The sequence below is a fragment of the Pituophis catenifer genome, unplaced genomic scaffold (assembly GCF_029215685.1).
Source record: "Pituophis catenifer annectens isolate HBS135680 unplaced genomic scaffold, rPitCat1.0.hap2 SCAF_6, whole genome shotgun sequence".
Classification (NCBI taxonomy): domain Eukaryota; kingdom Metazoa; phylum Chordata; class Lepidosauria; order Squamata; family Colubridae; genus Pituophis; species Pituophis catenifer.
In genome coordinates, this window is record NW_027256886.1 from 78,064,688 (window position 1) to 78,136,776 (window position 72,089).

At 39.3% G+C, this 72,089-nt stretch overlaps 2 protein-coding genes and 1 non-coding gene across 3 annotated transcripts in view; all 3 read right to left on the bottom strand.

Moving 5' to 3' along the window:
* Positions 1 to 5,143: 5,143 nt before the first annotated feature.
* Positions 5,144 to 41,391, bottom strand: STOX1 (storkhead box 1). The gene is made up of 4 exons (XM_070945787.1): positions 41,022 to 41,391; positions 14,054 to 14,206; positions 7,507 to 9,778; positions 5,144 to 5,426 (listed from the first exon to the last, which is right to left on the bottom strand). Exons 1-4 carry the CDS (start codon positions 41,389 to 41,391, stop codon positions 5,267 to 5,269), a joined length of 2,955 nt encoding a protein of 984 aa, XP_070801888.1. The 3' UTR covers positions 5,144 to 5,266.
* A 5,094-nt stretch (positions 41,392 to 46,485) lies between these two features.
* CCAR1 (cell division cycle and apoptosis regulator 1) overlaps positions 46,486 to 72,089 on the bottom strand; it is a 30,910-nt gene continuing 5,306 nt past the window's right edge. Inside the window, exons 3-25 of the mRNA XM_070946539.1 lie at positions 71,301 to 71,470; positions 70,202 to 70,246; positions 68,959 to 68,991; positions 67,671 to 67,864; positions 65,982 to 66,096; positions 65,644 to 65,830; positions 64,436 to 64,565; positions 64,045 to 64,206; positions 63,070 to 63,295; positions 62,298 to 62,411; positions 61,469 to 61,635; positions 60,570 to 60,780; positions 59,664 to 59,747; positions 58,926 to 59,111; positions 57,527 to 57,718; positions 56,292 to 56,525; positions 55,869 to 55,980; positions 52,091 to 52,173; positions 50,553 to 50,699; positions 49,624 to 49,744; positions 48,864 to 49,049; positions 47,855 to 48,060; positions 46,486 to 47,743 (exon numbers count right to left, since the gene is read on the bottom strand). Coding sequence (XP_070802640.1) covers positions 47,684 to 47,743; positions 47,855 to 48,060; positions 48,864 to 49,049; positions 49,624 to 49,744; positions 50,553 to 50,699; positions 52,091 to 52,173; positions 55,869 to 55,980; positions 56,292 to 56,525; positions 57,527 to 57,718; positions 58,926 to 59,111; positions 59,664 to 59,747; positions 60,570 to 60,780; positions 61,469 to 61,635; positions 62,298 to 62,411; positions 63,070 to 63,295; positions 64,045 to 64,206; positions 64,436 to 64,565; positions 65,644 to 65,830; positions 65,982 to 66,096; positions 67,671 to 67,864; positions 68,959 to 68,991; positions 70,202 to 70,246; positions 71,301 to 71,470 — 3,365 coding nt within the window. The 3' untranslated portion in view covers positions 46,486 to 47,683. The remainder of the gene's footprint in view (positions 47,744 to 47,854; positions 48,061 to 48,863; positions 49,050 to 49,623; positions 49,745 to 50,552; positions 50,700 to 52,090; positions 52,174 to 55,868; positions 55,981 to 56,291; positions 56,526 to 57,526; positions 57,719 to 58,925; positions 59,112 to 59,663; positions 59,748 to 60,569; positions 60,781 to 61,468; positions 61,636 to 62,297; positions 62,412 to 63,069; positions 63,296 to 64,044; positions 64,207 to 64,435; positions 64,566 to 65,643; positions 65,831 to 65,981; positions 66,097 to 67,670; positions 67,865 to 68,958; positions 68,992 to 70,201; positions 70,247 to 71,300; positions 71,471 to 72,089) is intronic.
* LOC139318910 (small nucleolar RNA SNORD98) lies at positions 61,854 to 61,916 on the bottom strand. Its single transcript, XR_011600560.1, has one exon. It is a non-coding gene; the product is annotated as a small nucleolar RNA SNORD98 (small nucleolar RNA).

Consider the following 72,089-nt stretch of genomic DNA (forward strand, 5'->3'; position numbering starts at 1 on the left):
ACTGTTGTAGCATCACTCTGGTCATGCGATCAAAATTCAGATGCTTTGCAACTGGCATGATGGTTGCAACTCCTTTTGCAACCTTCTGGCAATCAAAGTCAGTTTTCAACTGTGTTATTAACTTAACAACTTTACAGTGATTTACTTAACAACTGTGGCAAGAAAGGTTGTAAAATGGGGCAAAACAATTGTTGCTTAGCGATGGAAATTTTGGAGCGAATTGTGGTTGTAGATCGAGGACTACCTGTAATGGTATGATTTTCATCCTGCTAATAAAGATGTTATGGACGATATTTTCTGGTGTGTAAAATTAATTGTTTTATTCTTGGTATTTTTTATATTGTGGTTGGAATGCACTTTATGGGGGGGGGGAGCATTAAATACAAATTTTTGTGCTCACTCACATATGATTCCTGTAATGCAAAGGTGGGTTTCAGCAGGTTCTGAGCAGTTCTGGAGAACCGGTAGGAGAAATTTTGAGTAGTTCAGAGAACCGGTAGTAAAAATTCTGACTGGTCCCACCCCCATCTATTCTCTGCCTCCCGAGTCCCAGCTGATCAGGAGGAAATGGGGATTTTGCAGTAACCCTCCTCTGGAGTGGGGTGGGAATGGAGATTTTACAGTATCCTTCCCCTGCCACGCCCACCAAGCCACATCCACAGAACCGGTAGTAAAAAAATTTGGAACCCACCACTGCTGTAATGGATGCAATCTTTTCGAAGTATTTGAATTGGACCCCTGGCAGTGTTTTTCCAATTGACAACTTTAAGCATCTGATTGGGGAATTCTGGGAGTTGAAGTCCACTCATTTTAAAGTTGCCAAAGTTCAAAAACATTGGTTTAGTGCTATCAAACCAAATGATTTTAAGATTTTCAGTGGGCTAGACCCAGTGGTGGGATTCAGCCAATTCGTACCACTTCGAGAGAACTCTCTGAGCAGTTTGGTGAACTGGTTGTTGGAAGCAATCATTAGGGCAGAGAACGGGTTGTTAAATTATTTGATTCCCACCACTGGCTGGACCATATAATGCTGTCACTTGGTTAGTGTGTGAATTCAGCCGTAGGACCCCGGGAAGAGCTCTTATAGCAACATAGTTTGTTTTCCTTCCTACGCTGACCTCCCCTGCAGACAGATGTTTGTAGGGTGTGGTCAAAAAAGTTAAAATGGCAGCTATGACCATGCAGTTGTCATAGCATGCTCTGCCCGATGTTTATATGCTGGATGCATTAAAATGGGCTGTTTGCCTGCAGGTAGTCAGTTTCAGCACTGATCTATTTGCTCTTGTGCTTCTGTTACATATAGAGGCCCTTCCACTCTCCCACATTACTCTCTCAAAACCTTTTCCCTTTCAAACCACAAGTTTTGTAGTAAGGAGGGGGGAAAATCAGTTTATCTAGTGATTAAGCCATTAGGTTAGAAACCAGGAGGCAGTGAGTTCTAGTCCTGCCTTAGGCATGGAAGCAGGCTGGGTGACTTCGGACCAGTTATTCTTTCTCATCCCAACCCACCTCACTTTTTTTTTTAATTTGATTTATATGCCGCCCTTCTCCAGAGACTCAGGGCGGTTTACAATGTGCTAAGCAATAGCCTTCATTCTTTTGTATATTTATACAAAGTCAGCTTATTGCCCCCACAACTGGGTCCTCAATTTACCTACCTTAGAAAGGATGGAAGGCTGAGTCAACCTTGAGCCTTGGCGAGATTCGAACCTGCAGTAATTGCAGGCAGCTGGTCTTAATAACCAGCTTAATAACGGTGCCTTAGACCACTGTACTTCCAAGGCTCTTGATTGTTGTTGTGGAGAAAGTGGAAGAATGAAAGAGTATTGGATAAATTTGCCATCTTGAGTTATTTATAAAAAAAACAAAGGCAGGATAAAAATTGAATAAATACAGATCAGGTGGATCAACTCTTGATCATCTTATTATTCTGGAAGGTTGGAGTGAGCCAGGTGTTCTATGCTCCTTCCCCTACTATCCCTTATCCTATTTTGTTCACAGCTCCAACTTCTGTATTTCACTCTTCCAGTGGAGGAGCGGTTTAGAGCCTCATGCTTCACACAGCACACATCCCTAGATGGGGATTAAAACTTTATAAATCATTGCCTGGAAGAAAACAGGTGCCTCAGTGCAAGCCAATATTGGTGTATGAGGATGAGGCCATCGTGTGTTTGCAGAGCCCATATTTCACAAGGTGTATCAGGAGGTGTCTGGGTTCTCTGGCAGCCACAGTGGGGATGGGGGGTGGGTAGTGGCAGTCCCAAAACAGATTGGCCAAACCAACTGGAGCCCAGTTCTATGAAGATGACTCCTTTATATCCCCTGGAAGATCTTCTATTGAGATAGGAGGTTAAATGCTGGTTTCATATTAGATTGGCTTCAAGTGCGTTACTGGCAAGACAACACAAAGACCAAGTTGTGAGAAGACAATCATGAGAAATGGTTAGTGGGGCATAGCTGTATTGCAGCAAATGGAATGTGTGGATGAATTAAGTCGCTGCGGCTATTTTCACACCACAGGCAGAACCACAAGCTACAGAGAGTCCTCGTTTAGTGACTGCCTCAGACAGTGAGAGTTCAGTTACAAGGGTGACTTTACGACCATTCTTGCATTTAAGACTTGGCAGGTTTATAAAGCAAAGGAAGGTCATAAGCAGTCACAGTTTCACCTACTGAATGTTTTGCTTAACTGGGTTGCTGGTTCCAATTGTAGCTAAATGAGGAATACTTGTAAAAGTACTGTATATTTTTTGCATCTACTCTACATATTTTCACATAAAATTATATTTTTATTTCAGGAATATTCTTAGTCATGAACTTGCAATACTTTACCACTGAAAAATGTGGTTCATCCACCATCATTTTACTGAAATGTCTGGAATGTTATCCAAATGAAGGCATTTATATTTTGATTTTAATAAGCATGCCTTGGCTGATTATATGAAAGATAGCCAAGAACAAGCATCGATTGAAGTTAAAAAGTGTAACTTAGTGAATGTACAGGAAACAAAAGATGAATATTAAAATAATGTAATAAAAACAAATAGAATGCTGGCAAGGAATTAGATTGAAGGGAAAGTGGATAAAGATAAAACCTGTCAATGGCTAACAACTGGGATATTAAAGAAATTGAAAGCTTGATTTTGACTGCCCAAGAGTAAAATATTTGAATTAATGCAATTTAGGCCAGAATTAAAAAAATATCAAATGATTCAAAATATATATTGAGTAAAGAAGCAGAAGAAACATGGATCGTATATAAGTTAATGCAAGATTGCACAAACTGATTGTAAACAACAACCTTAACAGTCGCCAAAATGATTCACTGGAACATCTGTAAAAATTTATGTACCAGTACAGGTAGTCCTTGACTTACAACAGTTCATTTAGTGACTGTTCAAAGTTATGTCACTGAAAAAAGTCACACGACCATTGCAGCATCCCCATGGTCATGTGATCAAAATTCCATCACTTGGCAATGACACGTATTTATGGTGCAGTGTCCTGGCTCATGTGATCACCTTTTGTGACCTGACAAGCAAAGTCAGTGGGGAAGCCGGATTTAATTAAGGAATTAATTAAATTAATTAGTGGCGTAGGAGGCTAATGCCTCGTACTAAGGCAGCATTTAACATCCACTGCCTGCAATTACTGCGAGTTCAATTCTCACCAGGCTCAAGGTCGACTCAGCCTTCCATCCTTTCTAAGGTGGGTAAAATGAGGACTCGGTTTGTGGGGACAATAAGCTGACTTTTTATAAAATATACAAAAGTATGAAGGCTATTGCTTAACGCATTGTAAGCTGCCCTGAGCCTCCGGAGAAGGGCGGCATATAAAAATAAATAAAAATAAAAATAAAAAAAATAAATAAACTATTATTGTTACTAACTTAACAATTTTAGTGATTCACTTAACAACTCTGGCACGAAAGGTCATAAAATGGGACAAAATTCACTTTAACTGTCTCTCTCAACAATAGAAATGTTGAGCTCAATTGTGGTTGTATGTTGAAGACTACCTGTAATGAAAAATTAGTGGGTTTAAAAATAAATTAAGAATGAGCAGATTAAAATATTGTGGGATTTCTATAGTCTTGGCTCCTAACACATCAAATTTAACTGTGGCTGAAAAAACAACAGTGTGGATAATTGATGTGGCAATACCAGGAGATAGAAGACAAACAATTGGAGAAAAATCACAAAGTATCAAGATCTCAAAATCAGAGTTGAAAAATTACAGCATAAACCAGTTGCGAGGGTCACAGTGGTTATTGACACAAAGGGTGCCATGCCAAAGAATCTTGGAAAATCTGCAGATTGACAAAATTTCCATTTGTCAATTACAGAAGGCTACGCTGCTTGAATTTGCAGATATACTTTGCTGATACATTATGGTACAACATCCTAAGTCAGAGATGGCTAACCTTTTTGCCATCGCGTGCCAAAAGCGGGGGGAACGTTGGCGGGGTCGCACGCATGCGTGCCCACACCCATCATTCAATTCAGCCCCCCCACACACATGTGCACACGAACCCCCCTGCACGACCCCTGCTTTTGGCACGCAATGGCACGGTGGGCCAGGTAGGCCCGTTTTTTTGCCCTCCCCAGGTTCCAGGGGCTTTCTTGGAGCCTGGGGAGGGCGAAAACAGCCTTCCCCACCCCCCCCGGAGGCCCTCCAGAAGCCGGAAACAGCCTGTTTCCCGTCTTCTGGTGGGACTGGAAATTAGCTGGCTGGCATGGCGCATGGGCGCTAGAGCTGAACTAGGGCAACGCTGACGTGCCCACCGATATGGCTCCGCGTGCCACCTGTGGCAAGCATGCCACAGGTTCGCCATCACGGTCCTAGGTTCTTGGAAAGAACTCAGTGCCTATTAAGGCCAACACCAACTAAATGAACCGGTAGCTGTGACTTCATAATTGTGTGTAATAATAATAATAATAATAACAACAAACAACAACAACAACAACCATCCTAGTAAGTATTAGCTTTATTTTAAAAGAAGTATATTTGACATAAACTAATGAATAACCACACATTTATTTTTCCAAGAGAGCATCCCTGAAGTTACTAGGATCTGAGCTTATTGTTATCAAATACAGCAGTAAAAAACAGTAAAAATGTTTATTACAAAGTATTCATACATTTTATGGAAGAAATAGCCAACATCTTACCTACTATTAGCACGTGTTCGTTTAAGACATTTACAGCAAATACATTAATAGATTTACAAACAGGTTCACAAATTTGGTTAAAAAAGGAGGAAAAATTAAACATTCATTACTGGTGTCAACTGAAGTAAGGAGTTTGAAGTAAGAGACTTTCTGCTGTGTAAAGTCTTCTTTATACCTTCTAAGTTCTTAAGGAAGCTGCTGCTTTTCTTTAGTCCATACAAGATGGCAGAATTAGCAGATACCATACTTTGTGCTCTGGAAAGAATGGTATTTTTAAAACAAAAGATTCACAAAAAAGGGTTTATTATACATAACAAATGTTCTTAAAAAACATCAGACAACTCCAAAACTTTTAGAAAAAATATTGGCTGTATGAAGGTTGTTCATCCAAAAATCTGTTTAATCTCTTTCATTTTAAGGTTTCTTTATACAGTCTTATAAGTCATTTAGCTTCCAGAAATGTTCAAATATATAAAGGTTATGTTTTCTATGTTTACATGCTGTTCTATAAAGTTAACCAAATCCTTGGAAAACATACTGTATATATTTTTCCAAGTATGGGGGAACATAACCCAGTAGGCTGTTGCACTGTAACCAGTTTATATCCATCCTGCCTGATCTGTTTAGTTTTCTGCGCCTGAAATAGCCCTTATCCTTTGTAACTGTGAAAGGTTCATGACAAGCCAATTGCAGCCAAAATACTTGTAAATTACCTCTCTCAGTGCTTGTTAAGGCATTATAGAAACATACTCCTATCACCTACAACTAGCTTAATCCAGACTTGTGGTGAGAGCTACAGTATATATTGACTTATTATTTCATTTATATCCTGCTCAGTAAGATAACCAAACATACCAAAACCCAGTAACAACAGTAAACCTTCCTGTTGGTTAACACAATGAAGAAACAAAAATCATGAAAACAAGAGTCACATATTGCCAGAGGAGGATCTGCATACTTATCAATCCTACATCCTAAATGTGCTTTTTCCAAAAAGCAGCTGGACTTTCTTGGGTGTTTTCTTTGGAAACATTTCTCTTCTTATCCAAGAAGCTTCTTCAGTTCTGAACCAGAGAAGCTCCTTGGATGAGAAATGAAACGTTTTCAAAGAAAATACCCAGAAAGTCCGGTTGCTTTTTGGAAAAAACACATTTGGGACAAACATGGCCTGCATGATTGAGAATTTCCATAGAGTTGCCAAATCCTAGAGTTTCCAGAATAGCTAGGTATTGGCGGCTTTCCTGAATGGCAAAAAGGTGCTATTCCAAAGGAGAGATAGTAAGAGAAAAGTCATGCATGCCTTGTGATCCCTGACAAAGACAATTCCTCAAGATGGGGTTTGAAACATACCCTTCCTACCAGCTCTTATTGGACAATTAGAAACACAAGCCTGGTCAGGTGTCGAGGCAGTAGGGCTTTAAAAGTGACAACCAACACCTTGATTTGCAACTGAAAGCCAACTGGCAATCAAAGCAGCTCTCACAGTAGTGATGTTACCTGAGCAGATCAGTAGGCCCTGCTATAGTTTACAGTAGTGGCCAAAATTGTGGAAACCTTTTGGGAAAAGTGTATTTTCTAAAACTAGCTAATAGCACCACTTTTTTTTTTTTGACTAGTACCATAAAATTATATATCAATGGAAAGATAATTTAATCAAGAATGTAATGCAATAACTTTTATGAAGGATTTGCTATTAGAATAGCAGTTACAGTATAAAGAAGAAAAGTGAAAAGAAGAGTAGAAAAAACGGGATATACAAAAATTATCACCATAAAAAAAATGAGATATACAAAAATTATCACCATAGAAAAAATGAGATATACAAAAATTAACACCATGTCAGTTAATACTTAGTTGGGTAACCTTTAGCATCAATTATGGCCTTACAACGTCTTCCCATGGAGTGAACCAAGTCTTTTAGTTCTGCAGCTGTTATAAGGTGAAACCAAGATTGAATGATTACTTCTATTAACTGGGTTTTATTGCTGAGTCGCTTCTGACTAACAAGTTTCTTTAGTCGGCTCCATAGATTTTCAAGTGGGTTAAGATCTGGGCTATTCCCAGGCCATTCCAGCCATGGAATAGGATTATCTTGAAACTCCCCCAAAAAAAGTAATGGTGTTAGCCATCAAACCTCAAAAATACACTTTTTCCAAAAGGTTTCCACAATTTTGGACACTACTGTATGAATGATGTTCAAGGACAGGTAGAGATGAAAAAAATTAAATTCAACAATTCAAGTAACATTTTTCCAGTATACCTAACCTTGAAGACCATACTAAGTGTAATAGATGGAGAGGTGCAATAGAAATAGCGCTCCCATGTTTGCTCTTACCTGGGAGAATCTATCCCACTATCTCCTGTTATACTCTGGTTTCCTGTGCCTTGTAAGTGGTTTTGGCTATGTTGGATTCCCCGATCTAGAGGAGCATCCTCTGAGTTATCAAATGATTGTCGTGTTCCCACAAGGTTTGTCTTAATTTCCCAGTCTTTGGATGACAACATCAAGGAAGCTGTTTCCATAGCTACTTCGTTTGCCGACTTCTCCCACATTCTGTTCTCTGCTTCCTGCACCGCACTGAACTCAAGGACATGCCTTTCAATATTATCAGTTCTCTGGCCTCGATCATAAATACCCTCTTTCTCTTCATTGTTTTTAGAAGACACTTGATGACACATACAAGTTTCTCCTTCCAAGTTCATTTCATCATATTCCTTTAAGCTATCCTTTGATTTACTCTGACTAAGAAAACCACTGTCTTCATGTTGGTATGCATCAACAGTATCTGTATCATTTGGGTAGCTTTGAAAGAGAGGTTCATCCTTTTCTTTTCCCAATACTTTTGAACTCGTATCTTCTCTTACGTCATTCCATTTTTCTGACTCTGTTCTATATCGGAGTTGATAAGATTTCAATTTGGGTGATTCAGTTTCTTCTTCCTGGACAAGGTCATTATACAGAGGACTATGGGCACTATCATTATCCACTTTTTGATATTGAACTGGATCATCATAAATAAATCCCTCGTACTGTGGATTCACAGACTCGAGCCATTGGCTTGTGTTCTTGGACTGTATCTCACTCCTAAAGTCCTTTTGTCTGTGTGCGGCAACAACTTCAGACTGTTTAAATTGGCAGATTATACCTGTATCAGTGGGAAGATAGCAATCTGAATGCTGACTTGGTAAACTGCATGTGTTTGCTTTATCACGGTGCATTTGAATAGTTTTTTCTGGATACTTTTTCTCTTCTTCATTTTTGAATGTAGGGTAAATGTTAGAAGTCTCTTGCATCTCCATTGCATTTTGGGAGTTCGTCCCTCTTTGGAGATTACACTTACAAGTGGCTCTCTCTGCCAAGGATGTGAGCGTGCCATCTGTTCGTAAAGTTGAGCATTGCAGGTGATCTAAGTGTTTTTTCTTTTCCTCTTCAGCACCACACTTCCCCGAGACTTTAGCTTTACAGTTCATGGTTCTTGAGGAATCTAAAGAGTGGGACCATGAATGATGCCTCTCTGATCTAACAGCCTTGGAGTTTATATCACAATTTTTCTGACTTTTGTAACCTTTTGATGACTTGTTCCTTCTATTTGGAATATCTTGAAATGGATTATTGATTTCCCTTTTATATAAAAAGTGAGGCTCCATATCTAATGCATCCTCATCAACCGGCTCTCTATTGCAAACCATCGTTTCGCTTGTAAGATGACATAATGGATGTTCAACAGAGCTTGCCAAATTGTCATCAGCCAATACCACTTCACTGGTTTTATATTTCCCTCGTTTTTCTTTAATATGCTGCCCCTTCCTGTGATACTTTGAGGCTTTATTCTGTTTTTTCCAACTGTATGCTTTTGAAAAATATTTGTGCTTCGTTGTTAGTACTTCTGTAGAGGTTCCTTTGCTGATATACTTCTTCTGTTCTTCCATTTTCCGCATTAGTGCTGTATGTTTAGTCAAGTTGTCAACAGTCAATATAGGATTGATGTGCTTGATGATTTCATGTTCAACATCCCGTGGAATGTTCTCTAAATTATCTTCGTCTCGGACCGGCCATTTCTCAGGAGGAAACTGAGCAGAAAATGTAGAGTGGGATTTCTTAGCCTTTTCTTTCTTGGAAGTGTTGCGCCAAAAGAGGCTAAGACTAAACTTTTTAGCCTTATCTTTTCCCTTTGCGGAAAGTACTGAGTGGGAGATTCCATCAGCAAGTGACTCTGTACTTGGTTTTGGAACTGAAGATCTAGATTCACAGGAATCTTTTTGACTTTTCCCATTTGGCTCCTGGTTAATTAATTCCTGACATTTTGTTGGTTTCACTTCATTGTCCCCAAGGAAACAGTAACAGGATCTACAATGTGATACAACAGGCAAAGGATCTGGTGTCAGCTCTGTAGCATCTTCCATGCTTACCAAGTATGTGAAAGGAGGCTGGGGAAGGCATTTGTCTTCCAGCAAGGCCCTCTTGTTGCTCTTCATAGTATTATTAGAGATAAAATAGGTATTTGGGGTTACTATGAAGTATCCTTCCCCAGTATGGTATATCTTTCGCTCTTTAATTAGCATCCCAAGAGTACTGTAGAGAATATCATGGGTTGGAGTTGCAATACCTAGAATAATAAGGATAATCTTTATTAGGATTCATTCAACATGTAGAATATTTTATTTTTATTAGTTTTTCGTACAATCACAGTATTACAGTACAAGATATTATGTCTCTATCCATCATCTCTTAGCCTAGTATAAACTGGGGAAATAGTAACATAGAAATAGATATATAATAGAATTTATTATAACCATAGATATACTAAGGTTAGGAGGTGGAAGATTGTGATTAGGCATATTTGAATGTATTATTATGATTAACAGTGTGCAAAAAGTATAATGGAATTTATAGCTCTTAAAGACTACAAATTCAGGGGACTCAGAGATATAATTCCGGGACCAATTAAATTTTATTAATAAATGGTTTTATTGGTGTTTATAGAAAACAGAGATATTGGAAATATGGTAGAATTTGAGTAATACTTAAAATATTAAAATATTGTGACTTAACAGGGGTCAACAAACACATTGTATGAAGAAATGTAATGGATGTTGAAATATATTTTTGGAGAAAACGAAGAAAAAAAAGCATTTGAAATATTTTAGATTCTGTCCATATTCGCCTTCACAGTAAATTATGAAAAAGCCCCTATGATGATATAACCCTGTGTCTTTTCCCCCAGAATTAAATGTAATTGGTTTCAGTTAGGTCTTCTTTATTCCTAAATACTGTATATACAGTGTCTTTATAAAATGAAAAACAAATTTGAAACCTTCACTGCGCACAAAAAAGTTTCCTAATCAAAAAGACCAAATAAGAGTTTTAAGGTGATATTATTCCCCCATTATGTGATGGGCTGTAATTTCCACTGGCCATGAAAAGGTTTGTTATTGCAAAAATGCGGTAAAGCATACACTAAAACAGTGATGGCGAACCTATGGCACGCGTGCCACAGGTGGCACATGTAACCATATCAGTGGGCATGCAAGCTCAGCTCCGGCACGTGTTCTGGGCCCACCGGAAGTAGGGAAACAGGCTGTTTCCTGCCTTCGGAGGTGGTGGGGAAGGCCTGTTTTTCTCTCTCCCCGGGCTCCAGAGCCTTTCTAGGAGCTTGGGGAGGGTGAAAACAGCCTTCCACACACACACCCAGAGACCCTATGGAGGCTGGAAATGGCCCGTTTGCCGATGTTTCCGGAGGGCCTCTGGGGGAATAGGGAAGGCCATTTTCACCCTCCCCAAGATCCTAGAAAGGGTCTGGAGCCTGGGGAGAGGGAAAAACAGGCCTACCGGGCCCACTGGGCCATCGTGTGCCAGGAGTGGGAGGAGGCGGGGTCGCACGCGCATAGAATTATGGGTGTGCGACACCCCCCCCCCACACTCCTGGCACACAAGGGCAAAAAGGTTAGCCACCACTGCACTATAAGCTGTACTTTGGATCTGAATTCAAAAAGGTGCTTCAAAATGCAAGTTAAAGGTGCATCCACAAACTTCAAGGTTTCCCTGAACAGAGGACATTCATAAATTGCTACCAATGATGAAATCTGGACCCTTAGTCTACCTTTAGGCTGAAGGAGGTAACCCTCTCTAGAAGCTGATTTGGGATCTGTTAAACAACAAATTATATTTTCTGGAGGGAAGCAGGCAGATCCTTCAACTGGAGCAGAAAAATATCTTGAGCAGGCTGGAATGTAATTTCATTTATTGCAACTGTACTAATAGAACTGATCTGTGATTTATATATTTAAGTTACATTTGGTATCTCACTAGAAAAAAAATAAGGATTTCTTTTTTTACCAGCACAATTTTTGCTATAAAGTTGCCGAATACAGGTAAATATATAGATTAAGATGAAAAAGCTATCTGGACAATCCAACAAGGAATAAAGATTGCTTGTTGAAGATACTGAGTTTGACTACAGTGATGAAAAAAAGAAAAGAAATGAGATATATAAAATGGAGTATGTTGACCAGAATTTTAAACAAAAATAACTTCATATTAAAACGTCGCAGATCCCTTTTGAGTTGTATACCTTCAAACTTTGATATGGAACAACTGTATACTTAGGAGTCCAATGTGGCGTAAATTTTATCTTTAAATGCCAGTAGCAGGATGCTTTCTCCCAGTTGGACAATAGTGGGCAGCAAATACATAATAAACATTGCAAATGGCCTACTAAGTAAACCGTAGCTTCTTCTAATGGAAGCTTGTGAGTAGTTGACCGGTTCATTGCATGTTCGTTAGCTGAACTTCTTTTAAAAATATCAAGCAGAAGAATCGCAGTACTTCACCACACAAGTTACTGGGACTGCTTTGGGGGTTAGGAAACAAACTGCTTTGTCAATCCTAGGATTATTGGACTGCAAAAATCTGAGTGGAGATGGAAGCAAATGAAGGTACTTTACTCCTTCTTGTCAGAACTGTGATGGTTCTCATTTCAAAATACACTGCTCAAAAAAATAAAGGGAACACAAGCAGAAGACATCTGAGATCTGAATGAATGAAATAGCCTTATTAAACACTTTGTTCGTTACATACAGTAGTTTTGTGTTTCCTTTAGTTGTTTGAGCAGTGTATAAACTACTGTATGTAAAGAACAAAGTATTTAATAAGGCTATTTCATTCATTCAGATCTCAGATGTCTTCTGCTTGTGTTCCCTTTATTTTTTTGAGCAGTATATATTGGATGTGCTCCCTGAATCATCTGCTACCAGGGACTTGATAATTCAGTGACCACTGTGTCAGATAACATGTTTTCTTGACGAATAGCTGTCCATCTGACATATACGATTCTAGATGACCCACAACAGTTAAAAACCAACAAAAAGTAGAAATAAATGCAACAAATGCACAACTGTATTAGAAACACTATTAAAAACTCAAACACAAAATGATAGGTGAACACCAATCATACATCCCATTCAATAGAGATAGTTGTCGACATACAACCATTCCTTCAGCGACCAAAGTTACAACAGCGCTGAAAAAGGTGACTTATGACGGTTTTCCACATGACCATTGCAGTATTCCCCATGGTCACATGACCAAAATTGGCAACTGGCATGTATTTATGATGGTTGCAGAGTCCCGAGGTCACATGATCACCATTTGTGAATGGTGGGGAAGCCAGATTTACTTAATAATCCTGTTGCTAACTTAATGATTCACAGTGATTCACTTAACAACTGTGGCAAGGAAGGTTGTAAAACGAGGCAAAACAACTGTCTTGCTTAGCAACAGAAATTTTTGGCTCAATTATGATTGGTGTCAAGGACTACCTGTACAATTACTTGCCAGCTCATCATTTCTAACAGTGTTTCCTAAGATCTAAAAGGGTAGAGGCCAATCTGAATTTCAAGGGAATGATGTTCCAAAAGAAAAGCACCAGGGCAGAAAACAGCCCATCAGATGATACCCCTTAATAGATGGAACCTATAACATGCCTCATAGGGGACGTGGTGTCAATCAGAAAGGTCGGCAGTTCGGTGGTTCGAATCCCTAGCACTGCGTAACAGAGTGAGCTCCCGTGACTTGTCCCAGCTTCTGCCAACCTAGCAGTTCGAAAGCAGGTAAAAAATGCAAGTAGAAAAATAGGGACCACCTTTGGTGGGAAGGTAACAGCGTTCCGTGCGCCTTTGGCGTTGAGTCATGCCGGCCACATGACCACGGAGACTTCTTCAGACAGCGCTGGCTTAGAAATGGAGATGAGCACCGCCCCCTAGAGTAGGGAACGACTAGCACGTCTGTGCGAGGGGAACTTTTACCTTTATAACATGCCCCTCCTGCTGGATCTGATGGGTCAGGCAGATGTAACTAGGGAAGGATACTCCCTCAAATTTCATGCCACATATGGTTTTATACGTCATTACCAGCACCTTGAGCAGCATCTGGAAGCACTTTGCAGTCAGTGGACCAATTTTCTGGAGTTACTGCTGGGGGGCTAGCTGAGAGAGGGCCAAATGACAGGGAGAGGAAAAGGATGTTGACATGTCTTTTGTGGAAATGAGCAGTTCTTCCCAACACAATGGGAAGAGGCTACATATCTCTGCGTGCTCACTGGATACAGAGGCAGTACGTGTATCTTGGGAAGAGCTGACGTCACTCTGAGGTCTAAGCGCCAAAAATGCCAGGGATAACAAGGCAGCTTCAAATGTGTATTTCCAGGTTTATATTATCACTCTTAGGATGAAACAAAGCAAGACATTGTTTTACATTTTGATATGCAAAGGGGATTAACACGGCTCCCCCATTCCCAGGCAGTATCTAGCATTTCACTCTTCTCACTGCAGCCTGAACTGAAAGTTTATATTCAATACCCGCAACCCTCTATTTAGCCGATTACCTGGGTAGTATTTTCCCAACTGGTGCAGTAAAGCTTCCTGTGTAACTGTAATATGAGCTGCATTCATATCAGATATAGCACAACACAGGACCTCTGCCAAGGGAACAAACTGAGACTGGGAAATTGGATTCATATGCACTGGGGAGACATCACCTACAATGAAGAAAAAAAAAGGGGGGGGAGTGAAGGAGACACAAGAAAAAAAATAATTTTTGTACTTTTGAGTATTTTGTCCTGTCCTCCCCCAGCCCCAGTTGCCTTTAAAAGCTAAGCTTTTAAGTTAGTCTGAGAAAAATTGTCAAAAAATAGTTATAGATATCGGACTCCTACCCTCAAAATAACGCTATAGAGCACTGCACACCAGAACTAAACACAAGAACAGTTTTTCCCCGAACGCCATCACTCTGCTAAACAAATAATTCCCTCAACACTGTCAAACTAGTTACTAAGTCTGCATTAGTGAATGATTACTATTAATCTTCTCATCGTTCCTATCACCCACCTCCTCCCACTTATGACTGTATGACTGTAACCTTGTTGCTGGTATCCTTAAGATTTATATTGACTGTTTCCCTATGACTATCATTAAGTGTTGTACCTTATGATTCTTGACGAATGTATCTTTTCTGCTATGTACACCGAGAGCGTATGCACCAAGACAAATTCCTTGTGTGTCCAATCACACTTGGCCAATAAATAATTCTATTCTATTCTAGTTATGTTCTACCTCATGCTGGTCAAGAGAAGTTTTAAAAGAAGCTGCATATGCGGAGAGTTGAATTAGACATCTGCAATTATGGGTAACTGTTCAACTCTACATCTTTTAACTTTCATTAAAGAAATAATGTAGGCTAATACATTTATTCAAATCCTTAGCACAGAGGCGCATGCTATTTCAGGTCTCTTATTTATTCTGTTCATATTTTATAAACATCCACCTGACAGAGGGACCATTAAAGTCTTTCTTGAAATTATACGAAGCGTCCAACCTACATGGTAGCTTAGAGATTGTTGTAAGAGCCTTTCTAAGATATGTGAGCAACATGATACAATTCGGAGTTAGAAATTACAGTAAAGCTAATCTTCTAGAACGGCTCTGACAATTTACAGCTCAACGCTTAAAAAAAAAAAATCTCTGAGATCATTTTTCTTAAGTCAACAAAAAACAATAGTCCCTTTCGAAGAAGCTGTTAAACAGTTCTTGACCTCTGTTTTACCAATTGCTGTGCTTATGTTTAACAGAATGCCTTCAGAGAAGTTCCAGAGAATAACTTCCTCAGTGACGTTGCTAGGTTACTTCCACCAAGGATATAAATCAGGGTCAGCTTGCTTTGTATGAAACAGAAGCATGCACACATGCATACACACGGAACGGATTACTGTAAACAGAACTGGTTTCACACTTACCTGGAAAGGACACCTTAAATGTTTTTATTCTTTCCATATTATTTATTTTCTCAGTGCTATATTGTAAAAATTTCTTACATAGGAAATAACAAAATATCAAGGGTAATAGAAGGGACCTTGGAAGTCTTCTAGCCCAACCTCCTGCTCAAGCTGGCTGTCCAGCCTCTTAAAAAGCCTCCAGTGATGGAGCATCTACGACTTTCTTCAGTTTTCACTCTGCACTAAAAGTTGGCTCTCTCTGCTGAGGTGAAATCAGTAACTTTTATTAAGTCAGAGAAGCCAAGTCTTAATATTATGATTCCAGTCCAATATTTGTAGAAAGGAAAAGCAATTAAGAAGACAATGCTAGTTGTGCTCTAGTCATTGCAGAAGATGGGCAGGGGTGGTCTGCTGGGAGTTCGCAGGGGTTCGGGAGAACCTCTAGCTAAGATTCTGTGCAGTTCGGAGAACCCCCAAATCCCACTCCTGGCTGGCCCCGCCAACCCCGCCCCTCCCAGGAGTCCCCATGAGGCCTGTTTTGGATGCAGGTAAGTGCAGGTCGTGCACGGAGGCTCGGGGAGGGCGAAAAACGGGCCTATCGGAAGTTCGGGAAGGGGGCCTCTGGAGCATGGGGTGGCCGTTTTCACCCTCCCAGAGGCTCGGGGAGCCTGGGGAGGGCAAAAACGCGCCCCCCCCCGCCATGGTGCATGAGGCTGACTAGGCCACACCCACCATGGTCACACCCACCCAGCAACTGGGCAGAGAACCCCTTGCTAAAATTTTTGAAGCCCACCCCTGAAATGGGGTTGAATCATTTCATGATTAGTATTTATCTGATGTTATTATGGGGCATAGTGGAAACTGACCCAAATGCCTGACACCTTAACAGAGGCAGAACAATTTTGTCTGCCTCAAAACCCTTCTTCTCTGCCCAGCCTCTATCACTGGATAGAAGTCATATCAGGTCCTTCAATCGTTATTTACAAACCAAAGTTCCAAAATGTTACTAAATCCAATCTTTTTCTCAGCAGACAAATAACAACATGGATCAAGGGGGAGGAAATAGATTAGCTGGAACATTTCAGAATACATCATGGAAACCGAGAGTTTAGTGAATAATATCAGCTATTTCATGGATTCACATCTACTTTGGAAATCTGAAGTTTTCCTACTGATTCTCCAGTTCTTACTGACACCACATAAGCAAACTCCACATGATTTCTTTTCAGAGGAATGAAAAGATGCTCCTTCAAAAATTTTCCAATATTCATAAAAAAGAAATCAGCCAGTTTTCCTTCTGTACAAATTTCAGTTAGCATCCCTTCCCCACTTCAACAGTCCTATATGCTTGAATAATCTAGCATCAAAAAATTATATAGGAAGAAGTGGCGCTAAATATATACTGCTTATCATCATCTTAGGAAGAAATGAAACACAACTTCTTGTAACTTATCTTTAAAGCTTACCAAGAATATTTTTTTTGGCCTTGAGAAAGAGCGAACCTGTCATTCATGACAGAAACCAAATCCAAGCCCTGCTGATTGTTAAAATAGGGGGAGAAATGGGGGGGGGGAGGAGGAGAGGGATTTATTTACTAAAGCAGTCCTAGGCAACTTGCCAAAGATTAATGTATAATTGATGCACAAATGATTTTACCTGCTTATACAACACAGCTAATTGCTTGCATACACAAAACCGGGTAACGTGTTTTCGGGGTATAGAGTGAAACTCAAATGTGGGAAAGTCATTTTCATTACAGGGGTCAGATAAAAAAATACATACTGGACAAAAAAGTCTCTAGACACACTTTACCCACATAAAGAGGTGTTTTGTTCTACTCCCTGAAATTTGAGCTTTGCTGGGTTTAGCAGTGCCTTGACTGAGCTGATATTTCATTTCTATTTTTTATTCAAATTAAAATGTGGCATAACTCAGGTCTTCAGTGTTCTGATCAACAGATCTGTCTTATGTGGGAATTCAATGTCACTTTTTTTTTAATCAAAGGTAAATACTGGTTACATTTAAGACCAAATTCTGGCTCTTCCAACAGAACCTTGTAATATGATCGGTACCCGATTAAAATTTTGTCACAGAGCACCAATCGGAAAGCAGCATTCTTTGTTCTTTGGCTTATTTGTAAAACCTTTTTTTTTTTCATCATTTTTTTCCTCCAGATAATCAATTCCAACAGAAATATCAAAATTTCAGCTGTACGAGAGTATGCTGCCTCTTCTATATTTCAAAATACGCTTCTTCCTGCCATTGTACCCTCAAATTCTACACCTGAAGATTTTTCAAAAGCAGTCTAGTGAAATAAAAGTTAAAAATACCTATAATTAGTCCAAATCTAAAAGAGATTTCTGAAGGTTACTGGAGATATCAGAGTCAACCTCACAATAAGAGTTAAGGGCATCAAAGATCTCCACACCTTTGAAGATATATATTTCCTTCAGTGGTGAAATTCAATTTTTTTTACTACGGATTCTGTGGGCGTGTCTTGGTGGGCGTGGTGTGTCTTGGTGGGTGTGGCAGGGGAATGATGATGCAAAATCTCCATTCTCACCCCACTCCTGGGGAAAGGATATTGCAAAATCTCCATTCCCACCTCACTCTGGGGCCAGCCAGAGGTGGTATTTGCAGGTTCTCCAAACTACTCAAAATTTCCGCTACCGGTTCTCCAGAACCTGTCAGAACCTGCTGGATTTCACTCCTGATTTCCTGTTCTGAACTTCCATCTTAATGGGATGTCCCTCTCCCCAAAAATGGTGGGGGGTGTATTGGAGGAAAGGGAAATAAACAACAGGAGATATTTAAAGGATGATGAAATTGCTGCTGGGTGACCTTGGGCCAATCCATTCCTCACCTGTAGGAAAAAGGAGGAGACCAAGGCAAACCATTTCTGAAAATGCAGCCAAGAAAACTTGTCCAGGCAGGTACTAAGACTCAAAACTGACTTGAAGGCACACATGCACATCAAAGAATCTATTATAAGTCACATTTTATATACAATATAAAGGCAAAGCTCTTCTATAAATCTTTACTTACAAAGAAAATTAAACATTCAAAATCCCGCTGAAATTGATGGAATTTAAATTATTTACAAGGAGCTTGTCCTAGGTAGCTACAATTAATTTATAATAAGTATCTCAGTGGATTTTAATAATTTATTGTAGTTTAGGACCATATGTAACTAACATTTTAATAACTTCAACTAAGTCCCTTGTGCTCACCGAATTCGCAATTTTGAACAGCTTCTTAAATCAGAAAGCCTATTAAATTATCTCCCAATCCTCTAGCTGCTTGAGAATTTTACATGAAGTTATAACGTTTCCTTCCAAGTCTGACTTGGTCTTGGATCACAGATGAAAACTGAAGATTGGCATAAATATCTTTATTATAATCATTCACTTGACTAGTCAGTGCAGGTAGTCGTTGACTTATGTCCACAATTAGGACTGGAAACTCCATTGCTAAGGATTATGGTTATTAAGTGAACTGTCCCAAAACCATGATCGATTTTATGACATATTTGCCATGGTCGTTAATCAGATGAGGAGGTCATTAAACAAATCCAGGTTCCCCCATTGTCTTGGTTTGTCAGAAGCTGGCTGGGAAGATTGCAAATGGTGATCCATTGTAAATGCATGCCAGTTGCTAATCACGACGTTACTGCAGGGACGCTGTGATGGTTGTAAATGAAAGGAAACTGGTCATAAGTCATTTTTTTCAGTGCTCTGTAACTTCAAACAGTTGCTAAACAAATTATCGTAAGTCAATGAGTATCCTTATATCATACTGCAGTTTATTTGAACTGATGCCTTTTTTTCCTATGTAGCTGTTGCCGGTGTTTTTTTTTTCTTCAAACCATCAATATACTATTTGTATTTTTATTTATGTATTTATTATATATACTGTACATCTTTTTTTCAGGAGTTCAATATGACATACCTAACATTCCCTTCTCCCCTTTTCTCCCTACAAGAAGATCAATTTGACCCCGGGTCTCCCTAGTGGTAGTCCATTACCTTGACCACTCCAAAATGCTGGCTTAATTTCAGAGCTTTTAAGCAAGCAATAGCTAATGAAGTTTTCTACACTAATTTATTAAAAAGGCAACTTTAAATTAATCTCATTCTTGGAGTGGGGATGAGAGGAAGGTAACACCCAGGGGACTTGTCCAAAAAAGGAAAAGTTTGTAGTTGGGTGCACCTGGAACAAGGCAGCCTTACACAACCTGTTTTTAATTATTATTTTCATTTTCTGAAGCCACACCATGCTATACATAATTTTACTAACGGTTTTTTTTCCACCCCATGGAAAACAGCATTAACTGTTGATTTGAAATGTATGTGTGCCAGGACATGTAAGATCAGCTCTTTCCTTTATTAACATATGAAGCTTCAGAGGAAGAATAAACAGATGAGAACTATCTAGTCAGCAGGATTCCTTAGGCCCTGGTTACTCCTTTGTCAAATGAAGCAAATCTTCATTAACATCAGTATAGGATTAACTCAGGGTTTAAGAAGGGGAATAATGAGGAATACTCATTCCATTTCAAAGTTAATTTCTAACCAAGGCTTTCTCTCTTACTTCCACAAACACACGTTTTTTGTTTTGTAGATGTGCTTTAATTTGGTCCAGTGATTTTTGCCCCTGTACCTTCCCCCTGAAATTTCTGTTTATTATTACTGCAACAGCCTGCGTTGTTGCAGTACAATCTAGATCCTATTGTGAAACCATATATCTTTGTGTGCAGGAAAATCATGAACTGAGAAAATAAACAGGCAGAAGCGTTAGCAGTGGAGAGTTGCAGAATATATTTCTGAGATGTTTCAACAACCTTCAAAAATAATTAGTTAATTAATTACTTGTACCGTATTTAAAACCAAAATCAAAGTATCAAACTTAGTTGGCCCTTTGTTATAACTTCAGCTAAAATCATTTTCTTTTTAATAATTTTCTTAATTTCCTGGTCTTTGTTACATTTGACAATATTGGGCATTATTACAATAATCGATGATCTTAAATTCTGAAGGAACATCTCTCACCACACTTTTCATTTACTGATCTATTTAATGAATTTATACCTCAATCTTTCAAGAATGATCCTCAAGGCAATTGAGTAAAATATAAAACTAAAGTGTTAAAAAGTTTAAAGCATGCATCTTACATCACAATACATTTACATCATAACATTCTTTATCATGAGTGACAGCAGATAAAACTGGAATTGAACCTGAGCAGAGTTTGAATTTGGAGTTTTTGGTTGAGTTTATGAATATACAGTAGGAACCTAATTAGATGCAACAAACTTCTGTAGAATTTCTTTTCTTTTTTTTTTAATTTAAAGAAAACCACGGGATCACTGCATTTATGGCTGCATGTTCTTGAAAACAAATCCTTGTCACTAACTAGATTTTTGTTTGGTCTTGGTCTGTTTGATTTGGTTCACAGAATTCAGGCTACAGTAATATTAATGAAAATAACTTGCTATGTAAGTGCTAAGGAAATACTGATGGATGAAGGCACATGGTGGAAAGGAAAGAAGGTTAGGTAAATTATATCTACTTTCGTTTGCTTTTGAATTTTCCTGAGGTAATCTGGCTGGCCACTGTTAGGAAAGGAAAGTCAAACTATCAAGTCAAACTCCACTCCTGATGACTTTGCAGACGTTCCCATGAAGTTGTTTTGGCAAAAGTATGGAAATGGTTTGAAGTTTTCTTCCTCCTCAATGTTTTTCCACCACCCAGTCCACCTTAAAGCACTATTATTCCTTGGAACTCACCCATTCACATGGTTATTAGATCTGAATCTAATGAAAGAGCTTTCAGTGTTAACAGAAAATGCATATTCTGGCTGAAAAAGGCTGAAATTTTATTTGACATAAATAAAAATCTAACCTTAACATCCAAAGAACACCCCCCACCCCCCCAGCAACGATGGTTATCATTCAACCTCTGGTAAGAGAGAATTGAAAGAAGAAATGATAGCAAAAGTATCAGCAGAGGGAGAATTGATAGACAAATAAATATGTAGATTTAAAACCATCAAGGGACCAGTTGCACTGCTTATTCCTTTCCCTTTTAATATTATACCGACTAGAGACCACACAGTTTATGGATTGTAATTTTAGTATAGTTAGACCATGTATAATTGACAGACTGGATTTTATCATAGATTTTAGGTGTTATTTATTATTTTATACTAGCATTTTTAAATTGTATATTTACTGAGTGTTTTTATTTGTTCTGGTCTATGACTGTAATAAACTGAATTGAAACCATCAAGGAATGTAGAAAGCACCATTATGAAAAAATGATTACAAAAATGTGAACTTTAGTCCTTGCATTTTCAAACCTGTGCTCAATGGCTTGATGGAATCAAAAACATGGGAGACAAACCTTGAAAGGAATATAAACTTCAGGTTTATTCAGTTGGGTTAAAGGCATTTGCTAAAGAAACAGCTAAGGCAAGATTCACAAATGTTTGATGTTGAGCCCAAGCTCAGATATTCTCTTTGTAAAAATAACAATTCTCCGTTGAATAGGACAAAATGATTCTTCTAATTATATATGAAAGAGCCAGTTCGGTATAGTAGTGAAGGCATTAGGCTACAAACCAGGAGACTGTGAGTTCTAGTCCCACCTTGGGCACAAAGTTAGCTGGCCCAAGATCACCCAGCCCTAGAAAGGAAGCAATAATCTAAAAACAATAATAAAAAGTCTTGCAAAAAAAAAAAAGTAGGCATCTGCTCAGGCAGTCTCCAAGAATCAGACACAAATAAACAGGGGAAAAAAAAAAGACATCAAAATCTAGGCATCTGCTCAGGCAGTCTCCAAGAATCAGACACAAATAAACAGGGGAAAAAAAAAAGACATCAAAATCTAGGATATATACATTTTCCTTCATTTACTTGCCCAATCTCATCAAAGGTTTTTAATTTTTTTTTAACTGCAAAAATTGTCAAGGTATTTAGAAGCGACTGCAGGCAAATTTCATCTGATATTCAAATTCACTCCAGAACATCACCAGCTCCATTATTTATTGGCAGAAAAAGGCTATAAATATAGTACAGTATATACTAAACAATTCAGAACAAGCATCTGTTACAAGTTCAAGCTTGCATCCATTAAGCTTCTACCGCTGGGACTCTTGTTTGATCAAAGTTTAATTTCAAGGCCCTCAAGAATTAAAAAGTGGTTAATTCTTAACCAGTCATTAACAAAAGTCATTCAACTGCTGTCTGATAAAGCTCTGAACCAAAGGAGGGTCTGGTACGTGTCCTCGTAAAAAGATCCTGGAAAGGAGGCTGAGAGCTAAATGAGAGTGCAATGAAGCTTTTCTGTTCCCATGCTCCTGGCCTTCTCCTCCGGAAAAGTGGGCCTTCCATGAAGAACAATGGGCTGTCCCATCAAGGGAGTTAGTTACAGAAGGTCTGTGTATGTGTAGAAGCAGATGAGACATTTGCAGAGAGAACTTTTAGTCAGGACCTGGTCCCTTAATCTACCGTGTTTCCCCAAAAATAAGACCCTGTCTTATATTTTTTTGAACCCCAAAATAAGCGCTTGGCCTTATTTTCAGGGAGGTCTTATTATTTTGGGGCATGTGGAGCAAGACTTGCCGTCTTACCTGATTTCCAGCTCTGTCTCCCTAACCCTAACCAGAGGAAATGGCGGGGACCGGCTGCGCATGCGGTTAAATATTTTGGGGGAGGGCTTATTTTTGGGGAGGGCTTATTTTTGGGGAGGGCTTATTTTAGCACATGCGTTCAAAAACCCGACTGCAGTAAATAAGAAAGAATGGGGAAAGGTCACAAACGGATAATGTTTGTAAAATGATTTATAGTTATATTATTATATGTGAAGGAATATAGATAGAAATAAGGGATAATGGGAGAAAAAGGATAAATATACTTAAAGAAGAGTAAGGGGAAAATGTAAATAATAGAAGACTACCGTTACAAAATTGTTGTAAAAAGGGAATATATGTTTTGTGTTTGTGTTCATTATGTCCTGTTGCATTAAAAATAAAAAGAATTTTTTAAAAAAACCGATTGCATTTATTATCAGGGGATGTCTTATTTTAGGGGAAACAGGGTACCCTATCTTCATCGTTTCTTTCTGTTGTTATAAGCTGCACAAAGTAAAGCAAGGCACCTCCTTGTTCCTCAATCCCAGTAGCCTCTTTGTTATCCTAGTTGACAGGAGCCAATACTCCAAAGTTTTTACTCTTACTAGAAACATGTGGCCTCTAATGTACCCTTAACCTACCCGGTCCCCAGTTATTTTTTTTTTTTTTAAATTTGATTTATATGCCGCCCTTCTCCGGAGACTCAGGGCGGTTTACAATGCGTTAAGCAATAGCTTTCATACTTTTGTATATTTATACAAAGTCATCTTATTACCCCCACAATCTGGGTCCTCATTTCACCTACCTTAGAAAGGATGGAAGGCTGAGTCAACCTTGAGCCTGGTGAGATTCGAACTTACAGTAATTGCAGACAGCTGGTGTTAATCACAATGCTTTTAGTCTGCTGAGCTACCAGGCCCTTTATACAGTATAATGGCTTTCCTTTTGAATTATGTATTTGTTATATTTTTTGTAACCACCTCTCTCTTATAGCAATAGCACTTAGACTTATATACTGCTTCACAGTTCTTTACAGTCCTCTCTAAGTGGTTTTGTGAGGGACTCAGTGGCTCAGTGGCTAAGACGCTGAGCTTGTTGATCAAAAGCTCGGCAGTTCAGCAGTTTGCTAGTGCCGCGTAATGGGGTGAGCTCCCGTTACTTGTCCCAGTTTCTGCCAACTTAGCAGTTCGAAAGCACATAAAAATGTAAGTAGAAAAATAAGGACCACCTTTGATGGGAAGGTAACAGTGTCCCGTGCGCCTTTGGCATTTAGTCATGCTGGCCACATGACCACGGAGACGTCTTCAGACAGCGCTGGCTCTTCGGCTATGAAATGGAGATAAGTACCGCTCACTAGAGTCGGGAATAACCAGCACATATGTGCGAGGGGAACCTTTACCTTTACTAAGTGGTTTACAAAAGTCAGCATATTGCCCCCAATAATCTGGGGCTTCATTTTACTGACCTTGGAAGGATGGAAAGCTGAGTCAACCTTGAACCAGTCAGGTTTGAACTCCTGGCAGTGTGAGCAGAGTTCACCTGCAGTACTACATTCTAACTATTGCGCCACCATGGCTCATGGTGTTGCAAGAGCAAAGGAAGAGAATCAAGAAATACTACAGTAGTTCAAAAATAAAATAATATTTAAGGCACAAGAGAAATATACATGTAGAGAAAGCTATCCATATATTAGCTAGAGCTGGAAGCTTGTTGGAAAAGGAAAATTGTCACAGGTTTCTCCTAATATAAGAACAGAGAACACCTTTGGGGCTAATACAAGTAGCCCTCAACGAATGGGACATGGTGGCTCACTGGCTAAGACTCTGATCTTGTCGATTGAAAGGTCGGCAGTTCAGCGGTTCGAATCCCTAGTGCCGCGTAATGGGGTGAGCTCCCGTTAACTTGTCCCAGCTTCTGCCAACCAAGCTGTTCGAAAGCACTAAAAAAAAAAAAAAAATGCAAGTAGAAAAATAGGGACCACCTTTGGTGGGAAGGTAACAGCGTTCCGTGCGCCTTTGGCATTTAGTCATGCCGGCCACATGACCACGGCGATGTCTTCGGACAGCGCTGGTTCTTCGGCTTTGAAACGGAGATGAGCATCGCCCCCTAGAGTCGGGAACGACTAGTACATATGTGTGAGGGGAACCTTTAGCCCTCAATTTATGAGCACAATTGAGCCCAAAATTTTTGTTGCTAAGTGAGACAGTTGTGAAGTGAATTTTGCCCCATGTTACAACCTTTCTTGCCACGGTTGTTAAGTGAATCACTGCTTTTAAGTTAGTAGCACGGCTGTTAAGTGAATCTGGCTTCTCCATTGACTTTGCTTGTCAGAAAGTTGCAAAAGATGATCATATGACCCAGGACACTGCAACCATCATAAATATGAGTCAGTGGCCAAGCATCTGAATTTTTTATCATGTGGCCACAGGGATGTTGCAACAATGATAAGTGTGAAAAATGGTCATAAGTCATTTTTTTCGGTGCTATTATAATTTTGACCGGCCATTAAATGAACTGTTTGTAAGTCAAGGATCTGTGACATGGGGGCCACGAGAGAGAGGCCTTGTCCAAATACAATGAACCTTGGACAGAGAAGGAATTCTTTGCAGTTAAAAGACATTTTCAGATATCTTGACATATAGTGTTAATGAGCAAAGTGACAATTCAAAGATCTAAACAACTGAATATGGTATTCAAGAGAAGGTTTAAAACAAAGAGTCACCAATAACTCCCAAGAATATTAAAAGAAACCTGCCTTAATTTCTTTGTCAGGGTACGCAAGGCTGACATTTCACCTTTGAATAGAACAGGACGCTGGATAAAGAAGAATAAAAACTTAATATTGATATTCATTTGCATTTCATTGAAATTAAATGTACAGTTATTTTCTAATAATGTATTTAATCACAATGTCCACTTCTGACTTGAAAAATTCCATTCATCTGTAGCAATTGAAGTCCTTCTGCTAAAATTATTCCCAGGCTGCTCCTGGCTGACTTTCACCTGAAGACTGCAAGATTTGCTGCTCTTTTACAACCTAGCCATCATGTTCAATTTTCCATATTATGTCGACTGAAAGCTTATTTTCCATGCCTTCAGCCCAAACACTCTTACAGTCTGAAAGCAACGTATAATCCTGTACTTCTTTCAACTTTCCATATCAAACCACACGTTTCATGGTTCTCCCCATTAGTAACAGGATCTCAGGGTTTATATGGTTCCAATAAATTTAGCTATATATTTTATGGGGTCTCAGAAGAATTTGGTTTGACTCATTTTGATGTCCAGATCTCTATCATACAACCTAACTTCAGTAAAATTATATCTCCAGTCTGCAATGAAATTCAGTATGTTTCCACATTCCTACATTAAAGTATTTTAGACTTAATATCTCTATAAGTAACCGGAATAAAAAAGAGATTTATCAGCTATAGACCAGACACTGTTGTTTTTTGTTACTTGAGGGAAGCATGAAATGGCACAAAATGTGCAGAAATAACTATATTCCTAGAAGAACCATCCATGTATAGTGTACATACAGTACATTATGTTTATGCCCAATTTAAATATATTTACTCATACTTCAAGGAGCTCAAGATGACTCACACTGTTGTGTTCTCCATTGTATTTCTCCATTGTATTTCCACAGCAATCTTGCAGAGCTTAAAGAAGATACTAGTGGGATGAGCAATAATCTTCATGACCACATCAAGATCTGAACCTGAATCAGCTCCATTCCAGCCACACTGGGCCTTCCCCGTGGCGGTCCCTGCATCATTGAGTCAAGCAGCAAGAAATCTGCTTGCCATTCCCTATCCTGCCATTATTGCCTGTTTCAAGTGACTGCTGTCACACAGCTTCCCTCCAAGTGAATGGGCAAGAAGACCTAACTGATTGTATACCCTATATCCTGAAGTTGTGCTTGGTGAATTTTGGAATGGAAGAAAAGATTAACACCAATACAACTAAGCACAATTGAAGCCTGTCTCACTCATGGTCTGGAGTGAGGCAAAGACAACATTGTGGGCAATAGTAGGGGAAAATGTATGTATCAGTGCCATAATTAGCCCTAAAACCAACTCTCCATGCTCTGTATCTTAGGTTCTTTTCACTGTTGAAGATGTAGTGATCTCCAGCCATCTTTGAGTCAATAGAAGATAACACCACCCTAAACCTTTGCTGGCTCCATTGCCAATCTTTATCCTACACCTATTGCCTGTGCTCCCATCAGGTCTGAGCAGAGGTGATATTCAGCAGGTTCTGGCCAGTTCTGGAGAACTGGTAGCGGAAATTTTAAGTAGTTCAGAGAACTGGTAAATACCACCTCTGACTGGCCCCACCCCCATCTATTCTCTGCCTCCCAAATCCCAGCTGATCAGGAGGAAATGGGGATTTTGCGGTAACCTTCCTCTGGAGTTGGGTGGGAATGGAGATTTTACAGTATCCTTCCCCTGCCACACCCACCAAGCCACTCCATGCCCACCAAGCCACGCCCACAGAGCCGGTAGTAAAAATTTTTGAATCCCACCACTGGGTCCGAGGATATGACTGACAAAGCTTAGCAGGTTTTATGCACTTTGGACAGCCACTTTGACCTCTACTGAACAGAAATAAGTTGCCACGGTAACGTTTATGTCATGGTTTAGATGCAAATAGAGAGACCCAACAAGAGTTGCGAATGGTTTCATCACTAACTCAGACTGATTTTGGATACTCTGGCACCTTGAGATGAGACTCTTAGTTTAGAAAAAGTAAATCATAATTTGGATATGGGCAGAATGAGGAAACCATTAGTCCCAGGATGAATCCCAGGTCATCTTAGGGGAGAACACCCAAAGGACTCAGAAAATATATGAAATCTGGAAAGTATGCAAGAGATTTCAGGAGAACTTGGATGTCTTTCAAATTACTCCTAGCTGAAAGAGATTGTGAACTCTGAAGAAATATAAAGCCAAAATGCAATATATGAAATCTGGAAAGTATGCAAGAGATTTCAGGAGAACTTGGATGTCTTTCAAATTACTCCTAGTTGAAAGAGATTGTGAACTCTGAAGAAATATAAAGCCAAAATGCAATATATGAAATCTGGAAAGTATGCAAGAGATTTCAGGAGAACTTGGATGTCTTTCAAATTACTCCTAGCTGAAAGAGATTGTGAACTCTGAAGAAATATAAAGCCAAAATGCAATATATGAAATCTGGAAAGTATGCAAGAGATTTCAGAAGAATTTGGATGTCTTTCAAATTACTCCTAGTTGAAAGAGATTGTGAACTCTGAAGAAATATAAAGCCAAAATGCTTTATGCAGTAATATAGGGGCCAATATTTAAAAACCAATTTGCAATACCTAGAAAAGGATATGATGGAAATAAAGATTATTTTTTTAAAAAAAGAAAAGGATATGATGGAATAATTAAGATGGAGGAGGAAAGAATTGTGTGGGTTCAACAATTCATACTTGAGGCTTAGAAAGTCCTGAAGCTCAGATAAAGGTAAAACAGGCTTTTGTTCTTCCTTTTAAGAGAGTTTCAAGGTGGAGGAAGGAGAGCCACAATTTCAAACTGAAACCATTTTATTCTGAGCTCAGCAAACATATGGAAATAATTTACAAGGCAAAGTCACAAAAAGGTCATTCTCAAAACGGACCTGTTTTATTCACTAATAGGAATTCATATGATGCAGGGGAACCTTAAAGAAGCAGGTGAGTAAGAGGCTGTGTGCCATTTTATACAATTAATCCTCGAGTTATGACCATAATGGAGCCTGCCCTTCATGGTCATGATCAAGACGGTCACACGATCAATCCAATTTTATGACCTTTTTGCCATGGTCATTAAGCAAATGCTGAGATTATTGAGCGAAACCAATGGTTTCGCTATGGATGCAGTTTTGCTGCAGAAATGCAACCTACCGAGTGCTCAAACTGCAGTCATGTGACCAGGGATGCAACTGTTGGAACTTCAGATCCAGGTCATGGGTATCCTCCAGGTAGGCCCATTGTAACTTTAAAGTCACTAAGTGACTGGTCATAAGTTGAGGACTTCTTGTGCAGTTCTGCTATTAGTTCCCCTGTATCCTTAAGCATCAACTGTTGTCTAAATAAAGGGTAGCATAGGTGCTTTCACAAGGAAGGCTAGTTAGGTGCAAAGGTCAACCAGAAGAAAATGGGACTAATTTTAGGAGAACAAGCCTGTAAAATGTTGAAATTAAAACTCCTGCCAGAATAACCTTCGATGAACCATACTGTATTGTTTCTTTTCATTTTTGGAAATAATCCACTCTGAAGCGTGCAGTTTCTCTGTAGTCGTTTGAACAGGAGAAGTAATAGAAACTCATGCTCTGTAGCAGTCACATACCTTCTTCCTGAGAACATTATATTGCATATCAGGAGGATACCAAGAAAAAGACAGGGCAGGGAGGGTACAGGCTAACATCTGGAAACACTCTGAACTCCCACTAAAGAACAACAGTGGGCTTTCTTTTCGGTTATAATTCTGTTATTATTAAAACATTTCCTCTGCAACTGCTAATCATTATCACCTTGTAAATTCAGATATTTTGTGGCAATAGGTATACCCCTCAGTTCTATAGATTCAAACAGGTTAATGAATATAGAAAGGACCATCATGTAGTTTAATTATGGGAATGCATATTTAATTTGCATCCTGCTTTTCTTTTCCAGAGAACTGATTGTTCCCTCTCTTGTATGTATTTTGTACGTATTTCAATCCCTCTACAAAATCTCTTTCAGGCCGGAAGGCTCTTATCATCATGATTACCAAATAGAGAAGGGTTAATCTGCCCACTATTTGGGGGCAGGAAATAGAACTGATAATGTAAGGTTTAACACAGGCGCGATCACAGTTCAAACATTCTTGCAAGACCAGCCAAACTTCTCCATACGAAGTATCTTTCCCATCCAGAGTGTGGCCTCAGACGTTGGAGCTTGGCCATCCCAAGATTTCTTGCCAGGTCTGAAGAGATCTGAGATCATCAATCATTGTAACACAAAGCAGATTCCTCTTTTGTAAGTTATTTTGGGAAAGCCATCAGGAGTTCTGTAAACTAATTGTAACTGACTATGGACCTGCCTGTAAGAAATATTCTACAGTGGGATTAGATTAACAGAAGGCACCTTGTAGGTCATCTAGTCCAACCCCCTGCCCAAGCAGGAGATCCTACACCATTTCTGAAAAATGGTAGTCTAATCTCTTCTTGAAAGCCTCCAGTGATGAAGCTCCCAAAACTTCCGAAGGCAAGCTGTTCCATTGGTTGATTGTTCTCTGTCAGAAAGTTTCTCTTTATTTCCAGGTTGAATCTCTCCTTGTTCAGTTTTCAGCCATTATTCCTTCTCTGGCCTTCAGGTGCTTTGGAAAAAAGCTTGACCCATTCCTCTCTGTGGCAGCCCCTCAAATATTGGAACACTGCTATCATGTCTACCCTGGTCCTTCTCTTCACTAGACTAGCCATTCCCAGTTCCTGTAATCGTTCTTCATATGTTTTAGTCTCCAGTCCTCTAATCATCCTGGTTGCTCTTCTCTGCACTCTTTCTAAAGTCTCAACATCTTTTTTATAGTGTGGTGACCAAAACTGGATGCTGTATTCTAGGTGTGGTCTTATTAAGGCTTTATAGCAGGGGTGAAATGTTCCCGGTTCGGACCGGATCACCCGATCCGGTAGCGATGGCAGCGGGTGGTTCGGAGAACGGTAGCAAAAATCGCTGTGCCCCCCCCACCCAGCTGAGCCGCACGATCATCAGAGCTTTTTTTTTTTTACTTTTAAAAGCATTTTTCTACAACCTCTTCAGCTGAAAAAAATGCTTTTAAAATTAAAAAAAAGCCTCTGATGGATCGCGTGACTCAGCTGGGATCGTCAGAGGCTTTTAAAAGCATTTTTTTCCTGCAACCTCTTTGGCCGTTGTAGAAAAAATGCTTTTAAAAGTAAAAAAAAAAAAATGGCCACGCCCACCCAGTCACATTACACCCCCCCCCTACCAAGCCACACCACAAAACTGGTAGTAACAAATTTTACATTTCACCACTGAAGAAAAGTCATTGGGTGATTTTGAACCAGCCACTTTCTCCTAGCCGGATTGTTCCCAGATTGTTATGGGAGCAAAATGGAGGTTGCATGCTGTCTTAAATTCCGGAAAAAAGGCAGGATATAGAACTAACAACTTAATTAATGGAACATAGGGCAAAGAAGCAAACCTTTTATGGTATATTTCTCAAGCCACCATCTACTAAGGCATTAGCTATTTAGGAGATTGTCCATTAGAAAGAAATGGTTTGTTACATCGAGCAGACAACTCAAGAGTAAAAATATTTATCTGATGCAAACAAAACCATGATCAGAAACTCTTTCATGAATGATAAACTGTCTTGCACTGTTGACTCAAGTGGCACACAGAACATTTGCCAATTCTGCTGAAGAGGAACCAGCTTTCTTTTCACTGTGTATGTCTCTCCTGCAGTAACTTTAGAAGGACACACAAATAATTCAAGTGTGTTACTAAGCTACTCAGGTGACTGCTTTGTTTTTTTAGCCATGCCTCAAGCACCTGAATCCCATTTTTGTCTCAAGAAGCAAGTTAAGCAAGATTAACCAAGATAAAAGTGTCCTTTATTCTTCTTAGCTTCCAATCTTATGAAAAGCATTGGTGAGAACTCTGTTTAAGTATAAATTTCTCTGTGATTGCTAAATTACTGTTCTAGCCAAACTATCTGTCATTAGTCAAACTAGAAGACTCAAAGAAAAATTGCTACGTTCATAAGGCACCATCAAATGTTTAGGCAAAAGGAGTCTGGTAACACCTTTTCCGAGTAAAATTTTTATTAATAGTCACTCTAGAAAGGCAGCAGAAAAGAGCAACAAAGATGATTAGGGGACTGGAGGCTAAAACATATGAAAATGGTTGCAGGAATTGGGTATCCCTAGTTTAATGAAAAGAAGGAGTGGGAGTGACATGATAGCAATCCTTCAATATCTAAGGGGCTACCACAAAGACCAGGGGATCAAGCTATTCTCCAAAGCACCAGAAGGCAGGACAAGAAGCAATGAATGGAAGCTTATCAAAGGGAAATCTAATGTACAACTAAGGAGACAGTTAGAAAATTAACAAATGGAACTGCTTGCCTCAAGAAGTTGTGGGTGCTCTGAAGGTTTTTAAGAAGAGATTGGACAACCATTTGTCTGAAATGGTATACGATTCCATGCTTGAGCAGGGGGTTGGACTAGAAGACCTCCATGGTCCCTTCCAACTTTGTTACTCTATTACATAAGCTTTCATGAGCTGCAGCAAACTCACCAGTCCTCAGCACTGGTCATCATAGAACTTTTTTGTGAGATACCACATTTAAATAAAAGTAGACTTCAAAATGGAAATAGTTGAGCTCCACTGGCAAAAAAAAATATATACTGATCTTGGTGGATGCTCAGATGACCTTGGACACAAGAAACCTTTGACAATGGTAAATGCAAATTGATATGGATGGCTTTTACTGGGACATCTAGCTAGGCACAAATGCTAAGGTAGGGTTAGAATGTTGTGCTTCTTGTTACAATGCAAATAAATGGCAACCTCTGGAGGCCGCTTAAATCTGCACACAAAGTGAACCGATTGCCAGTGTTGCATTTCCACAGATATGTTTATGGAGATTCTCAGTCATGATTTTACCCCAAAGATGCTTTTTTTCCAAAAGGCAATTGGACTTTGTGTTTTTTTTTCTTTGAAAACATTTTGCTTCTTATCCAAGAAGCTTCCTTCCATTCCCCATCAGTCAGTTAGAACTTGAAGAAGCTTCTTGGATGAAAAGCAAAACATTTTCAAAGAAAAAACCAAAAATGTCCAGTTGCCTTTTGGGGGTGGGGAAACACCTCTGGGGTCTCCACAAATACTTCTTCTCTTCTGCCTCTGTTCTCAATCAGTTTTTAACCGATACTCTTCACTCCCTTTCAAAGAGAACTAAAATGCAGAATTAGATCTGCCATCAAATATTTTGAAAGAAGCAACTGGATGCCCAGTTGGGGCAGATGCTTTCCTCCTCCACAAACAAATCATTTTCATCATCCTAAGTGGGAGTTTCTGAGACCAGACATAATTTCCCTAAGAAGAAAAACAGCTTCATATAAGCATTTTAGATGGAAAAGTTCCAATACTCTGGTCATGTATCCCATCATCACTATTGCTGCCATGTTGGCTGTAGTTGATAGGTACTTGAGTTCATCTGGACAGTCACAAATAGATTTAGTATCACTACTAAAGATTTATGTAGCAAAGGCATCTTGATTTAGTTCATTCTTTCAACATGGCACTTTTTCTAAGAATTGTTTAGTAGGTTTATCAATCTGGGATTCCCCCAAATTTCATGTGACAATTCTTCAAAATTCTCATTCTCCTTAAAAAAGCAAGGGAAATAACCCGCAAACAATTAAGGGGTTTTTCCACTCACTGTTTCACACGAAGGAATCACATAAACTTTAGTATAGGGGTGTCAAACTCGCAACACGTTGTCATCACGTGACATATCGTAACTTCTTCCCCCTTCGCTAAACCGGGGGTGGGTATGGCCAGTGCATGATGCATCCAACCCACAGATTGCGAGTTTGAAAGTCCTGCCCTAGTACCAAAGTCTATTCAGGTACAATGACATAAAACAAACTTCCTAATCTGATGCTCCCCAGCTGAGTCAGAATTCAATTCTTATAACCCAAACACATCTGAAGACTATCAAGGTCTGAGCCCAACCTAAGAAATAGGGCCATTTAAAAAAAAAAAAATTGATTTATATGCCGCCCTTCTCCGGAGACTCAGGGCGGCTTACAATGCGTTAAGCAATAGCCTTCATTCTTTTGTATATTTTATACAAAGTCAGCTTATTGCCCCCACAATCTGGGTCCTCATTTTACCTACCTTAGAAAGGATGGAAGGCTGAGTCAACCTTGAGCCTGGTGAGATTTGAACTTGCAGTAATTGCAGGCAGCTGATGTTAATAACAGTGCTTTAATCTGCCGCGCCACCAGGCTCTTTCTATTTTAAATTACTGCATTTAAGGATCGCATCAAATAAATAAATAGATCTCAAAAGTGTGAATTTTCAGCTTCTCCTCTGAAAAGTTCCATAAAAAATATCTTGCAATCCTTTTTTTTTTTATCAGATCCCCAGAACTTAATTGGAAACCACTTGATTTCTTCTTGCAAGAAATTCTTCCTGACCAATATACTAGATGAATTGTATTTCTTGGCAGCCATATGTCTGCTGAGGCCCCCCTTGTGGATCCAGTTGCAGGATCAAGGAAAGAGTTGTTGTTTGTACTTATCAAAAGAATTTGGCATTTGGCTTTCACTTCTGCGGAATCAGGTTTCTTACACTTTTACTTATATGTAGGTGTCACAAAAATGCACAAACCTCCCGTTTTGTAATCTTAAGTAGATCAAGCTTTACCAACCGAAGTAAAAATATACAACTTTAAATGTTTAAGAGCCTGGTTTTAAGATTGAGAACTATACAGAACTTATAATTTATTAAAGCAACACAGACTGCTGACATAGTTAATGTAATTGAGATTCTAATTTTATTTGCGGGTATATTTTTCCTTTTTTCTTTTTTTAGAAAGAAAAACAGATGGGTTGTTTATCTAAGGTCATTAGGCGTCTCCGGAGGAGATACTTTAGCTCAAATAAAAAGACTTTCCTCTTTTTTAATTAACAGCAGCAGGAGATTCTCAGAAGCTCCAAAGTCAGATCCCACTTAGCTCCCACACCAAACAAGATAACAATCCTGTTGTCCTTTCTGCACCTCCCCATATCCTCACACACACACACAACTGCATGATCATAGATGCTAATCAGCCTGTGCCACCAGAATGGCTGGACCATTTCTTTAAAATTTATGCCATGCCCTCACTACAGGTAGTCCTCGATTTATGACAATGGAGCCCAAAATTTATGCTAAGAGAAACATTTGTTAAGTGAATTTTGTCCAATTTTACGACCTTTCTTGTAGAGTTAAGTGAAGCATTGCGGTTGTTCAGCTAGTAACATGGTTGTTAAGTGAATCTGGCTTCCCCATTGACTTTGTTTGTCAAAAGGTCGCAAAAGGTGATCACACGACCCCGGGACACTACAATCGTCATAAATATGAACCAGTTGTCAAGCGTCTGAATTTTGATCACATGACCACGGGGATGCTGCAATGGTTGTGTGAAAAAGGGTCATAAGTCATTTCTTTCAGTGCCATTGTAACTTTGTACGATCACTAAATGAACGGTTGTAAGTCGAGGACTACCTGTACTGCATGTGTATTAGCCCTAGAACAGGGGTCTGCAACCTTAAACACTCAAAGAGCCATTTGGACCCACAGAAAAGAAAACACCGGGAGCCACAAAACCCTTCCCGTGCCTAACTATTTCTTGAGCAGCCATAAAACTAGCATATGTAGTTGAATTAAATGTTCTGTTTTCTTCTGAGACTTTCTTTTCTTGGATTTATCCATGGTTGGCCTACCGGGGGTTGAAAAGCTCAATAAATCGCATGCCGGTGGGTGTCGCACATTGGTGGTTGTGACGCATATTTTGAGTGATAGGGAGCCGCAGCAGAGGGGTGAAAGAGCCACATGCGGCTCCAGAGCTGCAGGTTGCTGACCCCTGCCCTAGAAGCTAACAATCAATTAAAACAATACTGCACAACTTTAGAATCTTTTAAAAGAAAAAGTAACAAGACATTATACAAGAGAATAATGAAATGAAAAATGAAAGCAGATACAACAACTATTCAAATTTGGGACTAGGCATTGCTTTTGATGAAAAGCAGTCTAAGCATAATTATAATAATTATTTAAATAAAATTTACATCAATACCTTTCTACATAGGCAATACATCACCTGAGATTATCATCACAAGCAAGGACTTCCATAATTTAACAGAATAACAAGAAGGGATCTTGAACAACTTCTAGTCCAACTACCTGCTCAAGCAGGAGACCCTATGCCATTCCAGACAACTGGCAGACCAACCTCTTCTTAAAAGCCTCCAGTGATGGAGCACCCACAGCTTCTGAAGGCAAGTCTTTCCACTGGTCAATTGTTCTGCCATTTGTACCTCCCCACCCAGTTTCAACAAGCAAAATCAATAAGGGAAGCTGGCAGCAAAAGTTGCAAGTCACAGTCATAAAATGTCTTACTTATGCAGATTCGCTTAACGGTCACAGCAAAAAAGGTTGTAAAATTTGGAATGGTCACATGATGCCTCACATAATGACTGTACCCCTTAGCGACTAATTTTCTGGTCCCTATGATGGTCTTAAATTGATGACTATATTTATGGATCATATGGTAGTCTGGAGGCAAACTGGTATGAAGAGACAGTACCTAATGTATTATTAGAACTAACATAAAGTTTACTCCTTCTAGATATGAGTGTCCACCAACATCCTCAGTGATGCATTCTGGATCAAGTAAAACTTCTGAAGGGTCTTGAAGAACCATCTCAAGCAATGTTAAGGAATGTGTTACTATGAATAGGTCTGAATCCATGAGGAGCTGATATTGTTGATGATGCCAGTTGAAGCTAACAAATACCGTATTTTTTGGAGTATAAGACGCTCCTACCTTTTTTGGTGAGGAAAAGAAGGAAAAGAAATCTCCCTCTGCCTCTGCGCAATTTTGCCTCGTTGCGGCAAACAGCCTGCTCTACTTTCATTTTCAGCATAGCTTGATTAGCACAAGGGAAAAAAAAAATCTGCTCCAGCAATTTACCTCTTTGCAGCTAGCAGCAGAGCCCTGCACAAAACAGCTGAGAGCAAATCAGCTTAGTCGGGAGCCCGATCCAATCAACTTGTGCTAATTAGGCTGTGCTGAAGTTGAAAGGAGCTGTTTTTTTCTTGCTGTTTGCTTGCAAGGAGGTAACTGCTGCGAGGCAGAATCCAAAAGGTGGGGGCCAGTGGGTGGGCAGGGCTACATTTCACCCCCTTTTGGGGGGGGGAAAGGTGCGTCTTATACTCCGAAAAATACGGTACATTTCTGACAAGAGTTGCTACCCAAGTCTCTAGTCTAGATGCAAAACCTGAATCCTTAAGAGTCTAAACCCATGTCTTTATGGAAAGTTCTCTCTCACCTATTACAACTGACTTCCTTTTCCAGAGCCCATTTTTTCTCTGATTAGGAGAATCTAGCTTATCTGCATTAGGTCTCAACTTATGAGCTTGTATCCAGCTTTAATGCTGTTAAACACAGATCAGCAGCTTTCCTGGTAAGAATGTGTGCGTCATCATCATTTCTGACTGCGCAATCACCATTCTAACGGTCTCCCAAGCATTTTGCACAGGCTGGCTGAGGAATTCTGGGGGAAGGCTGGGAGGCTATCTTGGAGTAATGTTTAATGGTTTCTATATAATGGCTATAAGCCATCTACTAATTCTAATCAACATGATCTCATGACTGCAAAATGTTATGAGTCCCGCCTCATTCTGCACAGTTCATATATTGCCGCTGACATTGTAAACAAGTGTGCTCTATGGAAATTCAACTAATTATTCATTTGTTTCAATGCTGAGGCCAGCAATAAAAGGTCATTAGTCAAGACCAGTCCACTCCTGCATCTTGCCAATTCAGCTGGTACACAACTGGCAGGGATGTCCAATGTTGCACAGCCAAAAAAAAAAAAAAAGTATTTCAGAGTGCTGGCTACCATTCCTTAAATCAAACCTATTTTCCCAAATCACACATACATAGAACACACAAAGTTAATTCTTGAGCCTGGTCTGACCATCGCATCCCTAAACAGCTCCTCTATGGTGAGCTGTCTCAAGGAAGCGATAACAAAGACATGTCAAAAGCCTCCTTCAAGTCCCTGGATATCGACACCACCTCCTGGGAAACCCTGGCACAAGATTGTGGTGAAATCCAAATTTTTTTACTACCGGTTCTGTAGGTGTGGCTTAGTGGGCATGATGTGGCTTGGTGAGTGTGGCTTAGTGGGCATTCCCACCCCCCACTCCAGGGGGAAGGATATTGCAAAATCTCCATTCCCACCCCACTCTGGGGCCAGCCAGAGGTGGCATTTGCCAGTTCTCCGAACTACTCAAAATTTCCACTACCGGTTCTCCGAACTACTCAAAATTTCTGCTACCAGTTCTTCAGAACCTGTCAGAACCTGTTGGATTTCACCCCTGGTCTGGCATCCTTGCAACATGGCCTGCCCAATGTGTCTGGGCTTTCATCATGTTTGGATTCAGATATGGTTGTGAAATATAACATGTTCCGTAAGTTCTGAATTAGTGTTATGGGAACCCATCTTTGTGATAAATCAGGCAATTGTGCCCGATGCCATTAAGCAACACACAACATAGTACCAATCTTTGTGATTTATTCCATACACCAATGCATGTCTCCCTCTGTTGTCAATTACTAGATATATTTCTATCTATCTGCCTTTATAACTATATATGTGCTTTCCGTTAGATCGCTTGCCTAAGACTTTCAACCATCCTTCATTGCTAACCCTCAGAAATGCAAAGCGTTCTTTCTGAGATAGATTTATCTATATTAATCTATCTCAGCATCTACTTCTGTCCTACTATCGCAGCACCATTTGAGAGTGTCCTGACATACGGCATTCTTACATGGTAAGGGAACAGATCTGTAGCGGACAAAAAAAGCTCTACAGAGAATCATTAAAACTGCCCAGAATATCATCGGACTCCAGCTACCAGCCCTGGACGACATCTTCGAAACTCGCTGTTTGAGAAAGTTGCATAACATTCTCAGAGACTCTTCCCATCCTGCTTACAATCTTTTTGGACTGTTGCCTTCTGGCAGAAGATACAGAACAATTAAAACTCAGACCACACATTTTCTGAATAGTTTTTATCCCAGAGCTATAATTGCACTCAACAATGAACTAAAGGACCACCATCAGTGAGCTGTTGGACAGCATTACTTGGTCTGTTGTGTGGATGTTTGGGTGGTTTAGGGGTGGATAGGGAATTGTGGTGGGTGCGTTTGGGGATTGTTGTGTGTGTCGGACCTGGTCTTTGGGTGTTAAGTGAATTTCATTGTATGGGTATACTGTGTATACATGTACATGACAATCATTATTATTATTATTAGTAGTAGTATTATTAGTATTATTATCTTTCAGAATACACAGCAAACGAGATGACCATGCTGGATTTCGTATCCCAAATCACTAGTCGAACACTTCCCAAGCGTTTAGGACTGTGTGATGTATCAGCGGATTATGCGAGCAGATCCCAGTAAGGTGGCCTTCTGCAGCTGACCAATGGTGATCTTGTCAGTGCCAATTGTTTTTAAGTGCTTGCCTAGGTCTTTAGGCACAGCACCCAGTGTGCCAAGTACCACTGGAACCACCTACACTGGTTTATGCCAGAGTCTCTGCAGATCGATTCTATTATTATTATTATTGGTTAATCTTTAGTGAGATTCACAGCCTTTGAGGCTGGTTAATAGCTCAGCAGCTCGAGTCCTAACCAAGGACCTAGGAACTGTTAAGGTATCGTCGGAGGATGTAAGCTGTTCCGAGTAAGGTGGTTTTTTGTAGTGTCAAAATGTTCAAGTCCAGTAAATTTAGAATTTTTAAATAGCGGGGTAGCCCTTTGGGTATTGCTCCAAGGGCTCCAATTACAATCGGGACAACACACGATTTCTCCACAGTCGCTCAACTTCAATTTGCAAGTCCCGGTACTTTGTGATTTTTTTCTTGCTGCTTATCTTCAATCTGTGCATCACCAGGTATTGCAATGTCAATGAACCATACTTTTTTTCTTTTCAACTATTGTTATGTCAGGTGTGTTGTGGACCAAGTGCCTGTCAGTCTGAATCCTGAAGTCCCACAAGATCTTGAGTTTCTCATTCTCTAAAACTTTCTCAACCTGATGTTCCCAGTGGTTTTTGCTGTACTCAAATCCAAACTTCTGGCACAATTTCCAGTGAATGATCTTAGCAACACGGTCATGGCGTTGTAGGTAGTCAGTTTGTGAAATTTTGCTGCATCCACTGATCAGGTGGTCGACTGTCTCATCTTTCTCATTACAGAGGCAACATTTGCTGTTGGTGGTAACATGTTGAATTTTTGCTTTCATGCAGTTTGTGGCTAGGGCTTGTTCTTGAGCTGCCAAAATAAAGCTTTCCATTTCTTTTTTCAGTACTCCTGATCTTAACCAGTTCCAAGTTAGTTTCTGGTAAGCTTTGCCTTCAATATTTTTCAAGTATTGGCCATGCAGAGCTTTGTGTTTCCAATTTTCAGCTCGCTGCTCAATTACTTCTTTCTTATATTCTGCTTTTGTTTTAGTTGTCTTTAAAAGGCCTCCTTTATTTACTTCCTTAATCATTGGTTCTTCACTTTTCTGGATGTAATCATTCAAGCCGCATTATTATTATTATTATTATTATTATTATTATTATTATTATTATTATTATTATTATTATTATTATTATTATTATGTTGTGACCTGAAGTTCACGCGCCAAAAGAGTTAAGCGGTCCTTAAGTGTTATTCCCACCCGAAAAGCCTCCTCCTCTCCCTCACGCATGGAAAAAGAAGCCGGGCCGCCCCGCACAGCTATGCCTGAAAAAAACCTCACCCGCGTTTTAAAAACTCAACGAAAAACCTCCCAAAACCCGACTCAGCGGGAAGAAGCCTCCCTCCGTCCGAGTCCCCACCACCACCACCTCCCTCCCCGAGGGGCAGCGTTGCCTGGCCCTGGGGAAATAACTCTTCAGCAATGCCAACGGTCCTTAGGTCTGCGCCGCTTCAAAACCCAACGCGCCTCCTCAGGATTAAGGTCCGGGCGGGGGGGGGGGGGTCCGGATTAAGGCAGAGCAAGGGGAAGCGCGGCGGACTCCGGGGGCCTTCCCCCCCCAAACCCCGCGGGGAGCTCTGAAGGGGCACCGCGGGGGCGGCTCCTCGGCGCGCGTTCGCTCTCTCGCTCACTCACCTACGGCTCGGATGTGGAAGCCCTTGGGGGCCCTCAGCGCCCTGCGGAGCCAGGCGTCGCGGAGGAGCTGGAGGGGCGCCGGGGGCCCTTGCAAGAGCAGCACGCCGCCCCTCAGCCAGCCTTGCAGCCGCACCCGCCCCACGGCGCGCGCCAGCCCGGCGTTCCAGTAGCAGGAGGCGTTGGCGCGCCGGAACGCTTGGAAGACGGCCGCGCCGCGCGCCTCGTCCTCGCAGCAGTCCGGCTCAGCGTCCTCTGCCTCCGCTTCGGCTCCGGCCGTTTCCCGGGGCCCCTGAGGGCGGCGACGCAGGACCAAAGCGAGCGAGCTGGGCGCCAGCTGCACGGCGCGGCGGGGAAGCGGCGAGGGCGACATGCTGCGGGCCGCGCTCTTGCCCGTTGTGCCCGTCAGCGCCGCCGCCGCCGCTGCTACCAAGGGAACCGAGTTGTTCCTGGCAAGGGGCGGGGATAAAGCTGGCCCGGCTCCAAACGAGGGGTAGCGGGGCGAGCTGCTGTGCGGCGGCGGCGGCGGCCCCGGAGCCAGAATTGCTCGCTCGGTCGCTCGCCCGCCCTCCGAAGCACCTGGAGGAAGAGGTGGGTGGGGAGAGAGCAGGCTGGCCCGCGTTACACTGCGCTGCGCTCCCGTCTGCAAGGCGCGCCATTGGTCCCTGCGGGGGCTCGCGCAGTTTTTGCTCGGGGGGCCAGGCGCCGCCGAAGCTTCTGCGTCGGATCCACATCTGAACCGAATCCGAGGCCCGGAGGGGTGGGGGGACAGCGTTCCCCGCCGATCGGAATTAACAATAGGCTGCAGTCAGGGAGGGAGTCAAAGGGAACAAAAAAAGTTTGCCTGGCCTGAAATCTAATGGAAGTGGTTGGATAGCCTTTTTTTTAATTATTATTATTTATTTTTATATGCCGCCCTTCTTTGGAGACTCAGGGCGGCTTACAATGCGTTAAACAATAGCCTTCATACTTTTGTATATTTTATACAAAGTCAGCTTATTGCCCCCACAAACGGGGTCCTCGTTTTACCCACCTTAGAAAGGATGGAAGGCTGAGTCGACCTTGAGCCTGGTGAGAATTGAATTCGCAGTAATTGCAGGCAGCTGGATGTTAAATGCTGCCTTAGTAGGAGGCATTAGCCTCCTACGCCACTCAGGCTTTCAGTCAAAAGGAGCTCAGAGGCTCTTGGAAAGCTACGCTGCGCCCCAGGAATCGGGATAATGATGCACCAAGTTGTGACTAAGGGAAGGAGAAGAAGAGCCCTTCCAGTGAATGCGAGGGTGACCCACGCAGGTTTTTCAGAGATAGAAGAGGGGCATTTGCCCCTTGGTTCACCATCAGACTCTCTTTAAAGATGGGGGGGGGGAAATGGCTGGCAGAATAAAAAGCAATTCTCCAAAACTCAGATGACCCACAGAAATGACCAAAAGGATGAAACATCCCTGAGTAGAAACGGGTGTGGGAAAGGTGGGGGAGTAAGGTCACTAAATAAAGTATTTATTTATAAATAGCAAGAGCAATAGTACTTAGACTTATATACCGCTTCATAGTGCTTTTACAGCCCTCTCTAAGCAGTTTACAGAGTCAGCCTCTTGCCCCCAACAATCTGGGTCCTCATTTTTACCCATCTTGGAAAGATGGAAGGCTGAGTCAACCTTGAGCCTGGTGAGATTTGAACTGCTGAACTGCAGCTAGCAGTCAGCTGAAGTAGCCTGCAGTACTGCACTCTAACCACTGCGCCACCTCACCTCTTATACTCTTAACGAACTATTTCAATTTCTACTCTACCCTACCCTACCCTACTCCTTAGAACAGCTTTTCTACCAGGGCTCAGACTCCTGAATGCCACATAACATCATAAGTATGTAGTATGATAGATTTGCAGGGCCGGCGCAACATGCTCATATTGGCACAAGGTATTATAATGCAATGTATGCACATATATGTATAGAGGATTGTGTGTTTGTTAATATGATTTATTGGGTTAGGGATTTTCTTTGAGTTATTGAGGTGTATTGTGTTGGGGGGGTGCAGTTCGTTGTTTGACTGTCCCTGTGCCTTTAAGACGCATGAAAGCAGAAAAATATTGATCAGAGCATTGCTTATGAGGAAATGGGTTTCCATGTTCCCTAGGATCTAAAATAGCAGGACTGAGTAGAGACAATAGCCCCTTTAACCATCCTTCGAAGCACTATTGAATGGTGCTTACTTCAAAAGTACAATAAGTACGGGGCATGCTTGTGTTCTCTGAGCATTAGCAGCCTTTTTTAAATCAGCCCTTCTCAATTGGATGCCTTTACTGTCCAAACACTTCTGGAGGGCATAGTGCCAGCCCTTTGAGGTAGGCCAGCTCAGGAAAGAGACAATACAAGGATCACAGAAATGCTACTTTCTACTAGTTTCTTAACCTCAGCCACCTTAACTCTCAGAATTCCTCCAGCCAGACTTAAAAGGGGGTACTCTGTTTTTTTCTTTCCCAAGCTTGAGTTATCCCTTTTTTCAAGTCTATAGTATCTACACTTACCTCTATACCAGGTAGGCAGCAGGATCCATGGCAAAGCAGCCTGGCATTAGGGAGGAAATGCAGGATTCCTATCAGCTGTACCATCCTTCTTGCAGCTAGAAAGCAGCTGGCAAAGACAGGCAAGTATAGTTGGATTCAGAGGCCTACTTTATTATTATGTAATAAAGTAGCAACAGAGCATTAAAACCAAGATTAATGTTACTGCTGCTGTTTTGCCAGTAACATTAATTTTATTTAGGATGCAGAACTGCAAGATCTAGGAGAGGTCTCTCTCTCTCTGTCTTGCTTGCTCTGAAAGCAGTGGGTCTACATAGTGTTTCTCAACCTGTGAAAGCTGGTTGGGGAATTCTGGGAGTCGGAGTCCACACATCTTCAAGTGGCCAAGATTGAGAAACACTGGTCTAAGGGATATGGGCATGTCTCCAAAAAAAAAAAAAAAAAAGCAAGCTGACATAGCAGGCTGGCAATACAAACTTCATCCCTTTGGCAGATGCCTGTGACATTGACAGCAAAGGGGCGGGGCTTGCATTGTGATGCAATTTCTGCCAACCTATCTTGCCAACCTAGCACCTGAAATAACAGCACAATTTGACCTTGTCTTATGAAATAAAGGAGATAAACAGAATAACAGAGCTGGAAGGGATTTTGTTGGATAGGGCCCAGTGTTCAAGTCTGTCAAGATCCATCTGAGCTGTTGGCTATTCCTGCCAGCTTATTGTCATCTGCAAATTTGATGCGTTTCCCTTCTATTCCCTCATCTAAATCATTTATTAGAGTACTGGGCCTAAAACTGATTTCCTTTCACATATATGTAATTCTATTAATGACTACACACTGAATGCAGTTTGGTAGCCAGTTACAAATCCATCTGATGCTGTCTATCCCACATTTTTTTAGCTTACCAAGAAGTAAGTTGTGGTCTACTTTGTCAAATGCCTTACTGAAGTTCAAGTATACTATGTCCAAAGTATACTATATCCACAGCATTTCGCTAGTCCACTAATTTAGTCACAAAATTCTGCCAAAAAATAAATATTTATAGCAAATATTTTCTTCCACCAATCCAAGGGACTATTCTGCCCATGATCAGATAAATATCACCAAAATGGATTATAACTCATAAGCAATATGAAAAAGCACAATTCAATCAGCAAAATGAGGAGCTGGTTCCCAACTAAACTCAGTTCATAACTCTTTCCCCCAAAAATTGCATCTTAAACTAATAGAAATAAAATGATAAGACTAACAAGCTACAATCGCAACAAAACAATCAATCCATTTGGTCTAGTAGTTAAGGCAACAGGCTAGACAACTGGAGACTATGACTTCTAGTCCTACCTTAGCCATGAAAACCAGCTGGGAACCTTGGGCCAATCACTCCCTCAGTCCAACTTCCCTCACATGGGGGGGGGATAGGAGGATGAAGTATTAGATATGTTCACTGCTTTGAGTTGTTTATAAAAATAAAATAATCAATCCATAAATATTCAATTACCATTATATGAAGGAAAAGACTAGAAGTAATGGATTCCAGTTGTTACCTAGAATGCCTAAAGAACTTCATTAGACTTCATTAAAAAAAGCAAATACAAAAGGTGAAATGATGGTTGATAGTTGAAGGCAGAAAATGAGAAACAGGAAAATTTACCTAACTAAGCGATGTCCAGAACAGAAAGAGCTGCATTATATTTAGATAATTTAAAAGATACTTAAATAGCATACATATTAACTTAATGCCTCATCTATAGAAAGTACCTACTGTAGAGAAACTATTTTAGAGAGCATCAAAGTGATGAGAATCACTTAGCACCTCAACAGCGTTTGATCTAAATAAAAGGTTTGCAGGTCTGTAGCAAACAGAAACTTTGGGTATGTCATTCTAAAAAGTGATTAGAATTTAATAAGAGTTTAATACTGTCAGGTTGAAAAAGGACATAAAGAGCAGCCTGTTTAGCCCCCTCCTGGTTTTCTGCTTTTAGTCTTGTGTTTCTGCATATTTCCAAATATTACTCTTTTTGTTCCTGAGGAATAATCCACTCAAGATTTGTAGATACAGAAAAATCATGAGCCAGATGTGAAAAATCAACACTTCTTTGAAATGTAGCAACCCTGCAGGGAGCAATTCTGTGGGCTTTCATGTTACTGGCTTGCCCTATTCAGTAATGCACAAAGGCTGCTGCTATTTTACGTTTTGCATGCTGGGGTCTCAGCACAACCATTTCCTCTGCAGCTCCCCCATTTCTTTACTGCATTTGCATTCTTTAGAACCTCAGCCCCATTATATTTGTCTTCTTTCAGTTGAATTACTCTTAACCTGTTGCAATCCCTGCATTTATCCTCACATTTCCTCCCATGCTTCTCTCTTTCCATTTCTTTGAGATGTTGTAACATTACCAACGCTCTTTCCCCATTTTGAGATAACCGCTTCCTCCTACCTGTCTGATTCACAATGTGTTAAAGACTTAGAGATGTTCCCTGAAGATCATTTTTTGGGCTGGCCAAGGTGGTTTGCCCAATAGGTACAGGAAGAGTATGTGAGCACATAACCCTGTATTATCAGCCTTGCAGAATTGGAAACCCTCTTTTCCTCAGCATGTTCAGTCTACATGCACTGAACTAGCCCTTAGTGAAACTTGCTAGTCAACTCTTCAGTGAGAAAGGAAGTTTTCTCCCAGATGGAAGTGCCTGGGGGAACATTACAGACTACCTGACCTCGCAAGGTCATCTTGTAATACAGGCACTCTGTACAAGGTACTTGCACAAATTTTGCAACGCTTTGCGGCAAGATGACACTCAGAGAAACCTCCCTTGTGGGAAATGGAGAAAATGTCATTTGTTTCATGTGGCCTGCAATGTCTCTTTCGATCTTTACATTGTGTTGCATCACTATTTAATAAAATTTTGCTATCTGGATTAAATAGGTAATAATGTAAACATTATCAGTTTGATTGGGAATGGGAAGTGTTTATTCAAAATGCTTTCACAATCAATTGTCAGTATTTGATGTCAAGGAGCCCAACAGAACAATTTGAGACATTTAAGGCTTTTGCCTTTTAAGCTACCAACAACAACATGGTGTCAATCTGGCAGCTACTTAATTATAGCACCTATTTTACATCTAATTCCAAGTTTCATATTAAGTTACTCCTTTCATACCGAGAAAACTCAAAATACTTGTCCCCAAGTATACTCTTCCATACCACATTATGTCATTAACATAACCAAAATGCTGTGTTACAGCTTAAATTTAGATATTTTATGACTTGTGTGAAATGCATATAATACCTTCATTGGAAGACAGTCTTAAGAAATTAACACTGGGAAGGTAAATAGCCAATTTAATGAAAGCCAATATAAAACTAGTAGCAATTTTTCCAAATAAAGCATTATACTGACATCTACTGGCCTGGTGTGTCTTAAGTCAATTGTACATTCTCATAAAATTTTTAAAAGTTGCTAATATATTAATGTAGGGATAGAACATTTCAAGGATTACAAAATATGCATAATAAAACAAATATGTTTTCATATAAACCCCAATTTATCAATGTTCTATAATTTCCTTATTCTTTTCCTCAATTACTGCGCATCAAAACAGTAATAAGAACTTCCAAGAAAACTCACAATTCAAAGGGAAAAACTCTGACAAAAATTCAAGAGTGTATTTAAAAATCTTTACTGGCAAAATTAAGCAGCATGCTATGATTTATATACCCGATTTTTTTTTATTAAAAAAAAACCCTAAACAGTCTGAAATAAAACCTAAGAATGGCATCTCTATAAATAATGAAAAATGTTTGCACTAAATCTTAAAAGGAAACTTTTGGTAATTAAATACTTGCTATTTTCCATGAAGTTGATGAACTTTATTAGCATTCAAACTATAACCAAGTTTACCCTAAAACATTTTGCAATGCAAAATTATTTCCACTCAAGGAGTGTCTAACAAATCGAGGGCTGTGAATTACAAGCAATCTTTTGAAGCAGGCTCACACATTTATAAAACTTTATACAACCTTGCTTGGACTAAGGTATTTATACTACTAAATTAAACATGCATCACTTTCATACACTCCAGTTTCATGATTTATATTACATTATGTAACATTCTTTTTTTTTTCCCCAGCAAGCAGCATGTTTGTCATACATTTGCTCCGTTTTCTTTGGATGTTTGATCTTTATCTTCATTCTTCACACTATCCTATAGAAAGAGAAGACAGTGTATCAGTGAAAAGCTACAATAACCCAAATTAAGACATTCTGCTTTTCCTATTCTGGGGAAATTTTGCAGAAGAGTTACAGAGAGCTTTACCTTCTTAAGAACCATGTGTATTTCATCCATAACGGTTGCCAAACCTTTGATGGTCTTAGTCAGCTGCCCTTCAAACTGTAGATTTGTATCTTCTGAGAGCTTCAGATTCTCTTGCAGCTGGCTGAGCTCTTTTTTAACCTCTTTAATTTCTGCCGAGAGGCTTTTGTTTAAATTCTCCAAACTCAATATAGTCTTTTCATCTTCATCTGGAAAAAATGGAATGATTTGTAATCTTTCAAACTGCAATCTTTCTAAAACTTTAAAATGATTACAGAAGACAAAGGCATAAAATATTAGGCTGATACCTTAAGTCTGTAAAACAGAGTTAGTAAGGGTTTTTTTTTTAGGACATGCAGTGCCTTTGAGTCAGTGTTGACTCCTGGAACTGCCTGGATTAGTTCTGCAGTTTTCTTGATAAGAACTTGTTTGCCCTTGCCTCTTTCCTAGGGCTGAAGGGGAGGGGATAGTCCAGTCAGTTAGTTGGCTCTGTGCCTAAAGTAGGATCAGAAGACAGTGTCTCCCAGTTTCTAAACTGATGTTTTAACCTCTAAACCAAACTGGCTCTAATGACTTTACTATCATTATGTCCTTTTTAGTTAAAATGAGGAGGGCAAGACTATGCAAAGCAATTAACCTGACTCAGAAAGTGGAAGTCCATTTGTTAATTGGTACACATATCAGAAGTACAGTATGCATTTGAAAAATATGTTTTAAAAATATTTTAAAACTTTTTAAAAAAAGTTTTAAAATACTTTTAAAAATATTACAAGTATTATGCTTTCTTTGCTTATAACAACAACAACAAAAAGTTATTGTAAAAGTTATTCCTGGGTTCATAATATGATAGCCAGTAGAAGCAGTTCTCTCTTTTCTCCAAACCAACACAACTTTGAAATATTTGAAAAAAAAAAAAAATTCATACATTCTTCTTCCAGTCTGGTGCCAATTCTTTCGGAGATATAATGCCTTAAGGCTTTTTGAATTAATAAAAAAAAATATTCACTCTCACCTGTTTTTTCTTCCAGTGACTGAAGTTTCTGTTCCATTTCAGCTCTTGCTTTTTCACTCTTCTCTAATTTGTGCAAGAGACTTCCCACATCCACCATGGCTCCATTATAGACAATGAGGCCGACATTTTCTTCTGATGTTTTGGATTCTTGTTTTATTGCAGGAGACGGTAGAAGCAGCCTGTTTCCTATAGGAGTTAAGAATTATCATTGTTACAATTTAATAAAACCAAGTTTTATTTCCAGTAAGTGCAATAAAATGTTTTTAGCTTCCAATTAATTTGACATTATGTATTTGTTTTTCTGTTTACTAAAAATATATTTTTCTTACTAAAAATATAAAAATATTACTGATATTTTATTTTATTATTCTTTTATTGATACATATCTATTCTTGATTTGTATATTCAAATGTCTGGAAGCTTAATGCCTGTTGTTCACCCAAACTAAACAGAAAATCTTTATCACTATCAATAGTCCCGAAAATTTATATTTATTTCCTAATTTTTCAGTTTGGTTTCTAATTTTTTAATATCATACCTTTTCAACATTTTTAAAACATTAAAAATGAATAAAACATTTTACACATAATGTCCTTTCAATTTATAAAATAATCATGAACTTCTTTAAACACAAAACTAGTAGCATAACTTAACAGCAATCAAGACAGTGATAACCATTACCAAAAAAAAAAAAAATCAAAATTAGCATGCTGAAAGTATTCCAGATTTGAAATATCTTTATTAATAAAAAATATGCTACCGAACAGTTCTTCCGGTGGACTTTCCATTTCTTCTGGATTTTCTTCATCTTTAGAAGTATCTGTCAGTTTTCTATAAAAGCAAGATTCACGCAGTACTACTTTACTAAGTAGTTTCTTAACCTAAGGTTAATACAAGAAGACAGATTATTATTTTAAATAACTAAATTATATCTTATTCAATGAAGATGCTATAGAATTAAGTACAACAAACAATTCACCCAATTTTTAACTTGAAATGGATTTATTTTTTATATGAAATATTTTTCTCGTAAGATTGGTCTTCAACAAGACCATGGGTAGTGTTCACTTAATGATTTTAATTGAGACTGGCAATTCTACCACTGAGTGAAACAGTCATTAAATGGGAAACTACATGACACCATTCTGCTTTCAGGCTGGAAAGAGACAAAAGCCTTTTGGCTTTTGTCTTCCAACCACTCCCATTCCTTATGAAAGCTTGAGTGTCTGCTTACTGTCTTGTACACACTGAAAACAATGTGATCATGCTGTAGCCTGGGATCCATGTGTGCTCTAATCAAGCACCTTAGGCTACTCTCTTTTTTTCTTCCTCTCTGCTATGTGATGCGGGTGGGCAGGAAAGAAAAAGCAAGTGATTTCTCTCAGCAATTTCTCCTTTGCATGATCCTTTCCTGCTGCTGGAGTCATCACACTGCTTTCAATGCATAGAAGAGCAAATAGCTTACTCTCCTACAATCCTTTTCTCTCCAATAAATCTGTTCGGGTGGAGGGAGGGGGGGTGGAAACCAGTGGTCAGACATAGGGTAATGGCATATTGATTGTAATGGTGATCATATGACTGAGGGACACTGCAAAAGTCATAAATGGTTGTAAATGGGCTACAAAGTTATTTTTTTCAACAGTCATAATGGTTGCTGGTGGTCAGGATGCAAAGATTACAACAACGCACCTGAGCTCTTGAGAGGTGTAGTCCAAGTGTGTACAATATCTCTTCCAGATCTTTTTCAAGAAGATATGCACAATGGCATTGATCAAAATAAACAAATGCCATCAGAAGATCTCGATTAATAGTTATCATCTGGGTCTTGTTTCTTTCCTAAAAATACAGATTATAACAATTTTTTGTGAATACATTTGTTTACTGAATTAGTTTATAATATGAAATCTTACTACAATAGTATAATACTACTATTATAGAGCTAAACAATGAAAAGCCTCCACTTATTATAGCAAAAAATTAATCAAATTCACGCAGGAATTGTTCTCTTATATACAACTTATTACATAGCAAGCCAAGCTATTTAGTGTGTAGTTTTTGGGAAAAAACACATATAGAAAATAATCAAAACCATCCAACTAGAAATGAGTCCAAAATATATTATAACGTTATTTAATTAGCAAATTAGCAGCTGGAGAAAAAAGGAGAGGAGGAGCTACTACAATCCTATTTTTTCTTTAATTTTTTTTTTGGAGTGGACGGCCTTTCTTAAATACCTTTTCATAATCTCCATATTTTCATTTCGATCTTCACTCTAGAGTTTATTCTATGTATGTATATATATTCCTTTCCACTGTGTTTGTTTGTTTTACCAAGTAAAAAATAAAACCAGAAAAAAGTGACAGTCCAAAATGTTTTTGCAAAATATTCAGAATTCTTGCCTACCAGCTAGAAGAAAATAGCATTAGCAATTAACCTACTTTCTGAAAACAAATAATAACACTAATTATGGGACAAAATTATTTGCATGCCATTCCATGTGAATGGAAAAGTGCTTTCACTTTAAACATAAATTTTAAATTAAACAGAATTAAAGCACATTCCTTAGTGAAATAGCAACATGGGGTCTTTCCATCCATGTACCAAAATGAAATATCATATAAGACAATCAAGCACTCTCTTATCCATGGTGCAGATATGACATTACTGAGTCCAGATAATCAATGGTCTCCAGACACTTCTAGATTTGAGAGTTAATCAGCCAAATGGAGTAAGGCATCCTTCTCCAGAAACCTTAACCACATACTTGAAATCTGCAAGTTGAAAGGAATCCAAAACAGGACAAAATGGTCACCAAAGTTACATCACTATGGCCTCCCCTTACTGGAACCAAAATTGTGGTAAAGTGGTTTGGAAATAGAATAATAAAAAAATAATGCAAACTAACAATGGGATTATATCTAGCTGCAGTATTTTGCTGAAAGGAAGGCAATTAAATAGTATTAAGCCTGACAGAGCCAAACACCTTCTAGTGGTTAAGGTGCTAGCCTAGAACTAGGAAGCTGTGAGTTCTAGTCCTGCCTTAGGCATGAAAACTGTCTGGGTGACTTTGGGCCTGTCACTGTCAGCCCAACCCACCTCACAGGATTGTTGTTGTGGAGAGAATAGGAGAAGAAAGGGATATTAGGTACAGTCATCACCTTGAGTTATTTGTAAACAATAATAAAGCTGATATAAAAATCAAATTCATAAATAAATAAAAAACATACCTTATCTTTAGAAGCCCTCTCTTTGCAATGTCGATTTCCCTCCCTTCTGTCATCTCGTCTGTTCATTTCCTCATCATCCCTATCTATAAAAACATCACAGTTTTTTGCATACTCAAAAACATTTTATGCTATCAAAATATATACTTTTATTTCTTAGCATTTGTTTATTGAACAAATACTATCAGAACTAAAAGATACAAAAAGAAAACATGAAAAACCCTTGGATCTGTGATGTTTAAATATGTGGGAATTTACTTTGGTTAAAAAAAAAATAATAGAATAACAAAGGGTTTAGCAGAACCCAACAATTAAGGTTTGATTTTAAAATTAATCATTGCCACAATTTCTTACATATATTAATTAAATACTTTTTCCTATTACTGTTGGCTACATAACCGTTGTTTTTGGTAGAAATAATGAATAATGAATGAACATTTACAATGTTTCTGTCCTTTAAGAATATAAATTGATATACAGTCATGTGAAAAAGAAAGTACAGCCTCGAGTTCTATGGTTTTACGTATCAGGACATAGTAAAAGTCATCTGGTCTTTAGTAGTTCTTAAAAGTAGGTAAATATACAACTTCAAATGAACAACAATGTGACATATTACACCATGTCATCATTTATATTATAAAAAGAAACCCAAAATGGAGAAGCCAGCAATGACCTTAGAGAAGCAATTGTTGCTGCCCATCAATCTGGGAAGGGTTATAAGACCATTTCCAAATAATTTTAAGTCCATCAACTTACATTGAGGAAGATTATTCACAAGTGGAAAACATTCAAGACAGTTGCCGATCTTCCCAGGAGTGGATGTCCCAGGAAATTAACCCCAAGGTCAGACAGTGCAAGGTTCAGAAATTAGAATTAGAAATGCAATTAGAAAAGGACTGAAACTTCTCATACCAACTCTCAAGCATGGTGGTGAAGGAGTGATGATTTGGACTTGTTTTGCAACCATGGGGCCACCCTGGAAACAGTGAAGGACTGGCTTGCAGTGCCTCTGCCAGGGAAAATGGAGCTCGGGAAGGCCACTTGCGCTGGCAGAAAGCTCCAGGAGGCCGTCGTGGCCAAAAATGGAGCCTTGATGAGTGACATGGAGCTGCTCCCCTGCTGAGGTCAAACACAACCCTGATGCAGCCCTCAATGAAATCGAATTTGACACTCCTGCTTTACACAGACACAGACTGTTGGAAGAGCTGAAGAAGCTTCTTGGATGCGAAGCAAAATGTCTTCAAAGAAAATCCAGAAAGTCCAGTTGCCTCTTGAAAAAGCATCTTTGGGACAACTGTGACCTGGATGACTGAGAATCTCCATAGACAAAAGAATCAAGAAGTCCAGATCTCAACCCAACTGAAATGCTATGGCAGGGCCTCAGGAGAGCTGTGCATAAATTCATTCTCAGAAACCTCAATGAACTGAAGCAATGTTGTAAAATTCCTCCACAATGATGTGAGAGACTGATAAAGTCATACAGAAAACAATTACTTCATGTTATTGCTGCTAAAGGTGATTCTACAAGCTATCGAATCATAAGATGTACTTAAGTTTTTCACACATGGCTTCTCAATTTTGGCTTTTATTTTTTTGTAAAATAGATGATGACATGGTGTAATATATTATGTGGTGGTGTTCTTCTAAGGTTGAATTTACCTACTTTTAAGAAGTGCTAAGGACCAGATGATTTTTTACTATGTCCTGATGCATAAAACTATAAAATTCAAAGAGGGTGTAGTTTCTTTTTCACATGACTGTACAGTCAGGTCCAGAAATATTGGGACATCAACACAATTCTAACATCTTTGGCTCTATACACCACCACAATGGAGTTGGAATGAAACAAACACAATGTGCTTTAACTGCAGACTGTCAGCTTTAATTTGAGGGTATGTACATCCAACTCAGGTGAACGGTGTAGGACTTACAGCAGTTTGCATATGTGCCTCCCACTTGTTAAGGGACCAAAGGTAATGGGACAGAATAATAATCATAAATCAAACTTTCCCTTCTTAATACTTGGTTGCAAATCCTTTGCAATCAATCACAGCCTGAAGTCTGGAACACATAGACATCACGAGACGCTGGGTTTCATCCCTGGTGATGCTCTGCCAGGCCTCTACTGCAACTGTCTTCAGTTCCTGCTTGTTCTTGGGGCATTTTCCCTTCCCTTCCCTTTGTCTTCAGCAAGTGAAATGCATGCTCAATGGGATTCAGGTCAGGTGATTGACTTGGCCATTGCATAACATTCCACTTCTGTCCCTTCAAAAACTCTTTGGTTGCTTTTGCAGTATGCTTTGAGTCATTGTCCATCTGCACTGTGAAGCGCCGTCCAATGAGTTCTGCAGCATTTGGCTGATCGTCAGCAGTCACGTCATCAATAAATACAAGAGAACCAGTTCCATTGGCAGCCATACATGCCCATGCCATGACACTACCACCACCATGCTTCACTGATGAGGTGGTATGCTTAGGATCATGAGCAGTTCCTTTCCTTCTCCATACTCGTCTCTTCCCATCATTCTGGTACAAGTTGATCTTGGTCTCATCTGTCCATAGGATCTTGTTCCAGAACTGTGAAGGCTTTGTTAGATGTTGTTTGGCAAACTCTAATCTGGCCTTCCTGTTTTTGAGGCTCACCAATGGTTTACATCTTGTGGTGAACCCTCTGTATTCACTCTGGTGAAGTTTTCTCTTGATTGTTGACTTTGACACACATACACCTACCTCCTAGAGAGTGTTCTTGATCTGGCCAACTGTTGTGAAGGGTGTTTTCTTCACCAGGAAAAGAATTCTTTGGTCATCCATCACAGTTGTTTTCTGTGGTCTCCGGGGTCTTTTGGTGTTGCTGAGCTCACCGGTGCGTTCCTTCTTTTTGAGAATGTTCCAAACAGTTGTTTTGGCCACGCCTAATGTTCTTGCTATCTCTCTAATGGGCTTGTTTTGTTTCTTCAGCCTAATGATGGCTTGCTTCACTGATAGTGACAGCTCTTTGGATCTCATCTTGAGAGTTGAGAGTAACAGATTCCAAATGCAAATAGCACACTTGAAATGAACTCTGGGCCTTTTATCTGCACATTGTAATTGGGGTAATGAGGGATATCACACACCATGGAACAGCTGAGAAGCCAATTGTCCCATTACCTTTGGTCCCTTAACAAGTGGGAGGCACATATGCAAGCTGCTGTAAGTCCTACACCGTTCACCTGAGTTGGATGTACATACCCTCAAATTAAAGCTGACAGTCTGCAGTTAAAGCACATTGTGTTTGTTTCATTCCAACTCCACTGTGGTGGTGTATAGAGTCAAAGATGTTAGAATTGTGTCGATGTCCCAATATTTCTGGACCTGACTATATATAGTGATATACTTCTTTTTTGCTCTTTATTTTTGTTTTACTTCTTTGTACATTGTTAAGTATTTCCAAAGATATACATATTTCTCAATTGGATAAGGACTTTTTTCCCTTACAAAAGGAAAAAGAAGAAGTTCTGCTATCACAATTTGCAAAAACAAAAATATACTAGTTATTTTTTATTGTTTTAGCTCAATAATGTTAAGCAAGGTAGAGGGTTATCACTTTTTATTGTTTTTATATGAGATTTTTATGTTTGTAAGTTGCCTAGAGTCACTGAGAGTGAGAGTTGGGTGGACATATAAATTTTCTTAAATAAATTAATAGAACACTAAAGCATTTTTTTCCACATATTACATGCAACTATATCACAAAATTGGAAGTTCTGCTTCCTTTTAGCTTAAAAAAATATCTTCAACATACCATCATCTTCATCTTCTGCATCTTCAGCTTCCATTGGATCATATTCTTCCTGGTTATTGTCATCCTCCGTTTCATCATCGTCCTTAGAATCATCTTTCCTTTTATCTTCCCTCTGTAAATAACCACTAAACATTAATACAATCCATGATTGGGCAAAATGATTTAAACCTCCATGAACCAGTTAATGGCACGCAAATATGGTTCTAAAAGTCTCAAGATCTTAGCAAACAAGCAACAATTGCATTTTCTTTTAAAACTTAACATTGAAAAGAGAAAGAAATTAACTTGGGAATTCCTACCAAACAAAATCTGAATATACTTACTGTCAATATTAGCTTAAGTTGGTTTTGTAACATGTATGAAAAAAAAATAGTAAACACATATAAAAAGAGGCAAATTGTTTCCCAGAAAAATGATACCAACCTTTTTGTCATCTCTATCATCTTTTTTATCTTTATCATCTCCAGATTTTCTTCTTTTGGGCTTAGGATCATCATTTTCATCATCTCGCTCTTCCCTTTTTTCTTTTTTCTCATCTTTCTTGTTCTTTTTGTCTTTTTTATCGTCCTTATCCGGAAGAGACAACAACGCTTTGTAGATTCGCACACCAAAATCCCTCTGAAGCATTTCATTGAAAAGTTCTGCAAATAATGAAACCTGAAGGAAGAGTATAGAAAAGAACCAGTCATTACTTTTATATACCTATGTAAAATATTACAGGTCCTCCTTACGGCTGTTCTTTTAACACGTTACAATGGCTTCAGAAAAAGTGATTTATGACTACTCACGTGTAATATAATCTTAATCATATTTAATTTGTATCTCAAATTATTGTATTTTATTCTGATTTCATTTTAGGTTGTATTTTACTCTAATTTCATTTTAAATGAATTTTAAAATGAACACATTTTAAATCGTGTTTTATTCCTATTCCAATTTCATTTTAAATTGTTTCTATCAAATTTTTGTAATAATTGTTTCTGGAGCTCTGCACTTTGATATGGCCCAAGGGCTAATCAATAAAGAAAAAGATTTAAGACCACTCACGTCACCTCTGTGGTCATGTGATAACAATTCAGATGCTTGGCTACTGGGCTTGCTTTAAAACTTTGCAAGATTTTGCATTGATGTCATTGTGATTTGTGACCTTTCCAACTGACTTCTGATAAGTAAAGTCAATTTGGGAAGATGGGTTTGCTTAATGACAGCTTGATGCACTTAACAACCACACAATTTTTATGCACCTAATGATTGAAGTAAAAATATTGGTAAAATCAGGTGTGGTCACATGACTCGTTTAATGATCGATCGCTTAGTGACCAAAATTCCAGTCCCAATTGTGGTCATAGGGTGCGGACAACCTGTACCACCTATTACCATACTTGTAAAAAACAAACAAACAGAACAGTCAAAATTAAACAAATATTGAACCACACAGTTGTAAAGAAATCTGAACTTCCTAGTAGAATCCTTTTTTTCCTCTAAGTCTGGCATCAGGCACTCTCTCATTAAAAAACAAAACTTTAGAATAAAATTAAAACTCAAAATCAAAGAGAGACCACCTTTAGATTAAAAAAGAAACATTCATCTAATGTAATGGGAGCAGATGGAACTCAAACATCTGAATTCCTGAAATACCAAAATGAGGAAAGAGTTACCTCAAAGGAATGCTCTTTGTTATCTTCCAGTCTGTAATCCAGAAGAACACTAAGGGACATAATACTGCAGTCAAACTTCCCACTTTTGGCTGCCCAATTAGGATGCACAATGATTGCAGGTTCATCAGGCAAAACATATCTTCTCTCTCGACGCTGACGTTCTACTTCTTCTAACCGTTTCCTCTCTTCTTCCTAAAGAATGGAGAAAACTATTTGAATGGAAACTTTTCATGTTATATGACCTCAACAAGAAAAAAAAAAAGAGAACATTTTGGCCCAACACCTTACTGAGAAGGGAACATCCAAGCAGGGCATTCTCTGTAGATAGCCAATTCAATGTAAGCAATAAATGGTGTACATTCAGATCTTTATTTAGCCATAAAGCACTTGGACATTAAAATAGTACTAGGAGACATCATACCTGGCTCCTCCAGAGTAATTCTGGACATGCCTCTGGAAAAGAGGGTTAAGGTTGGAGGGAAAGTGGATCCAGAGTCAGGCCTTCTCTGGGATGAACCTGAGGCTGTGAGATTCTGTCCCTCTGGAGATGCATTTGGTGCCTTGCTTAATGGCTTTTTCAAAGGCTGTCAGGATGGTTTGGAATGAGTGGGCTTTTAGGAAAGGTTTGATAGTTGATTTGCTGATTTTTAACTTTTGTTTTGATTTTTAGGGCAATCATTCTGACATTTTTACACTGCTGTATTTCTGGCATATTTTTAGATTGTTGCATGTTTGCTTACTGGAGTTTACCGAAATTATTCCTAGACAACATAAACTATTTGGAATCAAGCAACAAAACAAAAGATTAACATTTTAACATATATTATGTTAAAAAGTATGATTAGTATAGACGAAGCACTAGCACTTAGACTTCTATAGACTTTACAACAGTCTCTAAGCGGTTTAGAGTCAGCATATTACTCCCAACAATCTGGGTCCTCATTTTATCGACCTCAGAAGGAGGAAATACTGAGTCAATCTTGAGCGATCAGGATCAAACTCTGGACACTGGGCAGAGTCAGCCTGTAGTATTGCATTCTAACCACTGCGCCACCACACAGGGATTTATATTTACATTATAATTTACATTATAAATGTAAACAAAATTGACTTAGTTCCTTTTTATGGTTTTGTCATCCTTGTTGAAGATGTACAAGTATTTACATGGAAACAAACTTTCTGCCCTGTAGTTTTATCAACAGGAACCAACTATGAGAGAGGTGCATCTACCCTACAATTAAGCCCAGGTTCTTATGATTTATAAGAGTTCAAAGACTAAACAAGACAGGAAAAGGCTGATTCTGACAACCTTGTCCTTCTCTCACATACCATTCAAAACTTAATTATGAATTAACACATAATGGACCAGCACATAAACATTAATTTGCTAGCTGTCCACCTCTTTGTCATCTTCAGACTTCCTTTCTTCTTCTTCCTCGTCTTCCTTTTCAGATTTCTCCAATTCTTTCTGTTCCTCTTTTTGCTCCTCCACTTTTAGTTGTTTTGTTAGCCGGGCTATTAGCTGGGATTTCAGACCCTTTGAGCTAAGAGTCCGACTTTCTAATTCCTTGCGTAGGTCATTCACCTAATTAAATACATAAATCAGATATGTATTGTTTATACAATCAAGAAACATCTTGAGGACCATATCCTCATCCATTCTAAAACATAATGAAATTGAACTTTAGCAAGTAAACAAAAAACTTGATAAAATTTAAGATAGCCCCTAAGAAAAAAAGTATATTTTCCAACATTTCAGAAAAATAAAAACATCCTTCAATATTTTTAAGAATTATGCTTTAAGTCAGGGCTTCCCAACCTTAAGATGCGTGAACTCCAACTCCCAGAATTCCCCAGCCACCATTGTTGGCTGGGGAATTCTAGGAGCTGAAGTCCACATGTCTTAAAAGTTGGCAAGTTGGGAAATCTTTAAGTTATGTATATATTTGGGGATGCATCCAATGATGACCCTACCATGGTCAGAAAGGAATCTATCAGCACAATTGATTAATCTTCCCCCTTCAGCTCTTTCACTTCTAAGGATCTTCTGGAGTTCTGAGTTCAGGAAGGGTAAAGAGAGGAGCATCTCATGGCACATGGCTGTCTTAATACTGGATCTAGTCTTCACTGCATTTACCTTCATTGCCTTAGGATCAAGTTTGGACCAATGAGTAGGAGTAGATATTTCTTTAGCTTCCCCATCATCTTTTTCCTCTTCATCCTAAAAAAAACCCAAAGAAAAACATTTTTCTTCAGGAAAGTATTAAAACAAAGATCCGACTTTTTTAAATTCTGCAGCTGATTTGGGCAAGGTCACAACTGTTTCATCAGATAGTCTTCTCCTACAGTGACCATTTCAACAAAGCCACATGCCACATTCTGCTATTTTAATAATGATCACAGTGCCTCTCTCATCAGCCAATAAGAGTCTCCTCTGTGAAACACAAAAGGGTGATAAAAAAAACCAACAAACAACGAACATCAGGGATACACAGACATTTCTGGTCACCACTAACCACATAGCCTGTGATTTCCTCCAAATTTCAAACCACCCAAAATATTCTCATTTCGTTAGACCTTTTATAGAAACCAAGATGCCAATAGCCATAAAAGGCTATGTAATTTCAACGTTTTGCCTATTTCCAAGTACCATTATATATATATAGTTTTAAAGGCTAACATATGAGAGAAAACTCAAGGGTTTTGTTTTTTTTTTTTTGCTTTACACAATTCTTAACACTGAATCTCACTCAACAACTGGTCCCAGATTCCAGCAACTAATTCTAAGATGTCAAAGATTTGTGAATTCAATGCACAGTTTTTTAATTCCACCTGTTGCATCCGCATACACTTTAAGTTAGTAAACTAGCTGAAATTAAACAAAAAAGGATTCTATATACTGCTGAAAGCTGGTTTACCAGTCATTGTTACCAGTTATGTTCCTTCTAGGTATGTTTGTGGTGTAGCATGTGATGTGCATTTTGTGCCTGTGTTCCTGCGCCTGTGAGAAGCAGAAATAGAAAAAGGGATTAGCGTTCAGTGCCTGTTCTCCATCAGCCTCCTTGCGTTCACCCTGAAGCTTCTCGACCAGCTGCTGCTTGTATCCTCGGGAGAGGGTTTCCCACTCTGAGCGGGTGGGAAGGCAATGCCAAACATCCGGGAAAAATAAAACCACTGTCTCCACATGAGCTGGAACCGTACGCCCCTTGTGGGTCTCCTCAGGGCGATGGTAGCGAATCTCTGCAAAACGGTACCTGTTGCAAGGGAAGAAGCATGTTGGAAAAAAAATTCTAGGACACATTTTATAGAGCCTAGTTCACTGCAGCACATCAAGTAAAGAAACTTTGCTGCGACAACCTGAATTTTTTTTAAAGAAAAAAAAAACAAAAGCCATATATTCTCTTTGGAAAACTTGGAAGAATTTATTTTAAGACACCTGCTCAAGAATGTATATTAATTGCCAAATGCAACGCATTGGCTACTCCGTATCAAAACGTGCAGCATTGGACTGAATTTAGGTTTAGTGGAATTATCTTTTAAATTTGATGTACAACTGCTTGTAAAGCATAGACAGATGATTTAACATCAAACTAGAAAATCCAACAGGAGAAGATATGGCTACCCCAAACATCTAATTGTATCACGAGAATAATGAAATGAAGTTTCCTTGACGATCTCCTCCAGCTATGCGTGAAATGAAAAATATTTTAACATACAGGCATTGCAAAATTCACACAACAAATACATGATTTTAAAAGCTCATTTTTCAAACCTTTTGGCACCAAATCACATTTGCATTGTTAACTAGGACAGCAACTTGAGTAGTTTACCTGGATAACTACTGGATCCTGATAAAGGAAGGAAGAGGCTGACTTTGATAAAATCATTTCAATTTATGCATGCCTCAAGTTCTCCAGAATATTTCAAGAACATAATACTTACCATTGTGTGCAAACACTTAAATCAATTCCTGTTAGGGCCCTGCAACACCGGATAGCAGTTTTAATCAGCACAGATGGGTCTTTCTCTGGGTCAGGTCCATCCAGTGAAGGTGACCAATGTCCACCAATAGCCATGGCTTCATCTTTCCCTTTCATACCCACTAAAAACTAGACAAGAAAGTTACTTAATTAATTCTTATCTTGTAGAAGATGATGAAAAAATCTCTGAACTGAGAAACAACGGCACTGAAATCCTAAATGAGTGTTGGATGGTTTCTTAGCATAAGCAAGTCTGACTAGATTTGTGAGGGTGAATATAATTTGGTTTTATTTTAGAGTTGATGAATCTGTGACCTATAATAAAGTAGCAGTCTTGCAAAAAAGATGAGTTCAGCTTTTGTTTTCCACAATATATTTCAGAAATGGAATAGGTTTAAACATCATTACCCATTAATTTTGCAAGATCCCTGTGTGGGTTCTGCCACTGGACAGAAGCTGCATACAAAACAGATGGAAATAGTCTAATAAAATAACTTTCTGAAAGCTAGTGCAGAATAGAGTCTTGAAAATATGAAATGATTTTACGCGGCTAAAAATAAGCAGATGCTAACTTGACCAGCAATCTGGACTTAAGACACAAGAATGCAATCATGTTTCAAATGCACCCAGATAAATCAACACAGAAATTCTATATCCACGAGTGGAATTAAACATCTCATCGGCCATATATTCAACATGATTGCTGGTGAGGAATGACGGAAACTAAAACTACACCACCAACTTGGATAAGGACTTTGTAACAAAATGTTTTTACTAGAATTTCTTTTAACCTTTATAAGTCTAGCAGGGTGTTGAAAACCATCCCGGACTTCTTGTGAATCTTCAGCAAGGGCACATGATTTGTGATAAAGATCTTCCATGCTTGGACTAGCCATGAGCATCACCTGTTAGAACAGCAAGATAAGTGTCATGTGAAATTAGCAATGCTACAAAACGTAGTACAAAACCTGACCCTCCGAAGATAATTAAAGAGGCGTTTGGGGTATGAAAGGGAGAGGGTCTGATTTGCTTTTTTTTATGCTACCCCATCAACAAATGGACAAAATGTGACGCAAATCTGAGTGACCTATATGAAAAAGTAAAAATTTATATAAAGGGCTTAATTTAAGAAACTCAACATTACTTAATGCTTAATTTTTGATTCAATGCTCTTTAGATATTCAAATTACAACCTTAAAAGCATTTACACTCTACATATAAGTTTCAAAGGCCCACTAAGAGCCCATGAACAAATACAAAAGCAACTGCGTATTCCTATCAATTTGAAAATCAAACATTAGTGCTCAGAACAAAATTATTTGAACACGGCATTCCTGTTTTCTAATGAATTATGTGATGTTCGAGCAATTCTTTTTATAATCATCCTGATAATAGTTACTCTTTATTTCAGGGTCAGACAGGAAAAAAGACTGAATCCAGACCCGCTCTAGTTCCTGAGCCCTCTATTCAAAATAAAGAACACAGAGTATAAATGCTTCTGATAGAACTAAAAATCTCCCTGGATTTGTAAAGAAGATGTGGCACTTGGGATACCACACACACCTTTGCACTGTAAAGATGATCAGCATCTGCTGGGTCCAGAACAGCTGTGTTCTTATCCAGGGGGTCAACTTCTTTTTGCATTACATAGAAATTGCAGTAGTTTCCCAGCTGAAATGGTCTTGGCATAGGAAAGGCATCTACCCAAGTAAACTGGGCATCAAAGAAGTCACTTGGAATATATAAATTCTGGTATCGTCGCCTCAGTTCCATCATATCACAACTAAGGCTTTAAATGATAAGAGTATTTAAAGAAAGGGAGATAATAAAGAAAATATTAGACTGCAGAATGTGACAAGATTGACGCTAGAAGTAAAAAATAAAGGAGAGAGAGAATACTACGAGATTTGGAATAGATTTGACTAATGGTTGGATTTGAGAAATGGAAGTTGGAACAGGAAATAACTAGGATGTGTAGACCAAAAGATGATGTAATATATGTAAATATAAGAGTATATAGGGGGTCAAGTATGTGTATATAACTAGCAAGGTATGCTGAATATATAAGATATTTGTGTTATACTTTAGTGTGTATGGCGGAGATAATGCCACGATGGTCACACCAGGTCCAATTTCTTTTTTAATATGATATATTTAAAAAAATGATAAGAATATTTATTTTACAAATGTAAAGACATCCAAGCACATAAAAAGTTCAGTCTCACCAAATATAGAGCTGAGCATAAACAGTCAGTTTGGTTTGGCTTTTTTTGTTTGGCTTTAGAGAAAATTGTAATTTTTAAAGCATTTTCCCAGACCATACTCAGAATAGCAGCCTTTTATTATTATTTGTGTAGCCTTCATTAGCATGAACAGTTGGCTAGAATTCTAGGGACTGTAAATAGAACTGCAAGTCTGGAAAGGATGTTTTTTTTTAGATTACAATGAATAAAAACGAAGATTCTTAGCCTCACCTATTCCATGCTTCAGGCCCTTTCCATAAATAAAAGTAAAAATGAGATGCATTAAGTAACATACCAATCTAATGAGAACTTGGAAAACTGGACTGTATAACGAGGCACAACACGCCGGGGTCTTCGAGGGGATCTTTCTCTCTCTCTTCGAGGTGATCTCTCTCGGGAACGTTTTCTCTGGGGTGATCTTTCTCGTGACCTGCGCCTCTCGCGCTCTCTCTCACGACTTGAAAAAAACATGAAATATATATATTTATATAATTTATATATATAATTATTTTATTCTCTGTGGCATTAGGAATGCACCAAACACAGTCTATCATTCAACAGCATATCATTGCCAATGAAATTTAAATAATATTCCTATACATTTCCTTTTATCAAAATATTGCTTTTATCTCATCTTTAAATAATTATCCATGAAGGAAAATTAACTGGAATTTTATAACACACACCTTCTGTCATCTTTTCTGTTAGCCATGGGGTCTCCTCTGTCATTCCGGCCTGAAAATCTAGGCGGTGGATCTAATCTTCGGGCTGGCTGAGGCTGTGAAACCATTCGAACAGGAGGCTGTAGCAAACCAGCTTTTTTTTGGGGGGGGGGGGGTGGGAGGGGAGAGAAAGAAACCACAAGTTTTAAAAAACTTTTTCATAATTGTGTATTAATAAAATAAAGTTGTTGGATTACTTTCTGCATTTTCAAGGTGGGAAGGTACAGAAATACCTTCTAACAAACCAAAGCCTTCATTAAGCCAAATTTAACAAACCAGGGATGAAGCTGGTTCATTATGGATATACTAACATACCTAGTCTGTGGCTTGTAATTTGCTGCAGATGCCAACAGCAGGATCCAGTAATAGCTAACATAGCCATAGCACTTAGACCAGAGGTGTCAAACTCAAGGCCCGGGGGCTGGATTTGGCCCACGGGATACTTAGAACTGGTCCGCAGGGCTGCTCTGGAAACAGCAAAGGATCAGCTTGCAATGCTTCTGCCAGCGAAAATGGGCTCCCTAGCTCTATTTTCAGCTGCCACAGCCTCCTGCAACCCTCTGTCAATAAAATCGAGCTCCATTTTCACTGGCAGAGGACTGCAGGAGGCCGTGGCAGCCAAAAATGGAACTCGGGAGCTTGTTTTCGCTGGCAGAGCGCATGGGCCACTACAGGCACCCCCCCAAAGGAGTGACGTTGAAATGGCCATGCCCATCCTGGCCACCACCTCTGAAAGTCAAACACAACCCTGATGCCCTCAATGAAATTGAGTTTGACACCCCTGACTTAGACTTATATACTGCTTCAGAGTGCTTTACAGCCCTCTCTAAGCGGTTTAGAGAGTCAGCATACTGCCCCCAACAATCTGGGTCCTCATATGGGGATTGTTTGGAATTTTGTACATCACCCATGAGTGTTACATTGAAAAATGCATTTGAAGGGAATCAATTTGTTTTTCCTTTCTAGTGCAGGGACTTTGCTAACAGATGACCTGGGAACTTTAGAATAAACTTCTGATCCTTTCCCAGTCAGGTGGCATTTTGCCTGTCCAAGTCACTCATGACAAAACACAAACTGTAGATGATAATGTCTGGCCCATCTATATTCCTGAGCAGCACATGAAAACATACTGTACCCCGTCCAAAAGTCCCAAATCATGCTTCAGGGAGTACCTTTCTGTTGTGGCTGCTGTAATAATGGCTGGGGCTGCGCCTGAAGCAAAGGTGTTATAGAAGCGGCTGATATTTGTGCCTGCAAGAGAGGCTGGGGCTGCGCCTGGACACTGAACGTAGGCTGCTGTGCGATGGGCTGGAGCCCTGGTGGAGGAGTCTTGAGTAAAGGCTGGGTCTGAGTTTGGTTCTAGTAAGGGAAAAAAAAAAAGAATGTCATGTGGTGGCTCAGAGCTGCCAATAACAGTAGATTGGAGAGTCGGTTTTGTCAAAAGGGCGGCTGTGTGAATTTGGGGGGGGGGGGGGGAGAAAATGAATGAATGAACAAGAGCGTAGGATACCTGGTTTGGTAGTGTTTGAATTCGCTGTGCGTTCCATTTGAAAGGCATATTAGGATTGTACGTGGCTTCTACCAAAACGCGGTCTCCGACTTGAGGAGTCTTCCCTTTAACAGCGCTGCAGAATTAAAGAAGGCCACGATATTAGCTTTGTCAGACTGTTTACAGCGTGGCTACTCTTTTGAGACCATCCAGGAGCAAAATACAGGACACAGAGGTTTGTCTTATTACAAACAGTGGTTTATATACAAGACCTCTATATACAGACATACACGTCTAAGCACATACCAGGCAAGCAACCAGTCTTCTTCAACTCTACATGGAGAACTACAATGCAGATACATGAGGAGAGAGAGTGACACCCTCTCATGGCCTCCCTTATATAGACAGCAGCAATAACCGTGCTGACCCATCCTCAGTCTTAAAAGGGCAATAACCCTGCTAACTCATCCTCAGTTCATCATCATGGTCCACAGCCTTACTGTGGCTAGTCAGCTTTAAATCTTCATTACCCTTACAAGCCAGCACTTTCACCCAGGTAAAATTGATTCTTAAACTAAAAAAATAAATAAATAAAAAATCTAGGTATATTTGCTGGGTGGAACAGGTTTCAGAAAAACCTGTTCCACCCAGACATGGGACTAGTTGAGGATTTTAAAAACCAAACAAATTGAGTAAAAAAAATAGTAACACTTCTGTCTGCAACCTTCTGTATGCATCTTCTTGGAAACATCTGGGGAGCAGTTCACTACTAAAACACAATTCATTATTCATGCCACCATCAATTAACCCCCCACAGATGGGGTTCGCAACTTGGGCATCCTCCTGGACTCACGGCTGTCTTTTGAAGAGCATATGACGGCCGTAGCCAGGAGGACTTTTTATCTGGTTCGCCTGATTCGCCAGTTGCATCCCTTTCTGGATCGGGACTCGTTACGCACGGTCACTCACGCCCTTGTCACCTCACGCCTGGATTATTGTAATGCTCTCTACATGGGGCTCCCCTTGAGAAGCACCCGAAGGCTCCAACTGGTCCAGAATGCGGCCGCGCGGGTGGTAATGGGAGCAAGGTGGCGCTCTCATGTAACCCCCCTCCTGCGCGAGCTGCACTGGCTCCCAGTGGTCTTCCGGGTGCGCTTCAAGGTTTTGGTTACTATCTTTAGAGCGCTCCATGGCTCAGGACCAGGGTACTTACGAGACCGCCTCCTGCCACCAATAGCCTCTCACCGACCAGTTCGCTCCCAGAGAGGGACTCCTCAGGGTGCCGTCGGCCAAACAATGTCAACTGACGGCCCCCAGGGGGAGAGCCTTTTCTGTGGGGGCACCTACCATCTGGAACGGGCTTCCCCCGGAGTTACGAAACATCCAAGACTTACGCATATTCCGCCGTGCCCTGAAAACATTTCTATTCCAACAAGCTGGTCTGGCCTAACTCTCCTTTTTTAATTGGCTTTTAAACTGGCTTTTAAATTGGGTTTTAAACCTCTTTAGATAAATTTGGATGTTTTTAATCTTTGAACCTAAATTACTTAATCTGTTTCTTAATAGTTTTTAACTTCTATATGTATTTGTATTTATTATGGCTGTTCACCGCCCTGAGTCCTTCGGGAGTAGGGCGGTATACAAATATGAAAAATAAAAATAAATAAATAATAATAATAATAATTATATACAAACCAGAGATTAACCCACCTGAGTTGGAAGAACACATCTTCATCAACAAAACCAAAAGTGTCATGGAGCTTGGTAACCACCCCCGTGAAGACTCGCTGTTTCTGGGGCTGGGACTGCTGCTGACTTGACCGTGGTGCTGGATACGAAACAGTTATCTGTGCTGCTGGCTGAGGTGTAGAGAGGCTAAGGCTTGTTGGCAATGCCACAGCTGGCTGAATTTTAAAAAAAATGAAGCCATATAAGCATTCAGAGCTTCCTAAATGTTAGGAACTAACCAATATTCTGGTAATAAGTGGTACCAAGTGATGGAATGGCATCTGTCAGAAGCACAAAGGGGGCAAGATGACCACGTGAAAAAGGTTTCTTTCTTTCTTTCTTCCTATCTATAAATCCCAAGAATCTCAGATAGGTCAACCAATGCACCAGAAATCCAGCCTGCACATAAGGCAACCTTTTCCGCCAAACCAACACCAGAGGTAGAGGGATGATTTTGAAGAAACAGCTGTCCAGTAAGCAGGTGGGTGTGTGACGCATCCATTTAATTTTGTAAGCTAATAAACATCATATATGCGATATTCACCGTGTGAATTTTGTCTTGGGACAAAAGACAACCAGTATCAATAATTAACTGGAAGCTAAAAAGGAAGCTTATAATCTTTGTCATCTAAACATCTTCCATATAAAATTTCAGATTTCAAATTTTGCCCTACTTACTATTTTATTTTGTTATTGCCAATTCAACCATATACTGTATTGTAATTTTTACACTTATTCTAGTAGCCTAAATGCCTTTTTACCCAGCTTTGTAAAGATGCACCTGCATTTTTTTAAAGGAGGCATGTTATGTATCAAAATAATCATTTTTACCATTAAGCATTCTGGTGTTTACAAAGTGAAAGCAATTTGCTCTGAAAAAAATACTACTTTAATTTTTTAAACAACTTTATATTTTCAAATTATGATATTATTGTTTGAAATTCAAAGCATACATATTTGGAAGTTAATTCAATTGGATTAAAAATGTAAAGCCACCAAATATATCTGATACTTTATTTTAAAATATGAACTACCCAACATAAAAGTACTAATTTTTCCAAGTAACAATCTAATGGGAAAAAATAGGAGAAAGCATTATATACAAAATAAAAATGGGATATAAATTTGATAAATAAATATTAGCCTAGAAAATATATCCAAGGGTTTAATCAAAATATTAAATATATAAACTGCACTGCAAAATCTGTCATCCTTCACATGTATTCATATTAGGTTTTATGACAAGAGAATTTTTAAAAAGCTAACTAACCTGAGTTAAAAGTGTTTGCTGAGGCTGCTGCAACTTAAAAGATAAACAAGATAATTAGTTTTTATACTGCACACTTTCTGATTTCACCTGTATTTACATACATAAAATATTGCAAAATATTACATTGCTTATGACTGCTTTCTACCATTGCACAGCAAACAGGTTACAATTTCCATGAAAACATGTATAACATATTTTAAATACTAAACTATTATGTAACTATTAACATTTCCCATTTCATGTTGAATTGTTCTATCTCTTAAAAGAGAAAACTAGATACAAAGGAATAAGAACATCCTTCATTAAAGGATAGGAAAATGTTTCCTTTGCTGCGTTATTTAAAACATGTTCCTCCCTTTACTATCCTATGTGGAAGAAATTCAACGATGCTGATGACAGCTGGTTTGTCTATAAAACTAACTGTATATGCACCCAGAGTGTAATATTCAGATAAAGGTAACCATTTTTTATTTTTATAAAAAAAGATATTCCAATTATCCAAACTAATAACAATATTTTCCAAATCTTCACTATATTCAATATAAACTAAACATATCTATTTCATGCATTCATTATTAATTAGTATATAAAAAGTTACTAAGTCCACGACAAATAATGCTTATTGATACAGCAAGCAATGGTGCTTTAATATTAATAAGCCTTTCATGGATTTAAAGACATACAGGTAGTCCTCAACTCATGACAATTGAACCCAAAATTTTTGTTACAAAGTGAAACATTTGGCAAATAAATTTTGCTCCACTTTATGACCTTTCTTGCCACAGTTAAGTAAATCACTACAGTTGTTAAATTAGTAACATGGCTGTTAAGTGAATCTGGTTTGCCCATTGACTTTGCTTGTCAGGTTGCAAAAGTTTAGTGACCCAGGACACTACAATGTCATAAATGTAAATCAATTGCCAAGCATCTGAATTTTGATCACATGACCATAGGGATGCTGCAACAGCTGTAAGTGTGAAAAGAGGTCATAAGTCACTTTTTTCAGTGCCATTGTTACTTCGAATGGTCATTAAATGAACTGTTGTAAGTCGAGGACTACCCGCATTTAACTTAGAAAGTCTCTTTTGGGTCACATTGGACTCCTATAACTTGTCAGTATAGTTTTTTGGCACCAATACAAAAGTGCTTTGTTTAAAATATACTTTATGGCCTTCTGCCCAGTCCTTAAAAAAAAAAAGCCCAATTCAGACACAACAAAACAACCATAAAGAGTTACACAAACCTGCTGTTGTACACTATAGAGGGTCTGCTGAGGTTGTGAATATTGCTGAAAAACATACAAACTTGGAATAACTAAAATATATATACAGAAAAATATATTGCCATACGACAATCTCAGAGAATTACATGTAAAATAAAATTAAGCTATATTGCTCTAGGTCAGTGATGGCTAACCTTTTTGCCATCGCGTGCCAAAAGCGGGGGCAGTGTGATTGGGTCACCCACACGCGCGTGCCCACATCCATAATTCTATGTGCCCCCCCCCCCGTGCTCTCCCCGCTTTTGGCATGTGATGGCCCGGTGGGCCCGGTACGCCTGTTTTTTGCTCTCCCCAGGCTCCAGAGCCTTTCTAGGAGCCTGGGGAAGGAAAAACCGGCCTTCCCCACCCCCCCAGAGGCCCTCCAGAGGCCAGAAACAGCGTGTTTCCTGACTTCTGGTGGGCCCAGAAAGCCTGAAAATCAGCTGGCTGGCGCACGCATGCGTGCGTGCCGGAGCTAAACTCGTGTGCCCATCGATATAGCTCCATGTGCCACCTGTGGCACCCGTGCCATAGGTTCACCATCATGGCTCTAGGTTAGCAAAACATTGGTAATATTTTACTAGGTACATAGAACTGGACTGAAATACAGAAAATATTTTTTCTCAAATATCACTCTAGATTCTATAACATGAATGGATGTGTCATGTGTGGAACTCAATTTAATAAAATGAATAGCAGTTGCCCAAAAGCATGAATGTTAACAGCCCCTCTTATAATGTTTTCATTTGCATCAGTTATTTGAGAAGAAGGAAGTCATATCCTTGAATGTTTCTGTTTAAAGCTTGTGTATGACTATTGGTTTCCAAAATCACACAAAGTCAAGTTTTAGGCTCAAACTACTTCTGGCTCAAAATAGGGTCTCAAAGCAGATTAGATAAAACTTGCAGAGCCCTCTTAAGTAGCAATGTGTAATATGTTCCCAAAAAAGTACCGAAGATCTCTATTGTACATGCACAGACTTAAAATGCAGAACTTCCCCAAAAATAAAAATTATCCAATTTTGCAGCTTATTCTTTGACATGATCACTGGCTACATTGGGTGAAAGGCTGTTCCTTTTACCTGCTGTAATGCGGCAGCTGCAGCCGCAGCTTGCTGTTGCAAAGCAGCTGTCTGAGTGAGCTGATAGTTTGTTGGAGTCTGAGTACTGAGTCCTGCTGCCAATGCAGTTTGCTGTGTATATATTGTAGGAGATGCTCCAAGTAATGAAGGCTGTTGTACACCCAAAGCAGCTGAAAGGAGAGAGCTGAGCATTAGGAAACCCTAATTTTGATTAATGGGATTTCAAGTCAAATCCAGCACTATACATTTTAATAGCATCAAGATTTTGTAGAACAACTGATTCCTCTTTGCATTTTGAAAGGTGCAACTGTAGTTTTAAATTGAAACAAAAATATTTCCTTGTCTAATAGACAGTGCTGAATGTACAATACTGGCAAAATGTGTATTTACTTAAAACATAGAATGCAAATTAATTTATTAGGCCTGTTTTTACATTAGAGTTAATGACCGCTCTATATAAATTCAGGTGATCGCATAGAATTCAATTCTTCTTACAATGTGCCCAGTGAGTAAAGTACTTTGTTTTAGAAGAAAGATCTTATTTCAACACATCACTTGTTTTCTGATGGAAATGCTATTACAGAAGGCCAAATAGCCTTGTCATCTTAGTTTAGGAAAGGGTTTGACATTTTAAATGAGCATCAGAGCAGGGAAAATTGCTCCAAAGTAACGAGGAGGCTGGTGTGGGGTTGCGCCAGCAGCCTGCGCAGCCGGCGCTCGCGTTGGACAGCGAGGAGGCTGAAAAGGATGTGGTGCCAGAGGCAGAGACTCAGCCAGGGCCTTCAGAAC

Coding starts and splice junctions, on each gene's coding strand:
- STOX1 (XM_070945787.1), bottom strand. CDS start 41,391: ATGTCGCCCTCGCCGCTTCCCCGCCGCGCCGTGCAGCTGGCGCCCAGC. Junction 9,779..14,053: donor GTTGGGAAAATACTACCCAG/GTAATCGGCTAA, acceptor TTATTATTCTAG/GTATTGCAACTCCAACCCAT. Junction 5,427..7,506: donor AGTGGGATAGATTCTCCCAG/GTAAGAGCAAAC, acceptor CATTCTTTCCAG/AGCACAAAGTATGGTATCTG.